At 39.8% G+C, this 66,845-nt stretch overlaps 1 protein-coding gene across 1 annotated transcript; it reads right to left on the reverse strand.

Annotated features, from left to right (window-relative positions):
* Window positions 1–2,778: 2,778 nt before the first annotated feature.
* On the reverse strand, window positions 2,779–57,673 carry STX6 (syntaxin 6). Its single transcript, XM_027868386.1, has 8 exons — window positions 57,601–57,673; window positions 37,327–37,496; window positions 32,580–32,674; window positions 29,057–29,119; window positions 21,847–21,969; window positions 20,457–20,563; window positions 9,916–10,010; window positions 2,779–6,817 (listed from the first exon to the last, which is right to left on the reverse strand). Exons 1-8 carry the CDS (start codon window positions 57,633–57,635, stop codon window positions 6,741–6,743), a joined length of 765 nt encoding a protein of 254 aa, XP_027724187.1. The 5' UTR covers window positions 57,636–57,673; the 3' UTR covers window positions 2,779–6,740.
* Window positions 57,674–66,845: the final 9,172 nt, after the last annotated feature.

The following is a 66,845-nucleotide window of genomic DNA, read 5'->3' on the forward strand; positions in this document are numbered from 1 at the left end:
TGCTCCAGTCTAGGGGAAACAGACTGCTAAGGGTTATCAGCTTCTTGGACCTGCTGGCCCTGGTTCTGTGATTATTAACATCCATGAGTGATGCAAACTATAGAATGTCCTCAATGGCTAGGGTAGAGCTCTACATAATACATGTGCAGACTTCCTAAAAACTTTGATTCCACTTTTCTTCACAGCTTGCCCCTAGTTAAATAGTTTTAAGGACATTTTTCTCTTCTCTCCCCACAAAGAATGGACAGTTTCTGCTTAGCTTTGCCATCTTCTATGTTATAATTGTAAATACAATACATAATAGTTCATGAAAAAAACAATGCTTGGCAACAGTTTTCATTTATTCAAACTTTATAGTTAACCTTCACTTTTTCCATTCCCCTGCTTTCATAAATATTTAAAGTTTACAGTTCCAACTTCCTTCCCTTGGATGGCTTATAGGCAACTCCTTTTATGTGTCTGGGTTTGGGATCTTTATCACCAAAACCCAGTGCTGATGATAGGAAATAATCACTTCAACCTCAAAAAAAAGCTCTTCCAAAAGTCATTAGTAGGCAGCTTGGCTGTCTTTTACTTGTCTTTATGGGGCTAATAAAAAAAGGTACATTTTAGTCTCATGCAGACTAGATAATTCCTATTTCACTGTGATAACATTATACTAGTACAGTGCTTCTCACTTTCCACTCTGGTTTTTGATAATGGGTATGCCAGCATCCCAGGTTAACATCTATGTTTTGCAGATGAGAAGGAAAGCACTGTTAATGCACACCAGGGCTGCAGTGTAACATAAGGGAGGTTAGGGTAAAGAAACTGAGATTTGTTCCATTATCAATGAAATTTAATGCTCTAGTAATAATGCTTGAATAACTCAAAAGTGGCTTTCAGATTTCAGTAATTCAGAAACCATGGAAAAAATAAAAATCAAATCACGTATATTCCATTCATTCTTACACAAGACTGGCTATGGCTAGTAGAACTGATCATTATGACCCAAAGGCAGAAGTGTACCCAATGGACAAGCTGTTGCTGTGGAGAAAGTGATTAGAGAGATACATGTCCTTAAGTGGTATTATACTGATAACGACTGTAGCCAGAAGGGAAGAACATTTCTTGAAAAAAAAAAAAAGTGAAAAACTGCTCATCAACTGATTGCACCAGGTTTTTAAGTGACAGAAGGTACTAACTTTTCTCTAACTATATTGGGAAGAAATTATGGCAATCAAATAGTCCCACAACAGTGGGATCACATTAATAGGTCACATTAGTTGGACATGAATGATGAATCTCCTTCTGAGTTTTCAATGAATATAAAATATCAATGTTTATCTATAAAGACAGGAATATTTTCAAGACCTATAGTCTACTGTGGGTCACTGTGTGTGAAAGTTAAAATGTACTTAACTTAATGTTAACATGGTCATCATTATTATTAACAGTAACATGTTAATAAGGTCAGTTTCAAATGACTAGCTACACACGTATTTTTTTTCTCTGCACAACTTTTGCACTGTTGGATGAAATCTCTGCAGGCAAATGACAGGAAGTGCCGGTTTTAAATGAGCCACAGGAAATGCATCTCATTACTTAATCACAGTTAGCGTCTCCCTAGTCTTTGGGGCCAGGCTCAGTTTCCTCATCTGTAAAAATGAGAGCTGAACCACATGATCTTTAAGATCCTTTCCACCTCTGGGGTTTAGAATGGTTTTCTACAGCACTTTTCTGTTTCATCAACATAATGCTAAAACTTAAGGCCAATCACTACGAGGTTCTCAGTGGTAAAATTAAAGGGACTAATGGCAGCTGAGACCCCAGCTGTTAACAACTCTCCAAGCCTAAGAGCCTGGAAGTTAGCCAATTGGGGATTGAACACTTCGAATGGTGCAGACCGACGTTGATAGTATTGAGGTAATATTCAGTAAAGCCACGAGAGATATTGTTCCTATTTAGCAATAACCCAGGTTTAAAACTGCTTCAGAGTTTACCATGTATCTCATGTATTTCAAAAAACCACGCTAGAGATGGGATGGTAATACAAGGCCTTATTTTAAAATGGGTAACATTTTCCAAGGCTGGGCTGAAAAAAGGCCCCATCCATTAAATCACAAAATTATACAAGTTGGAAGGACAGTCCAAGGACATCGATTCAAAAGCACAAAGGCAGCATTCGTGCCCTGCCCCCACCTCCTCGACTAGCCAGATTGTTGATGTTTCTCGTAAACCTGAATATCAGCAAAGGTGTGCAGAGTGATCTCTTCCAATGGGCACTGTCATCACTCATCAAGTGTTTATAGTCAGTGTTGGCAGAGAGTGCACTGTGGTCCATGAACTCTTTGGTTCTATCTCCTCAATACTGATGATATGGGCTAAAAAGTGGTTTCTGATTTAAAACAACAAAAACAATTTAAAAAGTGGAATTTTGAGAAAGTCGCTTGGGGGCGCTAGGTGGCGCAGTGGACAGAGCACTGGCCCTGAAGTCAGGAGGACCTGAGTTCAAATCCGGCCCTCAGACCAAACACTTGACACTTACTGTGTGACCCTGGACAAGTCACTTAACCCCAATTGCCTAAAAAAACAAAACAAAACAAAACAAAAAAACAATAAAGTCACTAAAAAGAGATTAGAGGTAGTACCTTCCCAGCTGCCAAAATCCACAACGTATGCTTTGCTTCCCATTCCTGCTGCTACACATGACTTGAAGTTAAGGTACTATGTATACATATTTATAAACACACTTAAAGTACACGCTTGCATTTAACATACAAGTCACAGAACTCCAAATGAAATGGATTTTTTTAAGAGGGGATAAGTAACACAGACGCTTACAGATGTTTCTTATTAATGGAAAGGGTCACTTTCTAGCCAGAAAGCTCACCCGAGGAAAAAAAAAATTTGGCAATCACTCCTTTACTTGCAGAAGGTAAAATACTTAACTACTGAGACAGATTTCAGTTACAGTTGTCAACTAGATTTCTTTTCACAGCCCTTAAAACCTCCTGAGGTAAAATGGAGTAAAAGTTGCCAAGTTGTTGGCTACCAGACTCATCAGTCTGTTCAATTCTGGATAAAAGCAGAGCTCTCGAAGGCTGCCAAGTTTCCTCTCCTCTCCTGCTCTGGCAGGAATTCTAAGATTGTAGAAGACCCATAAAAACACACAGAACACACCCAAAGCAACATCTCGTTGTATTACAGCACAGAACACACAGTGTAACGACATCTCACAGTCCACACGAGGATACGACCAAAACATCGGGGCTAGGAGTGTCCCATGGTTTTAGTTCTGAGCTTGGATTCACACTGTGGCAAACAATCTGGGTAGTTTTGTGCTCCCCCTGCCACGAATCTAGCAAATGTCACCTGCAACACCTTTCTAAGAAATATTTCTTCTTATTAACCTTTTGATTCATGGACACTATTTAATTCTCTAAGTTCTTAAAAAATGGCTGTGGGCCTGGGTGTAGTGGGAGACAATAAAAGGAAACCTTCAGTTGCTACACACAGCTCACAGGCAGGCCAGGGCACTGGTACCTCTGTGTTCTTACTATTCCACAGGCATCGAGGTGAAAGAGAACTCTGAGGGAACCAACGAAGTTTCCATTCAGACCTCATTAACTCCAGTGAACTAATGAAAAAATCTCTGCCACTCCAAACCCCCAGGGGCCTCCAGGCATGTAGTTTTCTTTTTCCTGCCCCAGCTGAAGGTTTTCTGAGGCCCTGCAAGTTCATACCAGTCTCACAGGGACTGACTGTGCAAACAGCAGACAACATGCTCAGACTCTGGCTCTATTTAGCTTGGCTAGAATTTGGGTTTGGGGGAAGGCCTGGCTCTTTCATTAATTTATTTATTTACTTTAAAGATGCTGATTAATAAAGCACAGCTCCTTAAGAAGCAGGAGGAGGCCCGGCCCCTGAATTAACAGTATATTTTAAACTGAGGGACTCCAGACTATCGAATTCTCTTAGTTCCCCTCAAAACTTAGCAGGCATCAAGCTGGTTCTGCCCAATCGTGTGGCAGGGCTGCTGCCAGTCACTGTTTGCAGTCATGCCTGGATCCAACCAGGGCAGTGAGCTGGCTCTGCAGCATGGGCTTTAAGAGAGACTCTGGTAATTAAGAAAAGTTTATTCAATGAGTTTGGTTCTCTTAATTTTTAGATTTCATTTTTCATTCATTTTCAAATTCATTACATTCCCTCTGGAGCTTTTGTCCTAAATTTCATTTGGAACTCAAGGTATGCCATTTCTACTAAAAACAGACAGGCACACAAGCCTGTCTTTCCATGCAGCACCAGGCTCTGAGCGTGCCAAGAGTACCTGGAGCTGGTTCATTTCAGAAAAGCCCTCAGAGGAACACATACGGCTTTTGCCCAACTTCAAAACTTTTAAAACTACTTCTTGCTGCCTTATGATAGGAAATTGCTCTTAACTCTCTGTGACTGGGGACGTTTGCAGGGGATGAGAACATCATATGTAAACTCTCGGAGAGTCTTCAGAAGAGGACAGAGAATCCTATTGTTTTTCATTTTCTTGAATTACTCAGCACTGAGTAGAATAGAGGCACCACTGATGCGGGATTCCAGTGATTCTGTGTATACCTAACCACCCCGACCTAGCAAGATAGCCAGCAGGTGCCAGACAAAAGGAAGGCTTCTGAAATGACCACACGCTAACTTTAAGACACCAGTCACCACTTACAAGGTGGACCTAGTGGCTTTTCTAATGTTGGCTACTTGTTTTGGAGACATTTTAGCCACATGTACCTAATGAGGATATATTTCATTGCTCTGAAGACTTTCTTTGTCTCAAAGACAACCACAGAACTGATTTTCTTAAGACCTTATAAAATACAAGTAATTGAGTGGATTATGAGTGAAGCCATTCATGATGACCAAAATTATTTTTTGCTAATTTAAAAAACAATAAAGAGTGGTCATTTATAATATATCAGAGTCAGCTGAGTAAGGAGTGTAAACGCAGATATCAACCAACCCTTTTATTTTATAAATCCATATTTTAGCATCCACAGAGTCAAATTTCCTCACCTACCATGATCCTGGGGAAAAAAAAAGGATGGTATCCTTTTTTGAAAAGCATTACAAATATCCAGTATTAAAAATTGCAATTCAAAATTAGCCTAGGCCAATACATAATTACAACTGAGGAAACTGGTGAATACTGAGGAGTGACTCAAAAGGACAAGGACACTCAAGATAAGGTTGAATTTCCATCTCAATGCTCAGACCTCTCCCAGCCTTTTCAGTCCATCCTCTGTCTTTTGGTTGAGCCCAGAATTCCATCAATGTGAATCCTCTTCCCCCCATGCAGAGCACAAGTCCTCATGAGTTGCTGGGGCCAAAGCAATTCATCACATGGGAGCCAACCTCCGATGAGGAACCTATCCTAACTTAACTAGGCCTATGTTTTCCAGGCATGGCCTTTGAGAACCTAGGCTTACAAACTGCTACTTTAATATAGTTAATTTATTAGGGAAGGTTATAAAAATATCCTATTTACATGTGCATGTGTTTGAGGCATTTGAAGAATAATCAAAAAGCCTGACGTTTAGTCGGTCGGCAGTCTGGGTTTCCATGAAAATTACCTTAAACTAAGTATGACAAAGCATTTGTCAGTTTCATTTGGAATTGGCTCAGTTATTCAAATGGAAGAGAGTAAAAAAATCAATTGCTTCCTTAAGCAAACAAATAACCAAAATCACCCAGCCACCCTAGTTATTATAAACAGGTAAGAAAAGTCTGGTCCAGGGCAGAGGTTTAGCTTGCTGATTTTCAGCCTTGGAATGAATAAAACATCGGCAAGCCTCCTCTTCCCCATAACAAAACAAAAAACAACAGTATAGAGTGGAAATGAGACAGCTCCTAACCAGGAAGTTTACACAACTCTTTCAAGTAGTCCATGAAGCGCTCTGCAGTGACAGCATGGAATGTGCACCAAGTGAAGGCTAAGGTTAGTACAGGGAGCAGGAAGCCACAGAGGGGCACATTTGGGTCTCTGACTAAGTATGCAAACTCTCCTTGAAGCACTCAGAGCCACAGCTCACATCTGTTTTACCCCAAATGGTTTCTCCATGTTCAGCGAGTATAATTTCCACTGAATGAAACAGGACTTGGCCGGGAATCTGGTCCCAGCACTTACCCCTCTACTGGAGTCTGGGTGAAGTGACACCCTGGCCCAGGAATCACCGAATTTACCGTTATTGGATACCGTGCCTGAGTCTTCTACCTTCCTTAATGACCAGCAAAGGTGGAGGTGAAGTACACCCAGCAGCCTGGTTTCTGGAACAATTTGTTTTAGATAAGACAGTGGCATTTGATAAAGGGAAAAAAGGGGAGGGAGGGAGGGAGAAAAAAATTCCCCAAGAAAAAAGTGGAAAGACCTTGCAAAAGCAACATAACTGACATTTGCTGATTCATTCCCTGCACTTCGGAGGGAGGAAAGAGAAACAGCAGCTGGTTGTGTGCACAGCAGGAGTGGTGATGCACACCTGCTGGGAGTCCCAACACCTGGGAGGGAGGCCAGCTTCCACTTTACCTCCAACGGCTTTGTAAGGCTGATACTGTAGCAGCAGCTGCCACGGGCATTGATTTACAGAGAAAATCCAAGTCTGGGGGTAAGAGTTCTTCGGAGCAAAATTAAAAAGGTGGCAACGTTAACTGTGCTGACTTTTCCTTTCTCCCTTCCCATTTTCTCAAGGGGGAACGAGCAGCATCCAAAGAAGGCTTGTCCATCACAGCACTAGAAAGAGGATGAGCACTACCAGTAAGATCCCAAAGAGAACGATGATCGCACACCACTGGCGACGATCTGGAAAGCAAGAAGATGTGAATTAACTTTGCACAGAGAGATGTGCGCCACAGGAAACAGGGGACGGAGCTCCTCATGGCGGCAGGCTGTCAAGCAGAGGCCCTCGGTGCATGCTGTGGACAGGCATGGGATTTGGTGACCTGAGGTCCCTTCCGACTCTGCAATGCTACAAAATGTACACCATCCAACTTGGACCTGCTGTCAGGGCTCTGCAAGCACGTGCTGTTTCTGGTCTAAAGTGAAAGTCCTGCTGGTCTCCAGAAAGGTTGTATCATGGCACAAGTATTTATTTGCTTTGTGTACAAAGGCTCTAGTTAAAACCTGATCTCAGTTTCCTGCTGCTTGATTACCGTACTGCTTAAAAAAAAAAAAGTGGGGGGTTTTGCTGATATTAGTGCTACAAATGAAAAGACCATGTCTTTTAATTATTCACCAAAAATGAAATTAGTAAACTATAACAGAATTCCTTTTCTAGGTGCTGATGGAAAGTGGAAGGAAAAAAGGGACAGCTAGGTGGTGTAGTGGATAGAACTCTGGCCCTGGAGTCAGGAGTTCAAATCCAGCCTCAGACATGTGACAGAGATACTAGCTGAGCAACCCTGGGCAAGTCACTTAACCCTGATTGCCTCACCTTAAAAGAAAAAAAAAAAGTGGAAGGAAGATAAAAGCTGGTTTGAGATGCGGAAAGTGAATGTCTACAGCATCAAGTCCCCTAAAATAGGCCATATATCTTAATTCTACACAGCATCTTTTGAATTTTTGATGACGAGTCAAATAATAATAGCAGTAATAGTCATAAATACATATGTTCATTCCTAGAATCTCTTTCTTCTTAAGTTCTCTGCCTCAGCACCAATTGTAGAGGCAGAGAAAGGAAAAGTAAATTGGTTGGAGTGGGTCAGTTAAGAAAGTTTAGCATTAAATTAACAGCTGAATAATATTTCCTTAGATGTAGATGGTACCTAGAACTGTTTCCTAAGCTTTTTTGGGGGGGGGGCAGGGGGTTATTCTTGACTTTCAGAGAAAAGAGTTTTGAGGTATATAGGCCATAACAAGTTAATTTGGGGTTGGGGGATGGAGAATGTAGAGAAACAGCTGATAGGGTAGGCTTTAGTCCCCTGAACACATGGGAGGTATTCAAAATCAAAAGAGGGTCCCTAAATAGAAAGGCAGGGGAGGACACTGAATACAAATTTTATCTATTTCCACAATCTTTCTAAGGTAAGCCTGAGATGTGTATGCCTTTCGCTACAGAAGAGCTGGGCTAGACTCTGAGCACAAATCCATCCCTGTGATCTGAACATACTATTCAAAGTACAGAGCATTATTTTCCAAATTAAAAAGATCTGGATCTTCGGAATACAAGAAGGAAAAAAAAAAAAAGCTTAAATCCTTCTAGAAAGTTTTACATTAATTAAGTTTAAATTTTAAAAAAATTTCCATTATAATTTTACTTAATTAAAATGAGGTGTATAAAGATGGTTATAGGCCAGGAAGGCAAAATTATGCCCCCCTGAAGTGGCAAAAGTACAGTGTAATTCTTACTATACAGATGATTTAGATCAAATTCTCAAAATATGCATATATTTTATATATATTTGATATATCTCTCTACTGTGAGAAAGCATTTCCAAATAGTCAACAATGAATATGACTGCTCTGGGGCAAGTAACAGCTTTCTTAAAATTTGTTTATTTACATTTTTAAATAGACAAGCAAATTTTCCAGAATTATTTAAAACAGATCTTGGCTATTTATTTTTAAAGTTTCACCTTAATTTAAAAACACAACCTTTCTCAAGAAACATAGTGGATATACTTCCTGCAAAAAACAGAGAAAGGAAGCCCATAAGCACACTTCCTGTTTTTTATTACCCCTGACATCCTGCTATTCTCAGGGGCCCATAGAATTCTAGTACCATATAGTTTTTCATCTTGTGCTTATCCATGGGTCTTTTCTTACTTATCAACCATCTCTTCCCTTTCTTCTACAGCTGCATTAAGTTGGGACTTTTTATCAAAGAAAAATGTGTTATGCCCAAGCTGAAACAGGCAAAGACTGTTCTTTTTAAGAGTGATTCCCCTTTGAGGTTGTAAATTGCTTCTGTGAAGCGTGGACTGGGTAACCCCGCGTATTTGTTATCCTGCTGGACTTCTCATAACTACTTCCTGTGAGTATGAATATCTGGAGCAAAAACCACATGGCTCTTTTTGACCTCAGGTGAGCAGTCTTACCCATCTGTACAAAGAACACAAAGTGCCTAAATCAACCATTTAGAGAAGATGAAGCAATACAAAAAGAGGAGATTTTTCTCCAGGCATGTTTTTTTCAAAGGGAAAGTTGAACTGCATTTTGAATTGATGGAAGAAATCACACAATATACCTAAAATAAAGTGAGCTTATTTTCTCTAAGACAGTTAACACAAAAATCAGTTTTATCCTCTACTGGGTCACTATGTTCCACTGTACTCAGAAAATGATTAGTTGGCCAATAATACCAAGTTGGTTTTTTTTTTTTTTCCACATGGCCCCTGGGAATGGGGATTCTGAGTGTGCATTAGACAGGGGAGGAAATGAAGTAGAGAGAAGACAACTTAGTGCCTCTCCCTGGAGAGAAGGGGAGGTATTCAAGAGAAGGTAGGAATTACATAATTTGGCACTGGATGGATATATGGAATGAGAGTAAGGAGTTGAGCTTTATCAAGGCTTGGTTGACACCAAGGTATTGAGTTTAGTGGGTGGTGCTCTGGAGAGTAATAGGAAAATTTGAAAGGGAAGGTCTGGGAGGAAATAAGTTCTGTTTTGGATGTGCTGAGTTAGATGCCTAGGAGACATCCAATTGGACGTGCCCAATAGGTAGCTGGGAATCTGGAATTTTTTGCCAAGACCATGTCACAAGATTTCCATATTAAAAATATAAAATTCTCATCCCCTCACCCTATCAACAATACATATAAAATACTGAAAAGCATGGGGTAGAAAGATAAAAATCAAAATGCCTGTGGTAACCAGTGTTTCGAGGATTGTAAAGAACAATATGCCCTCCCATATTTACTCTCTCTCAAAATAAATGTTTGACTTTTAAGATCAGTACCTACCGCTGGTCATATGGGACACTTTTGCAAGTTTCTTCATCACATTGTCCAGCCGAGACTGTGTGCTGTCCAACTCATGAGAGAAGTCATCTAACATTCTGGATAGAGAAGTAGATGGAGAAAGCACATGGTAAAAAAATACAAAGAAACCACATTGTACTCACTGGCCCAACACTTAATTAACAGGCAAAGTCCCAAAATCACAAGAGAGGCAAGACTCTAAAACAGCCTTTGTGAACTTTAAATGCATAAAATTACTTATGTTCATACTACAAGGGACTAAACCCCCAAAACAAGTCTCTCACCAGAAAAATAAAAAATATAGTTTAACAAAAGATAATTGATTCACCTAAGATAGTCTCTATTCACTAACTGCAGTATAGCTGGGGAAAATACAGCATAACACACTTGGGTGTGTGGCATCGGATACACTGGATACAGAGTCAGAAGTGTTGGATTTGAGATCCAGCTTGGACACTTAACTGGCTAGGTGACCTTCATCAAGTCACTATTTTTCTGGGCCTGTTTCCTCATCTGAAAAATGGGAATAATATTTGTACTCCCTACTTCATAAGGCTATTACAAAGTACTAAAGAAAGCATTTAATAAGTTGTAAAACATTATTATAAGTGTGAGCTCTTATAATATTTGACAGTTTCTCTGTTGGGGCCTTATTTTGATGCCTCATCGTGGTGTGGAGGTGATTGTATATGTTCTCAAAGAGGTTTCCAAAGGAGCCCAAATTCTAGGACACATGTCCTAACCAAGCTCCAAAGTCTTTTAAGTCAGGCCCAGCAATGGACTTTGTGTCAGTTATCTGGGCACCAACTCAGATTGAAAAACCTCATGGCCAAAGGGCTAGCCATAGAAGATGATTTGGGGATAGACAGGGGCACAACAATTCATATACTCTGGTGTGGGGAACTTTTCCATAATATCAAATCACATATCAATGAAATCCATGTAACAGTCATCTATAGCCAGGTTTCAAACTTTTGCAGTGTGGGCAGAAAAGAGTGGACCTGAACAAGATTAAAATGTAACTTCAAAATGTTTGACAAAATAAATAAAAATACAACAAAACACAGATAATTTTAATTTGTGGTTTTCTAAGTCAATATTTCTATTGAAACTAACAGTTGACTGTATATGTATGTCACCCACAGCCCAACACAATGACAGGCCTTATGCATTTACTACTATCAGAATCTCTTAGACAAGAAACAGCATGTTAGAGTAGAAAGAGAGATGGGCAGGAAACAGGATGGTGCCCATCAACTGCAGCACATGGATGGAATGAACATTACTGTACTGTAAGGAATGACATACAAGAAGAACTCAGACACCCAGAAAGACTTGTGTGAACTGATGAAGTATGAAGTAGGACCAGAACGATTTACACGATGATCACAATAAAGTAAAGGAAAACAATTCTCAAAGACTTGGGAACCTTGATCAGTGCAGATCAACCATGACTTCGGAGGAAGGAAGATGAAATTTGTCCTGGCCCCTCAGCAGAGCGCTGATGGACTTTAGTGCAGAATGAGATGTACATTTTTTTTGACCTGGCCAATGAATGTGTTTTGGCTGATTAGGCTTATTTGTTACAAGATGATTTACTGGAAAGTGATTTTTTTTTAAAAAAAACAAGGAAAAAAATGCCAATTTAGCATTAAAAATACAGAACCAAAAAGTTCATTAGAGGACATAAACTGGCTTTCATTACTAACTTGTTAAATTTAATATATACCTTTTGGGAGAGGAAAAAAAAAGCAAAACAAACTGCATGTACCAGAAGTTCAGTTTCTGTTCTTTGTGTATTTTACTTAATGTTTGCATTGTTGATGAAGTTTATAATGAACAGTCACCTCCCAGCGTTGTTGTAAAGGCCAAATGAGATAATACTTGGAAAAACATTTCATAAACCTTAAAGCTCCATATAAATGCTACCTATCATTATCATCATTGCTACAAAAGGAAAAGTGTTTTTCTAAAAAGGAAGGAAAAAGGAAAGCAATGGTCAGAATACCACCTCTGACACATAAGAACCAGTGACCACTGGTATCATCCACTTCGAACCTTAGTTTCCCCGTCTGTATAACAAGGAGAACAAAACTGACTCCTCACAGGATGAAGATCAATAAGCACTCTGCAAACCTTTAAGGGCCCAAATCAATGTGGTCCTATACCTATATCTAGATTAGTGCCAAGGTGGAATTCTGAAGGGGTCACACATCTTTGAGTTTGCCTGATTCCAAGTTACAGTCACGTAAAATATGGTCACTGGCTCCGGCCCAATGGCCATAAGCAGCAATGAATGTGAACAATGTAACTGACCTCTTCAGGGGAATTCACACAACATACTATAGCTAGTCTTTGGTAGAGACTCTTCTCTGTGTGTGTCTCTCCCCACACTCCATCCCCAAATAAAATGCCTAGCACATAGTAACGTACTGAAGGAAAAGTATAAAAATGACAGATACTCTTCTTAGACCTTGGTCCCCTTACTAGCCCAGTCGCTTAAAGCCAAAATAACTATAACTATAGGAATAAGTGGTTTACTCTAATATTGTGCTTCCCACTGGGGGTAAGGAGGGAGGGAACAGGAAGGCGGGGAGCAGTGAAAAGAAGGGTGTTGACAGAAGAAAGACTTGGTATTTTCAGCTACTCAGAACTTTTTGAAAAATACTGAATTAAAAATTGCAAGGGGGAAAAAACACTCATTTTACAGAGCTCAAATGTGCATGGTAGAAATGGAATCTTTTTAATTAGCAAGTTCAGCTTTGACTTTGATTAAAACTATGAAGTAATTCTTCACTTATGAAACCACTAGAGTGACAGGACATCCTCGAATACATTCTGGTGAACCTTTAGCTCATAATTAATTTTAGAAAATGAGGTACTGAATAAGGGTCCTATAAATAATTTGCAGAAAGTTAAAATGTACTTTCCAGGTCACAAGTTTGGCATGTATGCAATGTCCAAGAACAAACAGTCTTAGGTATCACACTTCTAAGCACAAAAGACAGAAGGTGGTCGTTTAAAACTCAATTCAAATAAACATTTTTAAGTGCCTTTTTGTGCAATGGATGATGCTAGGCAGTAGAGCTATAAAGGCTAAAATGGAAAACGCTTTTCTCAATCCTTGTACTTCTTGAGCTCTCTGCATCCTTTGATAATTGTTGCTCAATCTCTCCGCTGGAAATTTCTCCAGGTTTCTATGATCCTTCTCTCTTCTGTCTGACCATTCCTCCTTCTGAGTCTGCTTTACTGGATCTTCTCCCCGGTTAAATATGTTACCTGTGGGTGTCCCCCAAGGCCCTCTGCTGGCCCTCTTTTCTTTTCTCTCTAAACTATTTCACTTGGTGACCTCATGCGTTCAATTATTGCCATGGAAATGATTTTCAGGTCTATTTATCCTGCCCTAATCTCTTTCCTGATGTCCAGTCAGTCAACGGGCACTTATTAAGCACTTATTATGTGTGAGATCGGCAGCCTCGAGGCCAGAGATTCCCCACCCCAGTGCCAGACACTGCGCTAAGGGAGAAGAACACAAGGGAAGGCAAAAACAACCCTTATCCTCAAGGTGTTCACATTCCAAGAGTGACAACATGTGAACTGTATACAAATGAAATATATATGTGGTAAATTAGAGCTATACAAAGAGCCAAGTCACTAGCACTAACGGAGACTTAGAGAGGCTTAAGACTGTGAGATTTTAGGTGAGACCTGAAGGAGGCAAAGACAAAGATTCCAGGCATGAGGGGACAGTCAGGGCAAATGCATGGAATGGGTGAGCAACTGCAAGAAGGCCAGTGTCACTAAGGGTATAGGGAGGACTGCGATGGAATGCTATTGTATTGTAAGAAATGATGTGAAGGATGCTTTCAGAGAACCCTGGCTAGACTTATATAAACTGATGCAAAGTGAAATGAACAGAAACAGGAGAACACTGTACATGGTAACAGCAATATTGTACAATGATCCATAGAGAATGACTTATTCTCAGCAATACGATGATCCAAGACAATTTTGAAGGACTTAAGATGGAAAATGTTACCTATCTCCAGAGAAAGAACTGATAGAATCTGAATGCAGATTAAAGCATACTTTTAAGACTTTATTTTTCTCGTGGCTTTTTTTTTTCGGTCTGTGTTTTCTTTCATAAAAAGACTAATACGGAAATAGGTTTTATGACTCCACATGTATAACCTATATGTATATGTATAGCCTGCTTCCTTAAGAAGTAGGGAGAGAATTTGGAACTAAACATTTTTTAAAAAAGTTGAAAACTGTTTTTACATGTAATTGGGAGAAAATATTAAATAAATAAGTATTTTTTAGAAGAGGATATGGAGGTGTGTCAAATATAAGAAGACTGGAAAGGTAGGAAGGGGTCAGGTTATGAAGGGCTTTCAAAGTCAAACAGAATTTTACATTTGATCCAGGAAGTAAAAAAGAGTCACTGGAGTTGACTGAATTGGGGTAGGGTGGAGGGGCGAGGGGGTAAGGGGAAGAGACATAGTAAGAACTTTGTTTTAGAAAGATCAGTCTGATAGCTGAGTAGACAATGGACTGCAGTAAGCAGAGACTTGAGGCAGGGATACCAGATTATTGCAGTAACCTACCACAAGGTAATGAGGGCCTATACCAGAGTGGTGTCACAGAAGAGAGACATTGCAAAAGCAAAATCAAAAGGACATGACAACAGATTGGATATGGGGTGGTGAGAAAAAGGGAGGAATTGAGTATGATACCTAGATTGTAAGCCTGGGTCACAGTGAGAACGGTGGTACCCACAATAGTAATAAGGAAGGCAGGGAAAGGAGAGGGTTAAGGAATTGGGAGGTGGGAAGGAGTGAGAAGACTAGTTCAATTTTGAACATTGTTGAGTTTGAGGTATCCAATATGGAGATTCAAGACTGAGGGTCAGGAGAGAGGTATGGGATGGATAAATAGATCTGAGAATCAATTAAATCCATAGAAGCTAATGAGATCACTAAGTGAAATAGTTAAAAAGGAAAAGAAAGGAGAAGGTGGAGCCAAGATGGCGGAGAAAAGGCAGTGAGTTGCTGGAGTTCTCCCTAAAACCCCTGTGAACACCTTTAAATAATGCCACAAAATAATTTCTGGAGCAGCAGAACCCACAAAAGGATGGAGTGAAATAAGACAATTTAGAACGTTGGCAGGAAAGGTCTGTCGCACTGCGGGGAGAATGGAGCACAGTCCAGAATAGGCTGTGCCAGCACGGACTGGGCCCCAGCAAACCAGGAGCAGGCCGTGGAAGCCAATGAATAAGCAGTAGCAGGGTCTGCTTCTGGAGCTCTTGGCCCACAGACAGTAAGGGGGCTGAACAACTGATCAGAAGGAGAGTACAGGGGCATCTCTTTGCCGGCATGGGAACAGGCCTCTGTTCTTTTGCCCTCACTCAGATCTGGGCTGAAGTCCTGGGTGGTGATCCTAGAGCAAGGAAGAGTGCTAGCATACCACAGCTTGTGGCTGAAGTGGAGCAGGGACCCTCGTTACAGTTCTAGGGCAGAAAAGAGTGCTTGTGGTCATTCACAGACCACGGCACAAGCCAAAAAAGTAGAAACACACCTCTCCTTAGATCATACCACCTTGGAAGAACTGAAAACTTACAGGTCCCTAGAAGTATCTCTGAAAACAGCTGCACAAAACCCCTGAAGCTTGATACAGTGTGCCCTCCACCCTGGAAGTAGAGCCCCACTTCAAAAAAGAGTTAAAAGTCAAGAAATAGACTGGAAAAATGAGCAAACGACAGAAAAAAATTTGGACCATAGAAAGTTACTATGGTGACAAGGAAAATCGAAATACACACTCAGAAGAAAACAAAGTCAAAGCTCCAACATCCAAAGCCTCTAAGAAAAATACAAATTGGTCTCAGGCCATGGAAGGGCTCAAAAAAGATTTTGAAAATCAAGTAAGAGAGGTACAAGAAAAATTGGGAAGAGAAATGAGAGTGATGCAAGAAAAATCATGAAAAAAGAGGTCAACAGCTTGGTAAGGAGACACACACACACACACACAAATACTGAAATAACACCTTAAAAAACAAAATAGGTCAAATGGCTCAAAAAAGACAATGAGGAGAAGAATGTCTTGAAAAGCAGAATTGGCCAAATTGAAAAAGAGACACAAAAATTCGCTAAAGAAAAAAAAAACTCCTTAAAAAGCAGAATTGGCCAAATGGAAAAGGAGGTACTGAAGAAAATAATTCCTTGAAAATTAGAATTGAACAAATGGAAGGTAATGACTTTATAAGAAATCAAGAAACAATAAAACAAAACCAAAACAATGGAAAAAAAAAAGAAGACAACATGAAGTATCTCACTGGAAAAACAACTGACCTGGAAAACAGATCCAGGACAGATAATTTAAAAATTATTGGACTACCTGATAGCCATGATCAAAAAAAGAGCCTGGACATCATCTTTCAAGAAATTATCAAGGAAAACTGCCCTGATATTCTAGAACCAGAGGGTAAAATAGAAATTGAAAAAATCCACCAACCACCTCCTGAAAGAGATCCCCAAGATGAAAACTCCCAGGAATATTATAGCCAAATTCCAGAGCTCCCAGGTCAAGGAGAGAATATTGCAAGCAGCCAGAAAGAAACAATTCAAGTATCATGAAGCTGTCACAGTCAGGATAACACAAGATTTAGCAGCTTCTACACTGAAGGAGGGCTTGGAATATGATATTCCAGAGGGCAAAGGAGTTAGGATTATAACCAACAATCACCTACTTAGCAAAACTGAGTATAATCTTCAGAGGAAAAATGACTTTCAAATACAAGACTCAAGAGAAGCATAAAAAGCTAAACAGGAAAGGGAAATCATAAGGGACTTAATAAGGTCAAACTGTTTACATTCCTAAATGGGAAGATGATACTTGTAACTCATAAAAACTTTCTTGTTATTAGGGCAGTTAGAAGTATATATAGACAGAGGGCGCAGGTGTGAGTTGAACATGCAGGGATGATATCTAAAAAAATTAAATTAAGGGATGAGAAAGAGGAATGCATTGGGAGAAAGGGAAAAGGAGGGATAGAATGGGGTAAATTATCTCACATAAAAGAGGCAAGAAAAAAATTTACAGTGGAAGGGAAAGTGGGAGAGTTGTGGGGAAGTGAATGAATCTTACTCTCATCAGAACTGGCAAAAAGAGGGAATAATATACACACTCAATTGGGTATAGAAATCTATCTTACCCTACAAGAAAGCAGGAGTGGGGGGCAGCTAGGTGGTGCAGTGGATAGAGCACCAGCCTTGGAGTCAGGAGGACCTGAGTTCAAATCCAGCCTCAGACACATAATACTTTCTAGCAGTGTGACTTTGGTCAAGTCACTTAACCTTAATTGCCTCACTAAAAAAAAAAAAGTAGGAGTGGAAGAAGATGAGAGAAAAGGGGAGGGGGTGATAGAAGGGAGGGTACATGGAAGAAGGTGGAAGTCAGAAGCAAAATATTTCTGAGGATGGACAAGGTGAAAAGAGAGAGAGAATAGAATGAATGGGGGGGTTAGGATGGAGGGAAATACATTTAGCAATTGTAACTGTGAAGAAATTTTGAAGCAAGTTTCTCTGGTAAAGGCCTCATTTCTCAAATATATAGAGAACTGAGTCAAATTTATAAAAATAGGATAAATGATATGAATAGTTTTCAGATGAAGTAATCAAAGCAATCCATAGCCATATGAGAAAGTGCTCTAAAGTGCTACTGATTGGAGGAATACAAATTGAAACAATTCTGAGGCACTATATGGCTAATAGGATTGGCTAATAGGATAGCAAAGGAGAATGACAAATGTTGGAGGGGATGTGGGGAAAAATGAGACATTAATGCACTATTGGGGGAGTTGTGAACTGATTCAACATTCTGTGGAGCAATTTGGAGATATGCCCAAAGGGCTATAAAACCATGCATGCCCTTTGACCTAGCAGTGCCACTACTAGGTCTATATCCAAAAAGAGATAAAAAACAAAGGAGAAAAGGACCTGTACATACAGAAATATTTATAGCAGCTCCTTTCTGGTGGCAAGGAGTTGGAAATTGGGGGGATGCCCATCAGTTGGGGAATGGCTGAACAAATTATGCTATGTGAATTTGATGGAATGCTATTGTGCTATAAGAAATGATGAGCAGGATGCTCTCAGAAAAACCTGGAAAGACTTACATGGGCTGATGTAAAGTGAAATGTACTGTATACAAAGTAATAGCAATATTGTAAGATGATCAGCTGTGAATGACTTAGCTATTCTCAGCAAGACAGTGATACAAGACAACTCTGAAGGACTTATGAGAAAAATACTATCCATCCCCAGAGAAAGAACTGATAGTGTCTAAATACAGGTAGAAGCATATTTTTTTCAACTGTCTTTCTTTTTCTTGAGGTTTTTTTTTGGTCTATGTTTCTTTTACAACATGACTAATGTGGAAATATGTTTTGTATGACTACACATGTATAATCTATACTGAATTACTTGCCTTCTCAATGACGGGAGTAGGGAAGGAGGAAGAGAGAATTTGGAACTCAAAATTTTAAAAAAAAAATGCTAAAAAAATTTTTTTTACATGTAATTGGGGGAAAAATAAAACAATAAGAATTTTTTTTAAAAAGTAAAAAAAGGGGGCAGCTAGGTGGTACAGTGGATAGAGCACATGCCCTGGATTCAGGAGGACCTGAGTTCAAATCCAGCCTCAGATACACAACACTTACTAGCTGTGTGGCCCTGGGCAAGTAACTTAACCCCATTGCCTATCCAAAAATAAAAAAAAAAAAACAAAAAAAAAAAGAAAAAAGTAAGATAAAGAAAGAAATAGAAGAAAACATGCTTCAATCTGTACTAAGTCCATCAGTTCTCTTATATGGAGATGGTCCTTTGGGCCTTGTGTAGATCAGAGTTACTAAGTCTTTCACAGATGATTGTTGTTTCAATACTTCTATTACTGCATACATTGTTCTCCTGGTTCTGCTCATTTCACTCTTTATCAGTTCATACAAGTCTCAGGTTTTTCTGAAACCATCCCCTTCATCATTTCTTATGGCACAATAGTATTGTATCATGTCCATACACCATAACTTGTTCAGCCATTTCTCAAATGATGGGTACTCCCTCAGTTTCCAATTCTTTGCCACCACAAAAAGGGCTGATATAAATATGTGTGGGTCCTTTTCCTTTTTCTTTGATCTCTTTGGGGTATTGACCTAGTAGCATTATCTCTTAGTCAAAAGGTATACTCAATTAAATAGCTTTGGGGGGACAGTTCCAAATTATAGCAAGTATTCTTAATGTTTTTTGTGACATGAACCCTTTTGGCAGACTGATGAAACCTGTGGCTGCTAGGTGGCTCTGTGGATAGAGCACTGGGCCTGAAGTTAGGAAGTCCTGAGTTTAAAATTTAGGTGATGTACAAGGAAAACTTAACAATAAAAAAAACTGGTGCTTGGTGTCTGAGAGAAGATTATTACAAAGGTTCAAGTGAGAAGTGAGGAGGGTCTGAACTAAGCTGGTCACTATGTTAGTGAAGGGAAGAGGTTGCAAGAGATGGAGAGGGGGGGAAAAAGAGGAAGAAAGGGAGATATTCTTAAAGCTCAATTCTGAGACTGCCTCTCCCTTGCTTAAGAATCTCCAATGGCTTTTAATTGCCTCTAGGATAAAATACAAATTCCTCTGACACGTAAAAGCCTTTTGCAATACAGTTCCCACCCCCTCCCCCCTTTACACACACACCTTACACATTGCTTTTTATTTACTCAGTGTTTCTCACACACACCATTCCATCTCCCATCACCACACCTTTTCACGCAATGCTCCCATGACTGGAAGGCACTCTCTTCTCATCTTGAATTTAAAGACTCTCTCACTTTCATCAAAGGTCAGCTCAAGTATCACTTCCAGCATGAGGCCTTTCCTGGCAATTGCTAATGATTTCCCTATCCCACTTGCCTCCCTCAGAAATTACTCTGGATATATTCTGAATTTACCCTCATGGTTCACGTTGTTTTCTCTCAATAGCATGCAGACTCTCTGAGGACAAGGACTGTTTTGCCCTTGCTTTCCTGTTTCTGGCACCTAGCACACTCTGCCCAGTGGACAGCAGGAGCTTTACAGATACCTGCTGAATGCAGGAGACAATCTCACTGAAGGGGCTTCTGGCCAGGTGCCTCTAGGTAGCCATCAGTCTCTAAATATCTAAAATTAAGGGGTTGGACCAGATCATCTGTGAGGTCCCCTCCAACTCTGTATCTATGTATACGCATATTATAAAGGATCAACTATTTTTTCTAATGGTATTTTTTTAAATGCTGAAATTAGATGAACATTTATTGGCTCTTGAATATTTTAAGTTTTCCATTAGCTCCATTTTAGCAACAGCTGTTCCCAAGCAAAAGATTTAATGTAAACAAAATATCTCTTAACATTATCTGCAATGAAACTGCCAGTCACTGCTTACCTTGGAGAATGGCTTCTTTCCTCATCCAACCTTTTTTCCCAAAAGTGGGATTATTTCTCAATACTCACACTGCCTGCTCCTCCAGCTCCCCACCAATGCGTTGTGACATGTTCTTCAGCACCCCAATGCTGCCAGAGACCAGCTCCAACTGCTCGTCCTGCTGTTCCACAATCAACTAGGGCCAAACAAACAGTTAAGCCAATTACAACCTATCTTACCTAGTCCCAAGCCCAGCCCTCTAGAAGCTGCTATCTGCTCTGCCAACCTCAGAAGCAAAGACCAGATATCAAGGGCTCAAATCTCTCTCCCCCAGGAACGCATGACTTAAACAGCTGGACTGTTAAGCTACCGGTATCATCTGCTTATCCCTATGTGAGTACAAATCAGCAGGGCCTCAATGAAAAAGACCTTCATCAGTGGGCTGAAGCAAAATATGAGTCTAGCTGTAGAGTTTAAATATTACCCAAGAGGACAATATGAAGGATCACTAAAGCACAGGGGCTTTGGGGAAGAAGAGGCCCCCCTGTTCGAAGAATGTACTTAATCAATGCTAGAATGAGGGGAATATTGCAGAGCAAATGCCAGATTCTAGCAGCTGTGTGTGGTCACAAGGGCAAACAAAGCATTTCCCCTTTTCTTCAGGGACAAACTATTGGTGCCACCACACCTACAAATTGCAACAACACCCCCAGCTACTAGTCTAATTTGTTTTTCCATTTTAAAACAATAATCTTTCCATATTTGTCTTTTATCAGTTTAATGGCTATCAATAAAAAAATCAAGTATCTCAAGTGGTTAAGCCAACTCATTAACTACAACTAATAAAGCCCCATAACACATGTGTGCATAAAACACAAATTAAGAAATAATCTTTCAAATGTAAGTGTAATCCAAACCTGACTTACTCGCAATCAAATTTTTCTAAGCATGCAACTGCACTGAAAAAAGCAAGAAAATGGATATGGTGAGCAGAGCTTTCCTTCTATTCCTTTTCTCTTCCCTCTCTTCCCACCCCCTTAAAAGATCTATCATTTGAATACACAATGGTACCAATGGATAGCTTTTCAATAAAGAAACAAGAACTCAATTTTTCTAAGAGTGCCTTTGTCTAAATGAACAAACAGGCGAGTAGCTGAGTGGGGGTTATGAAGGAGGTTTTCTTTTTAAATACACAGCCTTGTCTCTTATTTCTGGTCTGGCCTGCTTTTCAAAAGAGTTATAAGCAATCCCAGTCCTCTTGAAACAGAGGAGCACACTAAAAGAGGCCTTACACCCTTCAATTACAATTATACATCAAGAAAACAGTGCCATTAACCACACGAAAAGAGCTAGTCACAGGTTCACATGCCACTAAGAGAGCAAACATGGTGGCTATTAATTAGAGGAAGCTAAGTGGGATTCTGTCATTCTTCATTCTTCCTTTTTCTCAATTAATCTGGAGCCTCTTTGGCCACATACCTGTTGCTGGGCCTGCTGCTCCTCAATGAAGTGGGCATTAGCACGCTGCAGCTCTCCATCTAGACGGCCATACTTATCTGTTCCAGCACTCCAACTCTGACCACCACTTTCTCCTAGCAATGCCTAGGCAAACAAGGTCAAGAGGATTCAAAACAGAACAGAAAAATTGTATGTCTCCAAGCTGTTAAAGTATCATGGTGCTCTAGAAATCATCCTGAACGAAATACTTTCAGTTCTCTTCTGCAATAGGCCTGCTGCCAATATAAGAATTTTTTTCAGATTTTTTTTTTTACTTATTTAATCAGCATAGTTTCTACCTCCTTTCCCTTCCCACCAAACCAACCGCCTGAGGACACAAGAAAAACAAAACCCTTTACAACATGCAGAATCATTCAAAACAAATTTCCACAATAGTCATGTCCAAAAAATATTTGTCGCACTCTATATTCTGAGTCTTTCCCTTCTATGTCAGGACATAGGCAGCTGTTTCATCATCAGTCTTCTGAAATCCTGGTTGGTTACTCCACTGAGACTTCATTTGTATACCGTAACTTGTTCATCCATTCTCCAATTTACATGTACTCCCTGAGATTTCCACACTTCGCTCCCCACAAAAGAAGTTATAAATATTTTTGTACGTGCTTACTTTGTTTTGCTTAGAGCTAATCCTTCCCTAATTACTCTAATTCTCCCTCCCCACTTCTTCCTCTTTCCTCCTATCTGCTTGCTAAGTGAAACGAATCTTTGTAATCAGAGGGGTGTGTGTGTGTGTGTGCGTGTGCGTGTTGCTCCTTCTTCTGAACACTCAGCCACCCCCCTCAACCTTTTCCCTGTTTGTATAGATAACTACTCATGCACCCCTAACTATATGAGAAAATTTTCTTATTCTTCCATTCCCTTTTTCCCTTCTCCCCTAGCGTATTGCTCTTCTCCTCTGTTTCTATTCCTTTCTTAAGATCATCAAGACACAACAAAACCACTTCCAGGATAATTCCTTCTATGAACCCTAATGATGATAGGGTTCAGAGGGGTACATAGATCATCTCCCCATATTTGAATGTAAGCAGTTTATCCTTGATTAGTCCTTTATTAATATTATATTATTATTCATTAGCATTTTCTTTTTCAACGCTTTTCTTCATTGCTGTGTTTGAATTTTAAAGTGTCTCTGAAGCAGTGGTCTTTTCATCAGGAATCCTTGGAAGTCTTCTATTTCATTAAAGAGCCACCCCCCCCCCCCCTTAATATCACACTCAGTTTTGTTGGTTAAGTCACTCTCGGTTGTTAGCCCATATTCTTTACCTTCTGGAATACTGTATTCCAAGTTTGCTGCTTTATAGTGGTAGCTGCTAAATCATGTGTGATTCTTATTCTGGCTGCTTGGTCCTTGAATTCTTCCCTTCTGGCTTTGTGTAGATTTTTTTTTTCTTTGACCTGGAAGCTCTGGATTTTGGCTGTGATGTTCCCTCGAGTTTTCATTTGCAGGTTTCTTGTAGGAGGTGACTGGTAGATTCTACTTCCATTTTACCTTCTGAATCTAAGAGATATGGGAAGTTTTCTTTTAAGATTTCTTGAAATAAGACGACCTAGAGTTCATGTAGTCTTAGTTGTTGTTCAGTTGTTTTTTAGTCATGTCTGACTCTTCATGACTCTGGTGTTTTCTTGGAAAAGATACTGGAGTGATTTGTCATTTCTTTCTCCAATTCCTTTTACAGATGAGGAAACTGAGGCAAACAGGGTTAGTGACTTGCCCAGGGTCACAAGTTAGCATCTGAGGCCAGATTTGAACTCAGGAAAAGGAATCTTCCTGACTACAGGTCTGACACTCTACCCACTGCTCTCCTAGCTGCCTTCACTTAGTCTAGTGATGCTTAATTTTTTTTTCCTTGACCTGTTTTCCAGGTCATTTGTTTTTGCTATTAGAGACACTATATTTTCTCAGCCTTTTGATTTAGTTTCAATATTTCTTGATGCTTCATGAAATCATAGCTTCTATTTGGCCCATCCGAATTTTCAGGGAGTTTGCTGCCTGGAAAAGTAACTCTTGTTACTGTTAATTCTTTTCCAATTCTTTCTTCCATAGCTCTCTTTCTTCTCAATTTTTTTCCTAAAGCACTTTCATTCCATTTACAAAAACTATCTCTCTCTCTCTGTCTCTCTTATTTAACTCTTGCTTCATCTCTTCTAAGAATTCTACTGTGTCTTCAGGTCCAAGATGTGTTTTTCTCTGAGGCACTGTCTGTAGATGTTTTGGAGTCATTCTTTTCTGCGTTTGTGTCTTGAGCATCCCTGCCACCAACAACAGCTCATTATGGTAGGTTCCTTTTTGTGTTTGCTCATTCTTGACTTTAGATTTGATGTTAGGGCTGGGCTCTGCCACACTTCTGGAGGGATGGCCCATGCTGGTCTTGTTGCTGTTTTCTTGGGTTATTGAGTGTTATATTATTCTAGGATCTCAGGGACAGGCTTGGATTTAAAAGTCATCAATACTCCCAAAAAGGTCTGATTGAAGGCAAAGTCTGATTGCTACTCCCTTGGTCTGAGCCCTGCAAGTTCCTGACCTGGGTAAAGCTCTGCTGGTTCACAGTGGAAGAACTATGGGCTACCCTTTGGTCTGAGTTTCCTGCCCTGGTTATTTCTCTGAAGGTTGGGCCAGATGCTGGAGGTGAGACCCTGCTCTGAGCCACAACAATGCTGCTGCTGACTTCTAGACTTACTTTCTCGGTACACCGCCTAGAGCCTTCCTACTGGGGAAAGCTACTGCTTTAACAGGCCCCCTTCTTATTCAATCCAGGCCTGGATAGTGGGCAGCAAAGCTGCCACTTGGTACTTGTCTCCACAGCAGTGCACTGGTCTGGGCCTGGGGGTGCCCCAGTAGGAGTCCAGGACCTCCTTTTGTGGAGGTGTGCAACCTCTCCCCAAGTGGCAGGATGCTCCTCAGGCCATGTGCTAATGCCGTGATTGTCCTCAGTGTCTGCAGACGTTTTTGTCTTGTCTCCCTCTGCCAACCTGGGCCAGGCAAAGCACTCACTGTGACTTTTTCCAGCTTTCTCCATCAGTATTCAGTCTGCTGTATTTTATAGCTCTGAAGGAGTTGTGGATGGGAGCTAACTCAGCTTTCTTCTACTCTGTCATCTTGGCCCTGACCCCTTCTGGGCATCATCCACTGTTAAAATGCAAATGCCTGTTCAGTTCAGAGGACAACTGTCCATTTAGGAACATCTATCAATAGTTTCAACCATGACCAGACTAGTATGGGAAGTCACCAGAATGTTTGTTTTCAGTTGTTACCAGAATTTCTTTTTGAGATACAAAAACGTAATCTCATAACACTACCACTAGGCACATCAGAACTAGGCATGGAAGGTATAAAACAAGGGACTAATACAGCTATGTATGAATGGCTGAACTTACAGTAAAATTTGACAATTGTGGGTCCCTTCTCTCCAGGCAAGTGCTTATACTGGGATCCCTACAGAATGGAAATCCCTTGCCTATCACAGGGAATCAGTTCCATAAACACTTGATATCAAGTGAAATTATTATGGGATGGGGACACTGATTTCATAGGAGCAATGTTAAAACAGCCAATCATCCAAACAATGATGCTGGAACACAATTTTGCCAAATTATAGTGCATTTCAGTCAGTATAAAATTATGGTTTGGGACAAGATTACACAAAGTACACCACATGCAAGCCAAGGTTGGATAGCTGACCCTGGGCATTTCTCACCAATGTTAGATGAAGTTATTTATTACGGTACCTGGAGGATTCAAGCACCTTGATTATGGACTAACAGGGCAGCACTGTAGTCATTAGGGCCTGGGGCACTTGAACAGCTTAGCTTTAAAGAGGGATTAAGGCCACCACAATTCAAATGGAGCCTGTTCATTATGGATGGACTCTTCCATGTCTTCTTAGAACTGTTCTATATGTGCTAGCTCATTTCGTAATAGGGAAGAGGAAGATTCAGAAGATGGCATAATCGATCAGCCCATTCTAATAACATAGCCACTGAATCTTCTGATTAGCCGGTTTTTTCTGGAAGGATACTGATAAAGCCTTGACTGAATTAATCAAGGAAGGTAGGCAGTAATATAAGCAGGTACTTAACTCCATAATATACCAGTGGTGGCCCAAAAAGTTACTTAATACAAAGCACATTTAAATCTAATCACTGGGAAAACCCTTTGATCTAAAGCTAAGGCACATTACTAGGTCTCTTCCAAACTTCTGTGGGAACTCACCAACTCATGACTCTAAAAAAACGCAGAATCACAAGTACTGTTAAAGTAGGCCCAGATCAGATACATCTGCAAGAGGTTGCAATTTTGGACCAGTTCTGTCTGGAGGACCTGATTTTCTGCAATAAGTACTTCATTATTCCACACATATGCTGAAATTTTCGAGGAGAATTTTGGAGCCAAGTCCATATTTGTTGATTAGCAGAGAGAATTAGTAAGATATAGGTTGGAAAAGTATAATGTCCAAGCCAAATGGACAGTCAGGCGGCCAGAATTCATGGAGGCTAATAACTAGGAGAGTTTTGGTATCAAGGGCCTGAAGTTCAAGGAAAGCTAAGGATACAGGGGAAACTAGGCAAGAGTTCCACAGTACCAAGTTCCAAGTTCCTGGTCATAAGGAAGGGCCACAACCTAAGAGGGCTCTGAGCATGGCAGGGCTATCAAGTAATCTATCTGATAATCAAATAATCTTTTTCCTGGACAGGAAACTCATTAAAAGAACAACAAAAAGAACAAAAGTTGAACCTAAGTTGAATCTGCCCATTTCTTTTCAAATAATTCCTTTTACTAGGATGTAAGGAACTTTTAAGATAAAAAGTCTGATTGAAAGGGGTTGAAGGGTTACAGTGCTTAGGAACCAGCTTCCACATGGCTGGGGGTGGGAAGGAGGAGATAGGGATTGTAGATAGGACTGTTGGGTCTCTGGTGGGTGGAGGACTCATGCTCTCTGATGACGGGGGTCTTTTGGGATTCATTCTAGTTTTTTCATGACATCACTTGGATGGGGTATGTAATCATTACTAGTAATTAATTCTTCAGTGTGAATTAATTTGTCAGATTATATGAATGTGATAGCTCTCAGGACAAATTTTTATAGGAAATAGAATGAAAAAAATAGATCCATGGTAAGGTAGGCCTTGAAAGGGGTACCAAAACCAGGGAAGAGCCCTTGATTACAGCCACTTGAGGGGTGAAGATGAAAATGGAAAAAGAGAGAGGAGGTAGAAAAAAAGCACACTGATGACAGGGCAAGGACTAAAGGTACTTACCAATATTTTTAGAACCAACCTTGGCCCCACACTTTTCTCTCAAAGTTGACAGAAAAAGAGAACCAGATGCCTTAACAAACTGTCAATGAATGCTAAGAAAGGTAACTTACATACACACCATTTTATTTACCTTTTGTTTTCTAGGGACAGCTTATCTTTTTAAATTAATATTTTCCAAATTAATTTTATTTATCAACTATTTAACAAGTTGATTTTCTCTCCCCTCCCCCCCACCATTGGAAAAGGAAAAGAAAAACAAAACGCTTGGAACAAATACACATTATCAGGTAAAATATAGTCCTGCACTGATCAGGTCTCAAAAACATGGAGAGACAGTTTATCTTTTTAAAAATATGTAATGTTATTCTTTTTCAATTCCCTGAAGCAAGACTACAGAGCTACAAGCTTTTGATGGCTCAGAGATGAGCTAAAGAAAATACACCCTGTACAATGGTGAAGATTCAGATTTTTCCCTATTGCTCTAAAAGCTAACAATAACTCCTTTAATGAATACCAAAACCTTGTAAAAAAAAAAGTTACTGAATTAAGGCAAAACTTAAATAAAATAAAATTATGAGGATATATATGTGGCCTACCACCATCACAACTGTTTCAGGTATTGTTATTCAACTTCCTCTAAAATGAGACTGAAATGAAAAACAAAATGAAAGAGGAACTCCAAAAATAGCCTAGCTATGGCTATTCACTGGCTTCAAGAGCTGCTCCAGAGTTTAAGGGAAAAACTGGGGCATGTTAAGGTAGAGAGGAAGAATAATAACTATCTTGAAAAATAGATTTTTGGACTGCAAAACAAATGAATTAAATTAAAAATTTAAATGACTGTTCTGAAAAGGTTAACATCTCCTCTCACTAAGGTATAATATTAGCTTTTTCAAAATAGAAGGAACCTACAAGTTCTTACGAACTATAGTACGAGTAACCTATAAGTTACAATTTTGCAAGGATTTGATACCTAACTCTATTACATAAACTAGGCTAATGAGCCAATTTGACTCAAATAACCCTTTTGAGAATCAAGAAGCTGCCATAAGGACTATTTTACTTTGAAATAACCTTTTATGATAGATTTATGGCAAGTCATTTAAATCAAATGATATCTTGTCACTAATATTTGTAGTTCCTGGTCCTAGGCAAAATAAAGTATTACCTAAAATTTATAGAAATAAAAACAGTATAATTAATGGGATAGCAGTAACAGAATATAACCCTGCCCCAAAAAATTAACCCCAAAGTACACCTCTCATATACTGAAAGAATATGAAAGGGCACCATATTCTTGCTGGAGTTAGAAAAAGGTTCTCCCTTCTATATACCAAAACATTTACTTTAGTTTAACTTTTCATTTGTATTAATATCTTTTGCTTTTTCATCTTCTTCATTTAAGAATTTGCCACCCTACCTCACCCACCTCATACCTCCCATTCCACCTAGCAAGTGGGGTGGAAAGTGTGTGTATACACGTGTCACATATGACAACAAAAAAATAACGTGTGTGTGGTTTTGTTACAACAAAAAGTGTGTGTATATGTGTGTGGGGGGGGGTTGGGAAGCAGTTCAGCAAACTAACATGTTGCCTGAATCCCCCCATTTTTCCAAGGAGTGGATGAGAAGTACAAAATGCCTATTTTATTATGGTGCTTAATGGGGAAGACCATTTCATTTAACACAAGTATATCAAAACCTCATAAAATTTTTAATAGCAAAATATAAGGGAAAAGTCTGATTGTAAAACTTTCAGCGAATTCTAGGAGTTACTACATTATTAGTTTGCACATATTCATCTACTCTCAGAAAACATTAAAAGCTGCATTAAGTCAGCAGGTACTGACTTAGAATACCTAAATTTCACCTACCTTGGGCTACTTTTGGATATGACATATAATCTTTTTCTTACCTGTCTATTTTTTCTTTCAGCTAATGCCTGAACGGATGAACTTGACATCTGGTCCTTCATTTCCTGTGTAGTGAACAGGATATAAAAAGGGGACAAAAAAAGAAAAATTTATTAGCTCCAACTAAAAATTATGGTCCAATATCTAGGTCATTCACAATTTTTTTCACCAATAGAAGAAGCCTACTTGCCTTTCAAAACAAAAAATATGAATATACCTAGCTTTTAAACTACTGCTTTATAAATACATGGAGAAAGCAATTCCTTAAAAAGAGAGAACTTGGTTAAGAAGTTTAAAAAATTATCACATCTTGCTATCTGGACAACCTTTACAAATAAAATATATGCTGAAAACACATTAAGTATGACATTTGCCACTAAGAATATCCAAAGCTGTGTACTAATTGTGGAAGCATAAGTCACTTTACTGTTAAATCAACTTTATGTAGCTGGCTCTTAGAGCCATTTTACAAAGACTTAGTACCTCTCCTCTCCAGAGTGGGGAATGGGGTGATTTTCTATGCAGCAGAGTTAATACACCATTCAAACATAGGCAAAGTCTACCTACCTAAAATATTAAAATATTTTTTCTTTGTACATATTTGTTCCCCTTCTCAGAATTCTTCGATGGCTCCCTATTGCTTTTAGGCTCCCTACTGCCTCTGAATCCCTCACCTAGGGATTCAAATCTTCCCAATATGGCTTCCACCATACCTTTCTAGTCTGGTTGAATTTTATTCTTTTTTATGCCCTGATTTAGTCAAATTAGCCTACTGGCTGCACCCCACACATGACATTCCACTTTCAGTCTACATGCTTTCACACAAATGGTCCCACATATCTAGAATACGCTGCCTTCTTACCTTTGCCTCACAAGAGTCCCTAGCTTCCTTTAAAGCTCAGCTACCAAGTCTTTGTTTCACCAAAATATGAAGGTTGGAATTAAAAACAATGTCACCACATATTCTAAAACCAACATGTCTTTTTTGGATCTATGTGAAAAATTTCAGCTTTGATCTACAATCATTTATCTCTCTCTCTTTTTTTTAACTACAAAGTTTACAACTAACAATAAAGAAATTGTCAACCCCAACAGAAAATGTGATTTCCTCTGCCCAAAAGAATAACAAACACATTGATAAATGATACTGGGGTTTACACCATGATGATCTACTATAACTGTTAAGATATACTAGTACAAGTAAGTCACCATTAAGATAAATACTTTGCATTGCCTGACTGGTAACACCCAGTGTTTATAAGGCCCAAACTTAAAAAGTCTTTTGTATAATTACAATGCAGCATACCTTGACAAAATAATTCCTGGGTTAACCCAAGGTTTTCCAGCAGTAACACTAAATCTCTCTATGAGATAGACATGCTTAGAGTCAGACAATATCACAGCTGGAGAGGGTCCCAGAGATGAGCAAGCACAGCCCCCTCTCATTTATACAGATGAGGACAATGAGACTCACAGAGCTTCAAAGACTTTCCCAACATCACAGGGCTAGTTATGGCAAAGCCAGGAAAGTCAAGACCTAAGCTGCTTGACTCCTAGCCCTGACATCTTTCTACTACACACCACACTGCAAAACCTTTCCTTACCAACTTAAACAAGTCACTGACAAATAGGTAAAGGTGATATTTCTATTATCAACATGCATAATTCCACATGTCAGATCTTTGAGAAATTGTGGAATCACAGAATATGAAAGTGAAAAAGGCCTTAGTGACTATCTAAACTAATTCCATCAATTTTATAAATGAGAAAACTGAAAGACAGCAGCAAAGTGACTTGCCCCAAGTCACACGGGTTGTAAGTGAAGAGCTAGTACTTTTGTTTCCAAAGGTGCTGCTCTATACCATGCTGCCTCCTTATGAATGACATCCACAAATCTGAATTGGACAGAAGCCTCAAAAATGTTAATGACACGCTACAAAAAATAATACAATTTAGTATTACATTTGCATGAAATTTAGATCTCGGTTCACATGAGGATGCTAATATTTTGAAATTCTGATTTGAGTAAAAAGACCTTTTCCTTTGAAATAATGTAAAGATAAGGTTTTTCCTAAAGGCAGGCAGGAAGTCAGAAAATAAATATTTCTAATTATAACACCAAATTGACTTTAGACAATCAAATTTACCTATAAATCCTGACTTGTCTATTCAACTACCACATAAAATAGTTAAGATTAGCTTTGTGTAGCCATGGATTTTCTCAGAGATGTGCCACTGAAATAGTAACTCCTATACAAAAGTATGCCTTGCATTAAGACAATGTAATATAATCAAATTCATAACAAAAAACTGGGATTATCTGCTTTATGAAGGGTTGTTTTGATTACTGAAAAACATTAAATAAGTTAATAGAATTTTAGAATTGAAAAGTATCTTTAGTCTTTAAATCCCCCCCACACCCCGTTTTACAGATGAAGACACCAAGGCTCCAAGGAGTGATTTAGCTGGCCTTAAGTTATACCATAACAAAATAGGGACTATATGCTCTACCTCTTGACTCTTAGTTCAATCTTCTTTCTACCTATACTCCATTTGAAAAAGAATATGACTTATTTCATTTCAGGAATGTAGGACCAACTTATTGTAAAGCCAACTATACCACTATTCTGAATATTTAAAATTTTAGCAATAATCATCACTATAAGTTGACAGTAAAAGGAGAACCTATTCACCATTTAAATTGCATGGTTCTGACCATTTTCCACCAAAAAAGTCAACTGTCAGCTGCTTGCCCAGAATGACTATGTCACATTCAGAAGCCCTGAAATGATCCTAAATTATTTTCAAGGGAAAGCTTTCTAGAACATATTTAATCATAGTTTTTCCCCTAACAAGTTGTGTAAACTACTATAGCTTTACTTTAAATATGAAAGCATATGGCTAGTAATCACTGGACCATTTAAAAATAATATTTACCATTAGGTCCTTCAGTGTTACCCAAATTAGGAAGTATGGACTAAACAATTCTGTTGGTTCATTGTTTTACTCTCCCTATTGACTACTGTACTAAAATAACTGCTCCCTAAATGATGACCTGTAGTTGCAAATGCAAATGACATCAACATGGATTCCTAAAAGTAATTTAGCCAGAGGAAAAAGCTGCCATTAAAAAAGAATACCAGTTAGTCTTCAACAATACTAAAGCGATTTTTCACTCAACCCAGAAAACAACTGTGGTTTCCACAATCCACATTTCCATTGTTCTGGAAAGCAGGAGACACAAAAGAGAAAGGAAAGAAAAAGATTCCTTTAAAGAAGATTTTCCATAGCTAGCAGATAGATCATTAGCTATAGTCTTTTCTCTGGTCCATGAGACAAATCTGACTACACCAAAAACAGATGCCTTTCTGCAAAGAAATATATTTGGAAAACTGGCATTTGTTAAGTAATCTGGTTCAAAAAGAAAGGTGATCTCAGATCTAGAACTATTAGCTTTTGTCAAAGAGAAAGGTATTCAAGATATTACCTGTTTCCAACACAAAAGAACAAGATCGTGTTCCTTACCCTGACAACTTGCCGTGTGCTTGTAATGAAGGCTTTTCTTACACCCAGTTCAGTTGCATCAAGGTTGAATTTTCGAGGATTTGCTTCAACTATGCGTAGGTCAGCAGTCAAGATAAAGTAACTTAACTGTCATCAAAACTCCACACAAACTCAACATCTTATTTAACGTAAGTAATCTCTCATGTGAATAGTAATATAAATTCAGTGGAATTAAGCTCAAATTTCTTGAAATATAATCAATCTTTAACAGTGATTTTTAAACTTTTCATGTCCACAACCCAAGTAAGAATTCCTAAACCCCTTAAAAAAGAGGAGAGCGCTTAGAAAGCTCATTTCATGACTAAAATGGAAAGTGATGGTACAGAATTTGGCTAAAAGTGGTTGGTCTCCAAGGCCTCTGTTTGGTATTCCAAGAGCCTCTAAATTTAAGAAACAATGAATCTAGAACATAAAAAAAATCTGAGAAATAGGAGAAGACATATATGAAGTGTTACAGACTAAACAGCAGAACCAAAGGAACAACATATACCTTCTACAACAATGTAAATAAAGTCAACAATGCGAGTCAACAAAATTCTGGTCAAACAAATAAGTCGATGTTGGCACAATGTCAAAATTAAAGGCCACATCCTTTGCATGAACAATTTTTAAAACCAGCTTTGCAAAGGAATGGACACTGTAGGAGCACTTGCTGGGAAGTATATGTTGAGTCAAATTTTTTAAATGAGGATGTCAAGATACTATAGCCTCCTACTGACGAAATAAGCATCAAAATTACCTGTGGCATCTTTTAACATTATGTAATTTGGCCAAATAGCCACCTGTTACATTAAATAGGTAGAAGATAGAAATTAAGGTGATTTTTAGTTTCTTTCATTCCCTTCTTCAAATATGTATCTTCTTTACTCCCTCATTCACTCTCTATTACTAAACTTTTCACTTTGGTCTAGATGTCCAGAGCTAATTGATTCTCCAACTTAGCACTGCTTTTGATTTCACTGCCTAGCTTGGCCCCTTTGAGCTGCCATTACAAGCAATGATCTCATTGGCATCCTGGTATCCCAGCATCCCTTGGCTTCTGAATTTTCATTCTACCCACCTTACCAAAAGCAAATACTAGCTAACTCCACCACCTAATTTTTCTCCTAAGCTTTGCTAGAAAAAAAGTGAATCAACTGTGTGGAATGGGTTCCATACATTAACTGGGTTCACATAGCTGAACCAAATTTTCTCATCATTTTCCTTACCTATAAAGTAGAGATAATGTTTGTACTACTCCACATCACAGAGCAGGAAGGAAAGTGTTATCTAGATGTAGCCCCTTCTTAAACTCTATATGGGTATCACAACTGCTTAGCAACTGTTTTATTTAACCTTTGCTTACTCCTAACAACCGTTCAAATCTTTTCTACACCCAAGCTCCCAATCTTACCTCTACTCTCTCCAACTTTAAAAAATAAGCTAAATTTTTAGTGATTTTTGTCCCCTTTTCCTTAGCAAGTGATCTTGCCTTATCATTTACTGAGATTAAAACCATCTTAAAATAGGCACCCTCAATTTCTCTCTTCTCTACCTTTCAAATCTATCATCAAATGTCCTTCCTTCCAAGAACTCATTTACCTCTGCCTTTGGAACTCTGATCCATCAATTAGAATTTATAACTCACATTTTTAATTTCTTACTCTGCTTCCCTTGAGGCTACAAATATGCTAGTGGAGGGGAACAGAATAAGAAGAAACCGAAGCTATTACCCATTTCTATTATTTCCTTTCTGTCTACCACTCACTCCCCCTAAAGAGCTTCTACTTTTACCATTCATTCTGTGTTCTACTGAAATTGCCCTCTAAAAGATCACCAATGACTTCCTAATCCCTAAATTTAATTACCTTTTCCAGGTCGTTATAAATCAGTCAATAAAGATTTATTTTGTTGTTGCTGTTCAGTCATAGCCTACTCTTCATGACCCCATGGACCACAGCACACCAGGCCCTTCTATCCTCCACTATCTCTTGAAGTCTGTCCAAGTTCATGTTCGCTGTTTCCATGACACTCTCTATCCATCTCATTCTCTGCCATCCTCTTCTTCTTTTGTATTCAGTCTTTTCCAACATCAGAGTCTTTTCCAATGAGTCTTGTCTTTGCTGTCCAAGGGACTCTCAAAAGTCTTCTCCAGCACCACAATTTGAAAGCACCGATTCTGCAGAGCTCAGCTTATCTTATAGTCCAACTCTCAAAAGTACACATTGCTACTGGAAAAACCATAGCTTTGATTATACGGACTTTTGCTGGCAAGGTAAGGTCTTGGCTTTTCAGTATACTGTCCAGATTTCCCATAGCTTTCCTTCTAAGGGGCAAGTGTCTTTTAATTTCATGACTGTAGTCACCACCTGCAGTTATCTTTGAGCCCAAGAATATAAAATCTGACACAGCTTCCACTTCTCCCTCTATTTGCCAGGAAGAGATGGGATCAGTTGCCAAGATCTTAGTTCTTTTGACGTTAAGCTTCAAGCCAGCTTTTACACTCTCCTTTTTCACCCTCATTAAGAGGCGTCTTAATTCCTCTTCATTTTCTGGATTACAGTGGTATCATCTTCTCATCTGAGATTGTTGATATTTTTCCCGGCAACATTTATTAAGCATTTACTATGTGCCAAGCCTTGTGCTAAGGGCTAAGTATACGAAGAAAAGCAAAAACATGTCCCCTGCCCTCAAGGAGCCCACATTCAAATGGGGGAGAGATCACAAACACAACTATGTCCATACAAGATATAAACAGTATAAATAGGAAGTAGTCTCAAAGGAAAGGCACTAATAGTGGTGGGAACCAGGAAAGTTCTCTTTCAGAAGGTGGTATTTGAACTGAGTCTTGAAGGATGCCTGGGAAGCCAGGAGGTAAAGATGAGGAGGAAAAGCATTCTAGGCAGAGAGAGGACAACCAGCGAAAACGTAGAGTCCAGAGATGGAATACTGTGCTTAAGGAACAGCAAAAAGGCCAGTGTTACTAAGTGGTAGAGTATGAACTGGGAGTAAAATGTAAGACTGGAAAGGTGGCAATGGGCCAGGTTGTGAAAGGCTGTGAAAAGCAAATAAAAGACTATTTGATCCTGAAGGTAACAGGAGGCCACTGGAGTTTACTGAGTAGAGGAGTAATACTCTCATACTTGCACTTTAGGAAAATCCCTTTGGCAGAGGAGTGAAAGACTAAATAGAGTGGGAAGGGACTTGAGGCAGGGAGGTTAATCAGAAAAGTACTGCAAACAGTCCAGGTGTAAGGTGATGAGGGCATGCACCATGATGGGGACTATGTTCATGGAGAAAAAGGGATGTACCCTTTCTAAGCCATGCCACTATTGCCTACCACCCCCTCTCTTCTTGATTCTTTCTCCTTCTTTGGCATGTATGATGCTTCACTATAGTGACTCTTCTCCTGTAGGAGACTACATCTTCTCACTTTCTTTTCTGGGTCTTTTCCTCCCCTACTCCTAAGTATAGACATTCTCCAAAGATTTCTCCTCAAATGTCTTCTCTCTTTACCCTTTACCCTTTACCCTTTTATAATCTCATCCCTTCCTGTGGCTTTAATCGTTTTCTCTCTTTAAATGCCTTAAAACTCAACAATGTCCAAAAATTCAGCCCTGTGTTTGCAGCTGCAGCTTCCCATCTCACCCAGTTTGGCTGCTTCTGCCTCAACATTACCCAAATTAGCTCCTCTTCTCTCTTCTCCCTGTGCTTTCCCCAAACCAGTTCTTCCTCCTGACTATTCTACTGAGGAAGGTGGTTAATGGCACCACCATTCATTCTAGAAGGCACCACGCTTGAAGTCTTGGCACTGTTCATATGCCTTCACTTTCCTACATACCATCAGTCACCAAATCTAGCCAATTCTACCTAAGCTAAAGTCTCTTGAATCTGTCTTCTTTCTACTCCAAATAACAGCACCCTAGTTTATGCAGTTTCTTTACCTCTCACCTATACTATTCTGAGAGTCTGTCTTTCCACCTACAGTTATTCCAGCTTTCAATATAAAAGAGTCAGATAAATATTCCTAAAGGGCAGTTCTGTTCACACTACTCTCCTGGTCAAAAACCCTCAAAGCATGCTAGGATTGCCACTGATATTACTGTTATAAGAAATGAATGGGGAGTATTTATTGTAAAAATTGGTTAAGGGCATAGGATTTAAAGCAGACATCATCTGTATTTTTAAATCATTGTACTGCCAAACCATATGCTATGTTATTTTAAAAAGTTAAATGTAGGGGCAGTTAGGTGGCCCAGTGGATAGAGCACTGGCCCTGAAATCAGGAGTACCTGAGTTCAAATCTGGCCTCAGACACATAACACTTACTAGCTGTGTGACCCTGGGCAAGTCACTTAACCCCAATTGCCTAAAAAAAAAAAAGAAAAAAGAAAAAAAAGTTAAATGTATTAGTTGTCACAGAGTAATACGGGATTTCTCTCCCTAGTGGATTTTGTTCATAGTAATAGATGGAAAATGAAGAGGAAAATAAAGGAAAATGAAGAATTATTTTTGGATTGTTTAACTGTGATGAGTTCTTCATTTACAGTAAATGAATGTGACTACTACTAACTACTTAGCTCACCTGTCAATCATTTTTGATTGTACTATGATCCAAAGCAACAGTAAATCATGGGAAGCGGAAGGAAATCACATTACATACTTAAGAAAATGATTAGAGAAAGATTTATGTATTGGCAAATCACTAGTAAAAGATATTAAAGGATATTGATAGTTTCATCCAGATCTTCTAGGTCCCATTCTATGCTGCGCAAGTTATTTCTGAGCTCATTGGTGGTCCAATCAACTTCTTCTCTTGTTGCTGCAGAAGGATCCTGGAGGAGTTCTGTCCATCTTTGGAATAATCCTTGAGCAGTATTGACTGCTTTCTGCACCTCCCTACAAAACAAGAAGAAGAGATAAAAGAATGAAACAGACAACGCAAATGTGAAAAAAGGCCTACTCTTTTTCTATTAAAATGAGATAATTTTTTTTTAAGACAATTGGGGTTAAGTGACTTGCCCAGGGTCACACAGCTAGTAAGTGTCAAGTGTTTGGTCTGAGGCCGGATTTGAACTCAGGTCCTCTTGACTTCAGGGCCGGTGCTCTATCCACTGCGCCACCTAGCTACCCCATGAGACAAAAATTTTAAATGGTCACCCTCACATCCAAAAGCATTTTTGAGGCTCCACAGAAAGGATTTCTTATTGACTGATATTAAATTTGATCCCTTAGTGCTAAAAAATAAAATTATCATATGCAAATTATCATCTTCAAATGGAAGATGACACTGTGCTTCTATAACTCTATCAAGCCTCAAACACTACATAGTTCACTTAGTAAGATTCACTGCCACACAAAAAGAGATCATTGTAACATTTCAATTTAATTCAAAAAGCATTTATTAAGAGCCTATTACGTGCCAAGCACCATGCGAGGCACTGGTGATACAAAGGCAAAGATGAAATAGCTTTCACCCTTAAGGAACTTATATTCTATTGGAAGGAAAAATATATACAAAAAAAATTAAATACAGTCTGCTAAGTGGCCCAGACCCGAGTTAAAATCCTGCCTTATATACTTACTTAGCTGTGTGATTATGGGCGAGTTATTCAACCTTTCTCAGCCTTAGTTTCTTCATCTGTAAAATGGGAATAATGAAAGCAAATGGGGATAATAATAGCACCTACCTTAATGAACAACAGAATCACTAGCTATTGTTATTGTTGCTGTTATTCTGGAGGAGAAGGCACTTGTAAGGCACTCAAGCTGAGTTTCGAAGGAAGCTAGTAATCACATGAGGTAAATGTGAGTAGAGGAGGGGGGTACATCCCAAGAACGGGGGACAGTCTATACAAAGACACAGAGCTAGAAGATGAAATATCCTATAAGGGAGCAGTGTGAGTTCGCCTAGAAAATAACACGTGAAGGAGAGTAACATGCAGTAAGTCTGGAAAGGTAGGCTGGAGCTAGACGATGGAGGGCTTCAAATGACAGAAGAATTTGTATTTTATCCTAGACAAAAGAGAAACAACTCCACCTCCATGAGAAGGGGAATGAGGTAGCCAGAGTCAAAGGCTGATTGCAGAGGGGAGAGATCTGAAGGAGAGAAGGCTATATTAGGAAATTACTGTAATAATCCAAGTGGTGATGAGTAGAGAGAAGGTGATCAATAAAAGAGATGACATGTGGGCAAAATAAACAAAAATTAACAACTGAGTCAATGTAAGAAGTACTGGAAAGGAAAGAGTTAAGGAAGAATGAGTGAAAAAAAAAAAGGCACTTACAAAGTGACAGGCTAACAGTCCCTAACCTTGAGGGGATTACATTCTAAGGGGGAAAAGGGGGGGGGGGGGGGGGAGGTAGGATATGCTAATGGGCAAAATGACTGGGGAGTGACTTGGTTTCAGACAAGATAAATAAATAAATGAGCATTCTATTAAGTGCTTTCTATGTGCAAAGCACGATGCTAAATGCTGGGGATACAAATAAAAAAGCAAGACAATCCCCGCTCTCAAGGAACTCACATTCTAAATTGGGAGACAACACATAAAAGTTTAAGTCACAAGTAAGACAGAAAAATTCATGGTTCTTACAATGCAGCAGAAAAGCAGATAATAATGCATCTTCTTTGATGTCATTTCCAGTGACAGACTCTTATCAGTTTCTGATTGAGTGCCAAGACCGCTGGTCTCAAGAACTGATCTTCAGCTGTTGTAGCTGCTGAGGAAGTTGGGGCTGCAGCGACCGCAGAAGCAGTCGCTAGGCCCCATCTGCACAGGGGTTGCTTCCCCTGCTGATGGCTGCAAAGACTGAGCTTGAAGCCACTGGTCTGAGCGGTGCTGCTACTCCCAGGGCACTCGGGCTCACTTGTGTTTTGGCAGCAGTTGGGTTAGTGGCTAGTACTGGCAGGGCTGAGAGGCCCCTTTCCCACAGCAATTGCTCCCCTAAATGAGAGGAGTCCAGACTAGAAGTGCTGAAATAGACATTGCTATCCTTGTGGCTCTTAGGTTCTGGGTCTGAGGGGAGGTGGTGGTCAAAGTGGTGGCAGTGGTTTGACTTGCCTGGCACAAGCTGACTCCAATCTCTTCCTCAGTGTGCCTTGAAGCTTCAGCTAAGCTGGTTTGCCAGCTTAGTAGGCAATTGGTGGGGATGGCTGGCATATCAGAAACAACAACAACAACAACAATAAAAAATACCTCAACTGTTAGAGAGGTCCCATTTACAGGAGTTGCTTCCCCTGCTGATGGCTGCAGTGACGGGGCTAGAGGCAGGCCCACTGGTCTGGGAGGTTCTCAGACAGCAGAGTCTAAATTACAATGGCATCGGGATAATGAGATTCTTCCTGGGGTACAAATCTGTGTTATTTGAAGGATGATGATGTATTCAACAGAAATGGAGAGCTTAGCAAGAGGAGACAGTTTTGGAGAAAAGATTTTGAGTTCAGTTTTGGACATGGTGAGTTTGAGTTGCTTATGGAACAATTATTCGGAGATGACCAACAGGCAGCTGGTGATATGGGAATGGGGTTCAGGAGAAAGACTGGGGCTATACATATAGATCTGGGAATCATTTCCATAAAGGGGACGAATGAAGCCATGAGAATTGAGGAGATCACTATGAGAGAAGAAAGAAGAGATAAGAGGGTCCAGGACACAGCCATATCCAATACCCACAGATAGGGAAAAAAGGAAGCAAGAAAACAAAGAATGATTAAGCACTTCTTATGTACCAGACACTGTGCTAAGCACTAGGGATACATATATAAGCAATAAGACAATCATTGCCCTAAAGGAGCTTACATTCTAATGGGGGAAGAAAACACACAAAAGGGAACTGAAAAGGGGATGAGAGGAAGAAGAGGAGGGTACCGAACACGAAGGCCATGGTGTTTAAGTCCAGAATTCTAGAACAAGGCCAGGAGAAAGAAGGCTGGCTTTGGCCCCTCCACAAAATGGAGACCCCAAAAGGAATTCACCAATGGGAGAAGGACATGGGTCTTGCAGAGGGATATTTCAGTTTGAAAAGGCCAAAGGGGTGGTTGGATATGCCAAAGCTAGGAGGCTGCAGGTATTGAGGGGAGCTCCAGGATGAGACAGCTGCAAAAACATGGTTTTGAAGCCTATAAGTCAGGAAGAGGTCAAGAGGGATATAAGGAAATGTCTGACTTAGAAGATAATGCTTGAAGGAAGACTTGTAGGAAATTAGGGATTTTATGAGGTAAAGGTGAAGAGGGAATAAATTCAAGATTTGGGGGACAGCCAATTTAAAGCATAGGAATAGAAAAAGGAAAAAAAAAGTATGAGGAACAGTAAGGCCAGTTTATCTGGCCTGGAAGATAATATATAAAGAGGAGTAATGTATAATAAGGCTAGAAATGGAGAATGAAACCAGTTTCTTAAGAGCTTTCTTTAAATGCCAAACAGAGAGCTTATATTTCATCCTAGAACAGGGACTCACTGGAGATTACTGAGAAAAGGAGTGGTCAGCAGGGCACTTAAGTAAAATCACTTTAGGAGTGTGGAGGATTCATTAGAATGGGAAAAAAAATGTAAGGTAAAGAGGTCAATAAGGAGATCATTGAAATAGTCTAGGGAGAAGTGATAGGGACCTGAATTAGGGTGGTGGTTATGTGAGTGGAGAGAAGCAGACATAAATAAGATGATGTGAAGGAAGAAAGGATACATCTGACAACTGCTTTCATAGGTGAGATGAGTGGAAAATTAAGGATGACAGTGATGTAACTCTGGGTTAAAATGGTGATGTCTCTAACATTTGGAAGAGGTGTGGGCTGAGAGGAGGAGCTAATGAGTTCTATTTTGGACATAAGAACATCACAGATTTATAGCTAGAAAGGACCTTTGTTGTTGTTCAGTTGTGTCCAACTCTTCATGCAGAGTTGACCCCATGGACTATTAGAGCATGCAGGCCCTTCTATCCTCCACTATCTCCTGAAATCTGTCCAAGCTCATATTTGCTGTTTTCATGACACTATCTATTCATCTCTTCCTCTGCCATCCCCTTTTCCTTTTGCCTTCAATCTTTCCCAGCATCAGAATCTTTTCCAATGAGTCCTGTCTTCTCATTTTGTGGCCAAAATATTCAAGTTTCAGCTTCCATATTTGTCCTTCCAATAAGTAGTCTGAATTAATTTCTTTAAGCACTGACTGATTTGATATCCGTGTTGTCCGAGGAACTCCCAAAAGTCTTCTCCAGCACCACAATTTGAATGCACTGATTCAGTGGTGTTCAGCTTTCCTTATAGCCGAACTCTCACAGTCACAGATTACCACTGGAAAAAAACATAGCTTTGACTATACAGACCTTTGTCATCAAGGTAATGTCTCTGCTTTTTTGTATGCTGTCCAGATTTGCCGTAGCTTTCCTTCCAAGGAGTGTCTTTTATTTTCATGTCTTCAGTCACCATCTACATTGATCTCGGAACCTCAAGTAATGAAATTTGACACTGCTTTCATTTCTCTTCCCTCTATTTTCCAGGAAGTAATGGTACCGGATGCAATGATCTTAGGCTTTGTGTTTTTTGGTTTGTTTTTTGGTTTTTTTTTTATGTTAAGCTTCAAGCCAGCTTTCACAGTCTCCTCTTTCATGCTCATCAAGGTTTCCTAATTCTTCTTCACTTTTTTTTACTAGTATCATCGGTATATCTGAGACTGTTGATATTTCTCCTGGCTACCTTAATTCTAGCTTTTAATTGGTCCAGCCTGGTATTTTGCATGCTACACTCTGCATGTTGTTGTTTGTCCTTCATTCTCAAAGAGGACCATGACATCAAGAAAGTGATGTCAAGACTTGCAAGTGAATTGGATTTAAGTAAGGGAAGACTGTGCAAAGTCACCAGCCTCGCTTTCTCCGCTGCAGCCATCTGGGTCCAGTGGCAAGATATAGATCAGGAGACTGGAGATGGCCCAGTATTCTCTGCATATAAGTCAAATAAACAAAATGACAAGATACAACCTTGTTGTACCCCTTTCCCAATCTTAAATCAATTACTCCTTTCCCAATCTTAAATCAATCAATTCTTCCATGTTTGGTTCTAATTGTTGCTTCTAGATCCACATACCATACAGGTTCCTCAGGAGACAAGTAAGATGATCTGGTACTCCCATCTCTTTTAGGACTTGTCACAATTTGTGGGTGATCCACAGAAAGGTTTTAGTGAAGTAAATGTTTTTCTGGAACTCTCTTGCTTTCTCCATAATCCTGCAATTGTTGGCAATTTGTTCTTTAGTTCCTGCCTCTTTGAAAACCAGCCTGCTCTTCTGGTAATTCTTGATTCACACACTGCCAAAGCCTAGCTTGCAGAATCTTAAGCATAACGTTGCTGGCATGTGAAACTAGTGCAAATGTTTGACAGTTTGAATATTCTTTGGCATTGACCTTCTTTAGGATTGGGATATAAACTAACCTCCAATCCAGTGCCCATTGTTGAGTTTTCCAAATTTGCTGGCATAATGAGTGCAACACTTGAACAGCAATCATGTTTTAGGATTTTAAATAGTTCAGCTAGAATTCTATCCCCTCCACTAGCCTTCTTGTTAACAATGCTTCCTAAGGCCCACTTGATTTTGCTCTCCAGGATATATGGCTCCAGGTTAGTAACCACAGTTTTGTGGTCATTGGTGATGTTCATAAGATCTTTCTAACATAGTAGTTCTATATATTCTTGTCACTGTTTCTTAATTTCTTCTACTTCTGTTAAACCCCTACCATTTTTGTCTTTTATCATGTTCAATTTGGCATGAAACATTCCCTTGATATTTCTAATTTTCCAGAAGAGATCTCTTGTCTTTCCCATTATATTGTTTTCTTCTATTTCTTTGCATTGCTAATTTCAGAAAATTAAGTCTCCTTGAAATGCTCTAGAAGTCTGAATTCAGGTTATCCTTCCCTTTCTCCTTTTCCTTTCCCTCCTTCCTCAGCTATTTGTAAAGCCTCATGAGACAGCCATTTTGCCTTCTTGCTCTTCTTTTCTTTAGGATGCTTTTGTTGCTGCCTCCTGTACAATATTGTGAACCTCTGTCCACAGTTCTTCAGGCACTCTTCCTACTAGATCTAATCTCTAAAATCTTTTCATCACTCCCATTTCATATTCATAAGGGATGTCCATTCAGATCACACCCATGTGGTCTGGCTCATAGTTTCATTAAGCTATGCAAGCCCCTCCACCACAACAACACAGTGATCTAGGAAGGGGAAAGGACCTTAGTGGTTATCTAGTCCAAATCTGTCATTTTATAAATGAAGAAACTGAGATCCAGGGAGTTAAATTTAGCTAAGTTTGACTTTCCTGAGGTAGTAAGTAGCAGAACTGGAATTTGAATACAGATACTGACTCTCAAGTCATAATTCTTTCAACTACACAACAATTTACATACAGCATGAAGATAAAAGGGAAAAAATCTTGCCAAATGTAGAATTGGTGGAAATCAAGCAGAAGATTCACTGGAGAAAACTGGATCAAATGGAGGAGTTTCTTCTCTCTTTTCCTCTTAAGGAGTACAGTAAAGGGTAAAGAGGGTCTCTTTCTTCCTCCCTTCACCATTAGCAATGACATCTTGCCACAGAAGCACATGGTGGTATCCAGTGGAACACAGCCAGTTATGGAGTTTCGTTGATTATGAAAGAAATATCATCATGTTTATAGATTATGGCAGCGAAAATCTGGAAACAAAATTAAGATGTCTGAGGGATATCCAATTTGCTATGTCTAACAGGCAGTCAATAATGGGGGACTAGAATTCAGGAAAGAGACTTACTATAGAAATCTGAGAGTCACTTCCATAAAGACAACAATTATGCCCAAGAAAGCAAATGTGATCACCTAGTCAAAGAGTATGAGAAAAGAGGTGACCCAGCACAGGGCCTTGAGGTATTTCACAGTGTGGAAGTGTGTGATATGAATAATGAGTTGGCAAATGAGACTGAGGAGTGAATCCTAGCCAACAGGAAAACCAAGAAAAAACCCAGAGAAGAGAGAGTACTGAGGAAGACAAGATAGCCAGCAAGGTCAAATGTTGTAGGTGGGCAATCAGCATTTGTTATGGGCTCGCTATGTGCCAGGACTGTGCTACAGAGGGCAGTAGTAGAATTGGTGCTCCTGTAGACAAGAATGATGAGCACTGAAAAAAGGTAAATGATTTGACAAGTAAGAGACTACTGGCAACTTTGGAAAGAGCAGTTTCAGTTGAATGATTAAGTCAGAAACTGGACCTCCAAATCTAATGGCCTTTTCTCAGTTCTCATCCAGGTCACTTCCGCTAACCCTGAGTGTCCCTCAAGGCTCTGTGCAAACTTCTCTTTTCCCTCTATACAATTCCACTTCAAGATCTAATCAGCTCCCATGGTTTGACTATTATCTTTATGCAGATGATTCTCAGTTGTAGTTGTCCAGCCCTGACCTCCAGTATCACATCTCTAACTGCCTATTAGACACTTTGAACTGGGTATCACATACACATGTTGAACTTGACATGTTTAAAACGGAACTCATTACCTTTTCCCCCAAACCCTCCTCTGCTCCTTACTTCCCTATTACTGCAGAGGACAGCATCACCCTCCTCCAGTCACCCAGGCATAAAGCCCAGGTGTCATTCTCAACTCCTCACTCTCTCTTACCTGCCCCCTTCCCCCAATATCCAGTCTGTTACCAAGTCCTGTCATTTCTACATTCACAATATCTCTCACATATGCCCCATTCTCTCATCACACACTGCCACCACCCTGATGCAGGCCCTCAGCACTTCACACCTGGACTACTGCAATAGCTTTCTTCTTTGTCTCTCTACCTCAAATCTCTCCACAGTCCAGTTCATCCTTAACTCAGCTGGCAAGCTGATGTTCCTAAGAACTAAGTCAGACTATGTCACCCTTCCTCATCACCAAACCCCCCCTCCCCTTAATCAACTCCAGTGGCTTCCTATTGTCTCCAGGATCAAACATAAAATTCTCTGACCTTTAAAGACCTCCATAACCTTGTCCCTTCCTACCTTCAAAGTCTTCTTACTCTTTAACACTCTCTCCACCCCAATACTGTGTGATCCAGTCACAATGACCTTCTTGCTGTTGTTTTAACTAGATACTCCAGCTTCCAACTCCAGGCATTTTCACTTGCCGTCCATTATCCTTGGAACTTTCTCCTTCCTCATCTCTGCCACCCAACTTCTCTGGCTTCCTTCAAGTCTCAGCTAAAATCTCACTTCTGCAAACAGTTCTTCCAGATTCTTTTCAATGTTAGTGCTTTTCCTCTGCTGATTATCTCCAATTTATTTTGTATATATCTTGTCTGTACATGGTTGTCTGCATGTTTTTGCTACGTAATACATGCCTGTTGACTTCCTAATTGACTGGTATAGTGGACGAGACACTGGAATTTGAGTCAGGAAGCTCTGAATTCACATCTCAGCCACCAGCGATGGAACCCTGGCTAAGTCATTTAACTTAACTTAAACTCTCTAAGCCTCAACTTCCTTATCTATAAAACAGATAATAGCACTGTTAGGGTTGTTTTGAGAACCAAATGAGATTAATTTGCAAACCGTAAAGCCATACATATATAAATGCTAGCCATTGTTATTATCTTCTACAAGAACAGTAGGAGAGCCTCTACCCAAAAACCTTGCTAAAATCTAGGTATTTTTACAGCATTCCTTATACTTCAAATGAGAGACTTAGCCTAGCTATTTGTCTTCCTCCAGCTGCTCCCTCCTGATCACTTACTTTACTTCCTGAGGCCAGATACAGGATGACAATTTACTGAGCTATGCTTTAGAACCACTGCCCTGAACAGTGATGTATTGACTGGTCAATTAGCCAGTGCAAACGGTGCTTTCACATTTGAAGACTCTATCCTATCTATCTCTCTGCCATCTACCCTGTGTCCATGCATACCCCATGCCAACCCTTCCCTTTTTCTTCTCTTGCTCTAGGAAAGATAATCAAATCAATGCTACCAAATGCTTCTGAAAAAGGAAAGGTGACTAATTCCTAAGTGGAGCTATTCCCAACCAAAACAGCATTCCTGGGCTTTCATTACTCCTCGCCTCCACCTCTGAGGTCAGCTTAAGTGTCACCTCTCACACAAGGTTTTTCCCAATTCCCCCAGATGCTACAGCATCTGGGCCACATGGCTGGCTGGAAATCATCAAGGGCAGCTCATTATTTTTTTTACTTGTTTTGGTTACCAACATACTATTAGCTATATTTATTTTATCTTTTCTAGTCCCAAAAGACTACATTGTTCTTTCCTTAGTGGAGAAAAAAGAGGCACATAAGAAGCAAACAGAAGTGTCTTCTCTCCATCCCAAGCCAGTGTCCTTTCCCTCCCCCCTTTCCCCTAGCTAAACATTAAACCATCTAAAGTCTAGATTTAGAGCTGAAAGGGGCCATAGAGACCAACAGGTCCAACCCCTTTATTTTATAGATGAGGACACTGAGATTGAGATGTTAAGTGACTTGCCCAGGGTCATATAGCTAAGTAAGAGCTTGAAACAGCATTTGAACTCGGGTCTTCCTAACTCTGAGCCCGCAGCTCTAATCCACTATACTATTCTCTCCCCACCCCCACCACCTCCCCCAGTCACCTGACTCCCCTCCTCCCCTGGTCATCCTTAGCTTTTCTTCGGGCCTCAATTCATTTTGAAATCCTGGCCTTATTCTTCTAGCACTGCGTGTGCCATGCTGTTTGATTCATTCTCTATTACCTGTCCCTGCTCTGTTCATGTCATTCAAAAGTCTAAATTGATTGCTGAGGTCCCTATATGTCTGTATCAGATTCTCTTTCAGCTTATCAGCTTAGTGAACATCCACTTTCTTCGAGTGATGATTTGTAGCATACAGGTTATTTAAAAATACTGATATTTACTCATATGCAAATTGCTTCAAAGAAACAGAATGAAACAGTAGAGTGGGCTGGCTGTGGAGTCATGAATACCTGTGTTCAAGTCCTGCTTTTAATACATACATACTAGCTCTGTGATCGTGTTCAAGTCTCTTAAACTCTCAAGGCCCCAAACAACTCTTTAGAATTCCAAGTTACAGATGAGTTAGCAATATGCATCAACGAAAATCCCTCCCCCCCCAAAAAAACCCTGATATAGGTATATGTATGTCTCTCTCTATATATAAACATATATATATACATACTATATGTGTAATATGGATATTTCCTCCTTTACAGGACACATACTTATCAATTCTGCAAAGGATATACAAATTCCCTTTTGAAACAGAAGCCTTAAGAAGTTGACATATTTCATGTATAAGTTACTGGCATCCACCAGTCCTATTAAAACTTAAGATATATATCATATATATCTGATACATATGTACTGTTGCAAGAAGAGGAAACATATATCAAGCCATACAGATAGGCTGGTATATTTCAACTAGACTTTACTGCCTTTGCAGCCCAATATCATAATCTAACATCAAAACACTGAAAAAAGATGAATTTTGCCATGTAGTTGTAAAGGATTTATGCTGACCTAGGCCACTCTCTTTACAATTTTTCCAGGAACCAACAATTAAAAAAAAAGTGCACCAGCTGAGTAGGATGAACTCCGAGGCTCTGAAAACAAATAATGGTAAATGATTCAGCTGGTGATAAAATGCACAACCTTGGCCTCATTAGTCCTGTGCTTTTAACCAAAGAGTTGAGCAGCTACAAGCAGTAAAGAATAACCCATTATAAAAATTCAAGGTACTGATTCAGGCAAAACTTGAAGGCTTACTTCCCTTGGCTAATCTTTCAAATTAAATAACAGAACATGACAGGTATAACCAACTATGGCAGAAAACCAAAGCAAGTTTGTGTTGCTAGGTTTGTGCCACATTGCCAACAATGAGTAGACTGAATGTTTAAAGAACTTTACTGTGCTTCAGATTTAACAATGAGCAGCAAACCAGTCAATATGTTAATATCTAGTAAATGGATTGCTCAGGACCTTTGTTCTACTCAGGCCAGTTCTCCTTTTGGACACTCTAATACTAATTCGCATCTTTATCTAAAAAGAAGGAAATGAAGTATTGTGTTAATTTTAATCCTCATTAGAATCTTTGATCTAAGAAAGACGTTAAAGTTTTCAGTTAAAAGGAGACATCTGAAATGCCTGTAGATTTAAATAAATTTAAATCAATCCAAATTAGCCACAAATTAGCAAAAATTAGCAATATGGACATTCCCTCTTTAACTGGACACAATTATCAACTAAGGATATACAAATTCCCTTTTGAAACAGAAGCCTTAAGAAACCTCTAAGTTGCCATATTTCACTTACTACTGGTTTTCACTAGTCCTGTTAAAATCAGGTCTGTTAGATGTTGTAAATACTCAGAAAAATGGAAGAGAGGGATCAGTCACTCTAGGCATGGGAGAAATTCCTGTGATTTGGGGGGTGAAGGCAGAAGGAGATCCTAGAGTGAGGAAAATGCTTTTGTCACTAATAGGATATTCAACATGTGGTAGGCCAGGCCACCATCTTAATTCCTTACATGCCAATTTTTCAACTTAATCTATCTTTAAATTATAGATTATTTGGGGGGGAGGTTCACTTAACTTTATTTCTACATACAACTATCACTCTGTTTCTCTCCACAGAAAAACTTTTCAAACAAATCACCCCTCCCATTCCTTCAGTCCTTCATAACTCCCATCCTTAACACCCTGCAGTCTGCTTTCTGTCATTAAAATCCCACAAACAGTACTAAAGACACCAATGACATCTTTTTAGTCCAACTGGAAGGATTTCATTCAGCTCTCCTTGATGTCTTGATTGCATTTGGCAGTGCTGCTCATTCCCTCCTTCGACCTTAAAACATCTCCTTTAACATTCTGTGGATACCACATAGTATTATACTCTCTCTGCCTCTGGCTTTTCTTCCTTTTAATCTCTAACTGTAGTTGGTCATCTCCTAAAGCGAAATCTTTAGGAGTTTTAAACTGCTTCCTGGAACTCATCCAGTTTCACTTTCAACTTCTGCCTCTAAGCTGATGCCTAACTCCCCAAAGGACATCTTCAGCCCATCTTTACCATTCATTCCTCCCATTTAAGATCAAGTCCTATATTTCTATTTGTTTCCAGAACATCACTGTTTGTCTTAACGTTACCTTCCAGACTGCCTAACACAATGACTTACATATAGACAGGTGCTCAGTAAATAGTGACCATACAAATAACCTTCTTCAAAAATCCTGCTTCTCTTTCCATATTCCTGATTTGGCCAACAATACCACCATTCAGCCACTAACTTTCGAACAAAAACAGTATTCTATTTGCTTCATACTCCTCTGATCTCATGAAGTTCTATAAGTTTTCCTCCATTATGTCTCAGCTGCATCTCTTCTCTCTACTGCCCAAACCAGCACACTCCAATCAAATCCACAATTACACATGAGTATTGCAAAAATATAGTCTTCAGGCTTCTAATCAATAACAAGAATAAAGACACATATTTATACAGTGCCTTAAGTTTTGCAAAGCACAAACTTTACCCTTACAATTACTGTGTGGAAGACCCTATAGGTACTAATCTCTATTTTACAGATGAGTAAACTGAAGTTAAGAAAGGTGAAGTAACAAGCTTATGGCCTCACAGTTATTGCTAGAGGAGGGAATCAAACTTGGCTCTTCCTGACTCTAAGTATGGTACTTTATCGTACACATCTTCCCAATTAATCTCAACACGCCTTTTTTTTTTAATGTGGCCTGTTTAAGAACCTAAAAGAGTTAACTATTAGACCAAGTTCTACCCATATGTTGGTATTCAAGGTCCTCCAACAATCGTTTCATCTTAACTCTCCAAGCTCATCTTTTCTCACTAGTTATGATGGAATTAAGCCAATCTCTTTAACATCCCTCTTACACTAAGACTACTTCTAGCTCTAGGCCTTTGTCCAATTCTTTCCCTTGCCTGAAATGTGCCCCCTCCCCCTTGCGGTTTAGTGGTGAAGGTGGCAACGTGGCACACGTATAATTAATGTGATACAAATCATAATATTATAAAGCATTATGGGATCATTTATGGGAGAAATCACCTCTAGTTTGAGAGGTGGATTAAGGATGAAGCTTCATGAGTAGTTATTTGATCTTGAGTCTCAGTTTCTTGACTTGTAAAAGGCAGACAATGCTCTACCTACTTGATGAGGCTGTGTGAGGAAAATGCCTTGTAACCTGTAACCCACATATGTGGCTGAGGTCTCTGCTCATCCAGGCCTGTATTTATTTCACGGTGCAGCTTATGTTGCTATTTGTTCCACGCACTCTTACCTGACTCCACTACCCAATCATCTTCCCTCCTCTAACTCTCAACATCACATCTAGGGCAAGCTTGTAATAGTGGAAAGAGAACTACATTTGGAGTGAAAAAACCTGGATTGTCAGCCTTGGGCTTGACCTCTCCAAGCTGCAGTTTTCTCATCAGTAAAATGGGGCTGCACACTGATCTCACAGGGTTTTTATAAAAGTCAAAGAAACTAAAAGGTACATGACAATGATTTGTAACAATAAGAGTAGTAATAATAAATATAAGCTAATATTGCTACTACAACTTTATACTGTTATATGAGGCTTGAAGAAAACAGGCAGGTTTAGCTTGGAGAATAGTCAAGGGGAGCATGATAGCCACCTTTAAGTTTTTGAAACTTGTAAGTAGGTCTAATGTTTAGCCGTAAAAGGGCAAAACCACTGGCAATGGGTGAAGGCTACAGGGAGACAAAAATTTAGGCTTGATGTCAGGAACAACTTCCTAACAATTAGAACCGTCCAGATGCATAACAGGCTGCCCTGAAAGGGGACCAAGTGCCCTTCCAAGCAGAGGATGGATGACTCGTCAGGTATATTATAATGGGGTTCCTTTTGCGTATGGGTTGGAGTAGATGACCACTGAGGGTGGTTTTTCAATCAAATCCTATGATTTATAGGTTCTCTAACTGTTTTATACATATCTTGAAAGGTTCTCTAACTCTTTTATACATATCTTAAGATCATGGATTTAAAGTTGGAAGGGACCTTAGAGGTCACCTGGTCTGAACCCTTCATTTTACTGATGAGGAAACTGAAGACTTTCCCAAAGTCACAGAAGTAGTAAATGGCATAGGCAGTACTTGAACCCAGATCCTTCTCTCCAAATCCAGTATACTTTCCACTACACCATGCTTCCTTGTGCTGTTAGAGGTCATCCAGGATCCAACCACATCACTTGACAGAGAGGAGACATGAAGAAACAGCCCCCCAAGGTCCCACAGGTAAGAAGTGGCAGAGCACTCAATCCCTCTTCAATCCTTGGGTTTACAGGTTCTTCCTAGATAATCTGTGCACTACTTTCACATCCTTCAGAGAGCCTAGTTAGCACAATGCTGGGTAGAGTGGTTCAGTGCAAAGAAACGTTTCCTGATCTGTAAAATAAAGTGACAGGACTAAAAGACCTCAAAATCTATGATTCTAGAGCCAAACTACACTTAGGATAAGTCTATATGTTTCAAAGTTTTCATAAAAATCTCTGGTTTTAAAACCAGAGCTTTAGGGAAAATGACATCAGTGTTACAGTTAACTTTCCTCAAACATATTTATTCTGTAAAGCAAGGGAGAGAGCTTCTTTCACTGGGCTGTACGTAATCAAGTACTCTGTGGAGAGAGAACAAGCCTCTTTCTTTTGCTAGAAATGATCTGTTACTGTATATGTATAAGGAAATGTTTGTTGTTGCTATAACTGTAAGATTCTGAAAAATTATTCCTCTGTGGTTACCTGAAGGATGAATCATTAAGAAGAACCTGGGGAAATAGGTGGAGTTGAGTAGAACAGGGCTTGATCAGTCATTGAAAGCCTGTATGGCTCTGTAATAACAACACATTTTTAGAGGTATATCGAGGTTGGGGGTGAGGGAAGTAAGGGTAGTACAGGGCTAACAACTGTTCCATATGAACAAAACTTTTAAAATGTGTGATCAGTCAAACAACATTAAAAGTGAAATAAAACCGTTCAGGACAATTTATGTAAGGCATGCTTGGCATATTACTTCATGGTTTATAAAACACTTTCTTTTCAACCATCCTATGAAGTAAACAATGCAGGAACTCTAAGCTTCATTTTACAAAATGGGGAAACTGAGATTTGGAGAGGTTAAGCAACTTTTCCAATAGTTCCATAACAAGTTAAGTAGGTCAAAGTTTGGACACGAAGCCAGATCTACTTATTCCAAATACAGTGTTCTTTCTACCACACCACATCACAGATGAGAACTAGGGATGCTTCCTCAGAACTCAGTGAGAAATACAGACATGGGAAATTAACAAACCTTTGAGTCACAAGACCAGAAAAGACCTCCAGGAAAGATGAACAAGGGAAATGGAACATTAGGTTTGGATGATCTGAAGCCCAGGGAGCCATGCCAATTCAAATTTACCTTGGACTAAGAGCTCAAAGTGTCTAATTTAGTTTTTAACTCAGGCTAAGGTATTAACTTCCAAGACAAGAACCAAAAGATGGGTCAATGAAAACAGATTAAGAACTATGAGATCTCCAATTCAGTAAGAGCTACTATTACAGGCTTTAACTTTTTTATGATTAATTTCTACTCTATTTAAAAACTCCTCCTGATTCCTTGCAACTTCTATTAATAAAAACCTTTTAAAAACCACAAAGGTCCGTGCTTCCATTGAAAGCTGGGTAGGGGAGACATTGGGAACCTGTATTCCATTCTGCATCCAATCTGGGAAGAGAGGAATTCAGATGGAAGACAACAGGTGGGCCAAACCTGGAAAGCCCATAAAAAAAGAGTAAAGGAAAGTATACCTTAGTTCCTATTTACCTGGGCGATTTAAACTGGTCTATTCTTCCAAACTAACTTGAGTGTTAGCTAGGGATACAACACTAACACACACACACACACACACACACACACACACACACACACACACACACAAATTCAAGAATGTGTGCAACACATCCTCAGTAGCAATCTCAATTATCAGAGAACAAAAACTGCCATTGGGCAGCCAAAGCAGACATCACAAACTCCATGTACTTTGAAAGGCTACGGTTCTAAGCAAAACTCATACCCTTAGACCCGTATTTGAAGACTACCGACTTTTACTTTACACATAATTCTAACAAGCTTGATGGTCTGGTTCTTCAGTTTAATTTGCACATTCGATGAAGCAAATTAGAAGGGACTCAGAAATAGTAGAGTGAGGCATGCTGACTGAAAAAACATAAAAAGTAGATCCCCAAACAAAAAGCAGTCTGGAGCCATTTAATGCATGGGCAAACAGAACTCATCTGTCCTAGAGAGATGGCCCACCTAATCTTTCATCTAAATTCCTCTCCAAGTCCACTGCAGAATGGAATGCAAATTCCCAAATTTCTTCCCTAGTTTGCTGTCTCTGAAACAAGCACACAACCCACATCACTTCATGCTTCCTCACAAGTTACCTTCCCATCCTGGAGAAATCTACACCCTGAGGCCTTTATCTTCATTAGTGACTCCCTAGCCTAGACCACCATTTCATAAGCGACTGACTCCAGATATCCTTGATTTACAATGGAAATCACCTCACACTAGGTACCTTGCTCCTACCTAGTTAGCCTTTTCCCCTCCTCTGTCCCCCAAAAATAGTAGAGTGGGAAGAATCCTGACTTGTTATATGACCTTGGGAAAGTCACTTTACTTCGAGGGGTCTCAATTTTCTTCTCATGAAGCTAGGTGGTACAGTAGACAGAGTGTCAGCCCTGGCGTCAGGATGACTCATCTTCCTCAATTCCAATCTGGCCTCAGATACTCAGTAGCTGTGTGACCCTGGGCAAGTCACTTAACCCTGTTTACCTCAGTTTCCTCATCTGTACAATGAGCGGGTGAAGGAAATGGCAAACCACTCTAGTATCTTTGCCAAGAGAACCTCACATGAAGAACCAGACAGGACTGAAATGACTGAACAACACCAACAAAATAAATGTGCCAGGTAACATGGTAAACACTTGGGATACTCATTTGGCCACTCATTTGGACATAACCATTGTCAACTGGACAGCACCAGCCTCTACCTTGTGGGAGGCCAGAGCCAAACAGAGTAGGCTAGAGGGAGGAGAGTCAGGAATCAAACAGAAGTTTAATTTCACATTCAGGGAAACAGCATGTGTGTGTGTGCATGCATGTGAGATTCATAACAGGGCTTCGTGACCAGCACATGGGTCCCTGTCCAGTGCTTGTCTGAGCTCAGAGAACAGCTGCTGCTGATCAAAGCAATACAATAATTACACGATTTTGCCAGAGGTTGAGATCACAGAGAGAGAGAGTGCAAAGGATTGTTGTTACGCCAAGCTCAGGGCACAGCTTGCTTGCTGGGCCTCAGCTCTGGAAAACAGGGTGTCTCCTAACACCTTGACATTCTTCTATGTATATATTGTACATCTGATCTCAACCTAAGATTCCAGAGAGCAGGAAACATCCTTTAATTTCTTTTCTATCCCTCTCAACACCTACCACAATGCTACGCACATATGAAGCTCTCTAATAATCCAGACAAGGTATCACTAAATGTCTTCCTACTGAACACCTTAACACTATAGGCTGAAATATGAACAAAACAACCAAAAGAACAGCTTAACGTTCGCCTGTTTAGAGTTTTAAATTTCTGTCACTATATCTATGTTGGATGACTAAACACAATGTGAGGATGACACAGCATTTTGCAGCACTCTGAAATTTCATCCAATTATTACACACTTCTCCTAGGCTATAACTGCCAGTTTCCACTCAATTCAAGCATCAATGAGGGGAAACAAACTACTTAAAAGAACTAATTCCTAAATACCAGAAGTCTTTGTTAGCGCCCACACTTTCTTAATTTGGAAAACTAAATATTATACTTTAAAATTTGAATGCTAATAAAAGCAGATTAAGATTATACATATGTATGTATGTATGTATGTGTATATATGTGTGTGTATATATGGAGAGGGAGAGAGGGGGGGAGACAGAGAGAGAGAGAGAGAGAGAGAGAGAGAGAGAGAGAGAGAGAGAAGTGTTTTACAACATATAAAGCACGCTTAATCTTAAACAATCCAATAGTAAATGAAGGACTGGAGAAAGCAACAGTTTAGCTCAGCAGGTTTTTCCACCTTTAGGAAACAAAATTAACTAAAGGGAAAAGAACTTTCAAGGGCACCACTCAGAAGAAGGACAAACTTACTACATTATACAAGAATTACAAGTATTAAATGTGTGTGATACTTGAGAGTAAAAATATTAGCATCTGCCAAAAGAACAGCCTCTCTGTTAGCTTTTCCCGCTACAGTTACCGAAGTTGATAGCAACTAAGAAAGCAAAATAGTATAAAAAGTTAGCTATGTCTTGAACTTTGGGGGTCCTTAGGTCTTTCAGATTTCCTTATCCAGGCAAGAGTATCAGATTTGCAGTTAAAGGATTTGAGTTCAGATCCTGTCAAGACCTTGGCCAAATCATTTAATTCAATTTATGTTGCTTCACTTTCTTCAACTGTAAAATATAAGGATTTTTTTTTTTACCTTCAAAGCATCTTGTAGTTCAAAATCTATGATGCTATTCTCACTGAAAACACAGAGATTAGAAGCTAGAACTGTGATTTCTTTGTTTGTTTGTTTTTCCTCTCCTGATGAAAAACTGATGAAAAACTCTATCTGACAATTCAGGTCAGCACATTGAGTACGAGGGGATAAGAGACTTTTCTAGGGGCTATATGGCCATTATATGTCAGAGGTGGAGCAAGCAAGTTCTCCTGGCCTCCTCCAGACCAGCTCTCTATCCAATACACTAAGCTGCCTCTCCAACATACACTCCTAATTAAGTTGGTGAGAAATTACAATCTTATTCTCCTTCTACCATTTGTTAAAGGCTTTAGTCAACTCAAAAAATGATTTTTGTCTCCTTCCAACAAGACAAAAAAAAAAAAACCAAAACCAAAAACCAACAATTGGATAATCAGAGAAGATGGCAACTAATGGAAAAACAAATTTGAGACACTTAAAAGATCAATCCAGGTGATGACTAGAAAGGTAGAAAAAGCAAACACAGGAAAAAATCTGAAATAGACTGGATCAAGTAAAAGAGTTTTAAAAACAACTCATTTCCTTCAGAAGTGTGGGAAAATACCCGTTGCTACTGGAAAGCTGCGCAAAGTTTGGTTTGGCTGATTTCATTCTGTTTTCTTTCCAACATCATTACTGAGTACGAAAGACTGTTTCTCTTTCATCGCATTACTCAACATACTTTTTAAAAAAATCTCCTCCATCAAATTCAGTTGCTTTCCATTCTCTCTCCCTACGGCTCCCCCACCCACCCTGGGATCTGCACACCCGGCCCACGCCTCCCTCCAAACAGGCTTCAACATTTCTTGGCTGTCTGTGGTCTCACCAAGACTTGAGGGTTCAGTCCTTGAGACAATGGGAGTTTGCTCAAGTTGAGTCAATCTAGGGGCTGGACCCGTGACTCCACAGGTAGAGGGAACTCCCGGGGGAGGAAACTCACTCCACCAGCGCAGGTCCGTACATTCTCCGCACTTGTTGCCCGAGAAGGGGCCCCGAGTCCCAGGCGCTGAAAGGAATTTCATCCATTCCGCCCCCCGCCGCCCCCAATCTTCCTCCACCCCCTGCGGCGCCGCAGGCTGACACAGGCCTCTCCTTTGACGCATTGAGCGGCTTTCACTCCTAGACTCGGATAACCCACGCACGACCGTGTCCTCCCCTCTCCGAACACACGCAAAGCAGCCCGACTTCTTCACCCCCACCCCCGTCACCGTTCCACCACGGCACAGTCCCGGGCTGGCAGATCGGCGTGACCCTAGTCTCAGGGGTCCAGGTGGGGTCCGGCAGCGCTCGGCCCCGGGGAGGGGTCCCCCGGGCCGCTCCCGACCAGGCCCGAGGGCTCCGTGGGTCCATCGCCGAGTGACAGCGGCCGCTGCACTTCGCCGTGCGCCGCGGGGCCGGGCCTCCTTCCCCCGACCGCCATACTCACCCTTTCACCACAAAGAAGGGGTCCTCCATGGACATGGCGTCCCGGCGGCCGCCCCGCCGCAGCCCGTCGGCACGCACCGGGCTCCTCAGCCCCGCGCTCCCGCCGCCCCCCGAAGTTCACGGGGCCTGAAGAGTCGGCGGGCCAGCGAGGGCTGCGCGCGCAGTACTGCCGGCCCTACAGTCTCGCAGGGGCGGCCTGCCGCTAGGAGTAACGCAACGGAGGCGGCGGCAGGCTCCCCAACTTGATCTCCGCCCGCCTCCCTGCCAGGAGACTCTGAGACTCCCGGGCCGGCTCCGCCCCCCCGAGCCTCCGCCCCTAATGGCCCCGCCCCCTCGCCCCCGACCAATCACAAGCAACTCTCCGAAGCACCACTTCCGCACGCCGCTGTCACGTGACGCGGGTAGTACCCGCCCCCTTCTCCAGTAGAGGTGTGGTTAATGGTCAGGTGATGAAGGAGTTGGATGAGCCTGGAGTCTCGGGAGTTGGAGGAGGGGCCGCTTTCCCCCGTCACGTGACCGAGGTGCCAGTTTCTAGAGGAGGGATTGGTCTCCAATGATAATGCTTTCGGACCTCCTCTGGAGCGGAGGTGCCTTTTTAATCTCGGTTTACAAAGTGGTTTGATGTTTTCTGGTGCTAAAACATACTTAAAAATTTTTTTTTGTTATTCTTCTTATCGTGACAATCACAATGTTGTTCAGTCGTTTTCAGTCACGTCTGACTCTTAGTGAGCCCTTTTGGAATTTCCTTGACAAGGATAGTGGAGTGGTTACCCATCTCCTCCAGCTCATTTTACAGATGAGGAAACTGAGGCAAACAGAGTTAAGTGACTTTCCCAGGGTCACACAGCTAGTACGTGTCTGAGTTTGGATTTGAACTGAGGGAGATGAGTCTTCCTGACTCCAGGGCCGACACTTTATCCACTGCTTCACCTAGCTGCCCCTGATAATCACTATTAAAAACGATCATTTATACAAAAAAGGACTGTGTATGAAATTTGTTTACCTTTTAAAAGTATATGATCAAGTCAACTTAATTGTTTCAAAATTTAATCGCCTTCTTTTCTCTTTGTGCATTCTTTAAGGCTTTATGGATGCTTTCCCCCTCTTCTTTTTCTATCATTAATCCTCCTCCCCTTCACCCTCCCTTCCGAAAGAAAACCCCCAAACCTACAAATAAGTAGAGTCAAATAAAGCCAAAATAAATTCATAGATTAATCATGTTGGACATGTATGTCTCAATCGGCACCTGGAGGCTCACTTCTCTGCAGGCTGTACTGGGTATTTTCTTTACCATGCGCCAAACCAGAAAGTTCACTCCAGCCCTGAAACGCACTCATAAGAAGTACCCCTTGCCCCTGTAATCCTCTCCCTGTAATTGGACTTGTGGTTTGTCCTTCTTTCTCGAAGAGGACCTGACATCAGGGAGATGATGACTTGACTTGCAATTGACTTTGATTTGAGTGAGGGAGGGCTGTGCAAAGTCACCAGCCTCACTTTCTCCTCCAGAGCGTCTGGGTCCACTGGCCAGATAACTGAGGGCACTTCTCAGAACCTATATTCTCACCCCACTGCCCAACACACACACGCACACACACACACACACACACACACACACACACACAGACACACACCATTTCAGCCTCTTTTTATGAGTTGCTTACCCCGCTCTTTGAGGGCAGGGACTGCTTTTCTGCTTATATTTGTATCCCCGTTGCTTTTCACAGTGCTTAGAATATAGTATTCAATTAATATATGTTTGTTGACTAACTGACAGGAGTCCATTACCTTTGTTTCAGTGGGAGGAAAGGATGTTTCACCCACAGGAGTCCTGACTGTTCAGTGTTCTCAAATCTTGCAAAGTTTCTTTCTTTTTTTTTTTAAACAAAGTTATAGTCCTATAAACTGGTTTTTTAATGACCAGAGGTGTCAAACTCAAATAGAAACAGGATCACTAATCTGTATACATAAGGATCCCAGAGGGGCCAAGACTGACTTAATTTTAAAATGTAATGTTACGTTTTATTGTATTTTTATTTATTTTTTAAATATTTCCCAATTACATTTTAATCTGCTTTATTCAGGGAGTGTTGTGGCTGCCTGTTTGATGCCTCTGATCTGAATTATCAACAAAACAACAAATTAAGCTGTAATTTATAGCTCACCTATTTCCTTTCAGGCCTCATGAGCTGACTCCAACATATAAGAAGCTTATATTCAAATGGTGGAAGACCTCATTAGAAAGGAGGCTGAACCAAAGGGCTATAAAAATGTACCCTTTGACTCAGCAATAGCACTTCTAGGTCTGTATCCCAAAGAGACCATAAAAATGGGAAAAGGACCCACATATACAGAAATACTTATAGCAGCTCTTTTGTGGTGGCCAAGAGTTGGAAATTGAGGGGATGCGAATCAATTGGGGAATGGCTGAACAAGTTGTGGTATATGAATGTAATGGAATACTATTGTCCTATAAGAAATGATGAGCAAGCGGACTTCAGAAAAACCTGGAAAGACTTATATGAACTAATGATGCTGAATGAAGTGAGCAGATCCAGGAGAATGTCGTACACACTAACAGCCACGTTGTTCAATGACTAACATTGATGGACTTAACCCTTCTCAGCAATGCAGAGATCTAAGACAATTCCAAAAGACTCATGATGAAAAATGCTATCCACATCCAAAGAAAGAACTATGGAGTATGAATGCAGATTGAAGCATGCTATTTGCTATTTTTTTCTTCTGCTTTCTTTTGTTTCCTCTTTCTGGTAGTTCCTCCTATTGGTTCTAATTCTTCCTTATAACATCACTAATGTGAAAATGTTTAATAGGAAAAAAAAAAGAAAGGATGCTGAAAAGGAGGGAAGGAGGGAAGGAGAAGAGATTAAAGGAATGTTGAATTTGAAGCATTTTTTCATGTGATTATTGATAGCTTGAATTTCTTCCTTTGAGAACTACCCTTTGATATCCTTTGCCCATTTATATATTAGAGAATGACAAGCTCTGATATATTTAAATTAGTTCCCTATGTATCTTGGATTAGCAGATTTTTTTCCTGGTTAACTGTTTCCCTTCTAATTTTAACTAAATTGATTTTTCTTTGTGCAAAAGTTTTTAAATTTTATGTAATCAAAATTATCTAGTTTATCTGCCGTGATCCTCTCTACTCCAGTCTGGTCAAAGACTCCTTCACATCAGTAGTTTTGAAAGGTATCTCTAACCCTACTCCTCTAATTTGTTTGTGGTATGACTTTTTTATATTTAGGTCATATATTCATTTAAAGCTTATTAGGGTACATAGAGTAAAATAATATCCTAAGACAAAGTTTAGAGACATAGTCTAGACCTAATTTCTGCCAGGCTGCTTTCCAATTTTCCTGGGAGTTTTATTAAATAATGAGCCCTTGCCCTTGTATTTGTGGGCATTGGGTTTACCAAACTATGTCCATTTCTTTTTGTATCTTGCGTACCTAATTTGTTCCATTGACCAGCTTTTCTATTTTTAACTGGTACCATGTAGTTTTGATGATTACAACTTTGTAGCATAGTTTGAGATCTAATCTAGGCCTCCTTTATCCCTCCTTTTTTTTATTATTTTCCTTGAGATTCTTGGTCCTTTGTTTCTTCAGATGAAAATCATTATTTTTCTAGTAAATATTTTGGTAGTTTGAGCAATATAACACTGAAGATGCAAATTAATTTAGTTAGTATTGTCATTTTTATTATATCAGCATGGCCCAATCACAGGCAATGAATCTCTCTCCAGTCATTTAGGAGACATGATTTGTGTGCCATGGGTACTAATGTAGAGCATATTTTAAGCAATTAAGTTTCACATAGTAATGCAAGAGTCAGTGGTACTAATGATGGCCCATGGATGTCTTCTGTTGGGAACCCTTTCATGTAGCCTACAGCAGTATCCTCCTGTGCTTTGGCAAGGAATCAGTTGAACAAGAGGAACAGAGAAACTAGTCCATTCAAAGGAATCCTTAGAACTTGTCAACCAAGTATTTGTGCCAGAGTTCAGTTATTCCTTTTTACAGTTGTAATCCTATAAACATTCATCCAACAAATATTTATTAAGTCCCATGTTAGGCGCTGGGATGTAAAGATTAAAAAAAAATCACTATCCTGTCACTCAAGTAACTTATAACCTATTAGAATTAGAGCATTTATTATCATAGCTTTTTTAAGAAAATTTTTTTCAAGAATAATTATTCTTTCATTTAACCCCAATTGCCTAAAAATTTAAAAAAAATTAAAAAAGAATAATTATTCTTAGGTAGTAATAAGGTCAATTTGATGGTGTTTCTACCTTTGGGGAACCTATGAAGGATTCTGCCCTAAGCCTTACGCTTCTTTAGTTTACATTAGCTTCAAGGGTACCAGAGGTTACTCTTGAAACCTATTAGGAGACTTTGTCATTAGAGTTTTCGGCTCTCATTACTTTTCACAGTTTTCCTGACACAACTTGAACTGTGCACAACTTTATCATTTCCTTATCCTCAATATGACTTGGCTCCTTGTGCTCAGAAATCTTCAGCACTTAATCTCCAATCACCTTTTCCCATCTTCTGTCAAGACACCTTAAATGATTGACCTCATCTGGCATCTTCTGTCTCTTTCCCTTCTATCTACTGTCTCTATACCCTCCATAGACATCTGCACTGATTGGAGATTTGTTTACCTGGGCACTTCGGCTGGGCTTATTCATCCATTCTATTACCGTCTTAGTCTCAATTCAACTAATCATGAAGATTTTTGAGTGTATAAGACAATGGGAGTGGAGGGTTTCATCCATATTCCTACATCACCACTTAACTAAGTAGGTATGTAACTCCCCACTACCCAGAGTAGGTGACATATATAACATTAACATATAACATATAAATAACATATATAACTCATATTTAACTTTAGGATATAAAGAATTATCACAGATGATTAAACTTAATCCTGTCAAATTAAAAATAGGACACAGCATTTCTCCAAAAATATCCAGAGATATCATGGAACAGGTGATTTTACCTAGGCACTCCTCAGGCTATTCCGGTCAAAATACAAATCATGTTTGGCATTCTGAATTTTTGAATGTGGTGTTGTTTCACTTATCTTTGACTGAACAACTTTCCCATCACTGGCTTTTTTTTTTAATTTTTATTTTTTGCTAGCACAGGTTAAGAAATCCAAACTCTTTTATATCTTTTTGTTCTTCAAGTCACTGAAGAGAGAAAATGAGAACAATAATCCTCAAATCCCTTGACCCCTTGACCTATCACTATATCACAACTCTGCAGGACTCTCTTTCTGTCTTCCAACTTGCATGCTGCTGGAAAGTCACACACCTCTGCCAATTGTGTCCACTACAAGTACAGTCTTCTAATCTTCCCTGGGCCCAGGCTGCTGAACCTCAATCCTTTTATACTTCCCTGATCGATTCTCTACTACATTTTCCAGCACAGTTATTCCAAACCTCTTCTTCTCGCGAGCCCTCTCCATCAACTCTTATCATTCCCTCTCAGCAGACCTAGTTTCCTACTTTACTGAGAAAATAGAGGCCATTCTCTTTTTTCTCAACAGCTGTCTCCTTACACTAGTCATGTCAAAATGAAACAAGGGCCACTAATCTAGACATAAGGATCCCTGCTGGCAGCATATTGAGTTAGTCTTAAAATGCAATGTTTTATTGTATTTTTATTTATTTTGGTAAATATTTCCAAATTACATTTTAATTTGGTTCTTGCTGTACTCTGTAGTGTGGTGGTAGGTTGAGGGCCATGTGTTTGAAACCTCTGCTGTGCATCATTACTCCTTCTCTCCAGTCTCTGAGCAAGAGATAGTTTTATTTCGGCCTCCGATGAGGTTTGGCATGGACCTGACCAAAGTGCCAGTAACTCAACAGAAAAGAACTGTTACCTTTCTTTTTTATGTAATTTTTATTTTATTTTTTCTTGATTACATGTAAACAAAAAAATTTAACATTTTTTTAAATGTTGAGTTCCATATTTTCTTCCTCCCTCTTCTCCCTTTTCCTTGAGAAGACAAACTATGTGATACAGATTATACGTGTGTAGTCATGCAAAACATTTCCATATTAGCCATGTTGCAAAAGAAAATGCAGACCAAGAAACCCCACAAGAATAATAAAGTTTAAAAAGTATGCTTCAATCTGCATTCAGAATCCATCAGTTCTTTCTCTGGAAGTGGACAGCATTTTCCATCATGAGTCCTTCGGAATTGTCTTGGACCATTGTATTGCTGAGAACAGCTAAGTCGTTCACAGTTGGTCATCATACAATATTGCTGTTACTGTGTACAATGTTGTGATTCTGCTCACTTCACTCTGTATAACTGTACCATTTCTAAACCAGTTCGTGGTACATATAGAACAGTTCCTCAACTGATTTTCTACAGTTTGTAAATAGAAGCTGTCAGCCCTTCTTTGTATCCAATAAATTTAAACAACTCTATATTTTGAATGCAAAGCTATCATCTATTCCCTAGATGACATCTAGAATACATCAAATTTGAATGGTGTTACAAATGGTCCTGAAGCCACTTCGTGTCAACAGTCATCTCTATCTCAATTCAAGAACAATATACAAGATACTGGACCATAGAAATGTAAAGTAGCAGCAGAAAAGGTCATAATTATAGCCTAGGATTTAAGATACACCAGAGATCTCAAAACGGTTCCAGTGAAATGAAGAAATATAGGAATGGAGCACTGACCTATTGGACATAGTTGACGTGCTGGTTAGTTTTGCTGAACTGCTTTTATTTTTTAATTCTTTGTTAAAAGGATCGGCTCTCTTGATAAGGGCTGGGAAGGAACATATTGGGAGATGAAGGTAATATAAAAACAAAAGATAGCAATAAAACTTTATTTTTAAAACATATAAAGAACATGCTTAGTCTGGTACTAGTGCATTGTATAATACAAAAGATCCATAGTTTTCCTGCAAAGACCAGCCCTTCTACTTGGGCTTTTGTCTGCTCCCATCTTTTCTGGGAGCTTGCCCCCTTGACCTATCTCTATTCATCTCTTATCTTCAATATTTTCTTATTTTGTCTCCTTCCCTGATCCCCATACATATTTTCAGCTCTCTCCCATATTTATTTAACCTTCATTTGACCCAGCTATCACCTTAGGTTGTCATCTTTAATTCTTTATTTTTCAGTCATACTCCTAAAAGGTCATCTATACTCCTTGTCTCCACTTCCTGATGTGCTCCTACCCCAACTCTCAACCATTTGCAAGCTAGTTTCTAACCCCAAAAGAAGGCAGCTGAACCCAGCAAAAATGAGCATAATCTTTCAGGGGACGAGATGGATATTCAATGAAATAAAGGACTTCCAAACCTTCCCGATAAAAAGATCAGAGTTCAACAGAAAATTTGATCTTCAAATACAAGACTCAAGAGAGACATAAAAAAATTAATCTCTGGTGAGAGATGGTAAGTGAACACCAAAGGTAGATGAGCAGCCCTGAAAAGGATTTGGCAAGCCCTCCCACCAGTGGTTATAGTCTTCCCTGAATACTCCACACCTTCAACTCTCACCTGTGGCTCCAAGAAGCTATAGCACGCACAATGGCTGAACCCCAGTAAAAAAAAGTCTTGGCAAATCCAGCTAGAGGGTAACTGAGAGGTCTCAAACCTCTTGAGTTAGGGGGATGTCTACCCCAACCATTTGAAGACTTCTCCCTGGTGGAAAGGATGAGTGAAGACAATTTGTTCCAATAGCCCTGAAGGAGCTGTGGAGTGCTTAGAACTTGGTTAGCCATGGAAGACACCAAGGTCATCCACTGCAGCCTGGGATATCGCCAGTCGTCCTGACATTTGTCTCATCACTGGACTTCCATGAATGGAAGAGAGAGTGAGACTGATACTTGGTGCAACTCTGCCTCGCTTAAATCCAGTGCATGCAAAAGTCAAAACATCACCCTATGATGTCAGTGGTCCTCCATGAAAAAGTCAAAGATGAAAACAAGATTAATCCCTGGTAATTGGGTGCTGGGCTAGTATGGTAGATAACAGGCCAGTCTTGGAGTCAGCAGGACCTAGATTCACATCCCATCTCTGACATACTGTCTGTAGGCCACAGGCAAGTTACTTAATCTCTCAGTGTCCCCTCCTTTCCTCATCCAAGACTCTAAACTACAGAAGAGTTGCTTATCTGATTTAGTAAACGTGGATTCCTCACTGGGAATTCCCTATACTGAGGAAATCACAGATATTGATTACATGATTCTCTCTCTCTCTCTCTTCTCTCGAAAGACAGTTCTCAATCTTTTCAAATCAGAGTACTCCTTTTCAATGTCAAAAATGTGTAGACTTTCACAGTTAACTTTCACGTGAAGGTAGTTGTATTCAACCTCCATTGATTAAGAAAATTGATGATGAAAAATATAAATCAGTAATATTTTAAGGACATTTACATTTTATTTATCTCAATAGTGTCTACACACATTAAAATGAATTAGTGAATGAAAAAAGCATTTATTAGGCTCTTATTGTGTACCAAACACTGTGCTAAGTACTGATAATTCAAAGACAAAAGCAAAGATAATCTTTACCTTAAAGGAGGTTAATTCTTATAAGGTAAATACTTATAGGAGAATGGTGGCTGAGGAGAGATATTTTGGTTGTGAAAGTCACAAGAATGGTTAATGGAAAAATAGGGAGTAGATTAGCACATCCTTTTCAGCAGCAATGGCAGTAATAATTTGATTATATTTCTAGAACAACAAACCATGGATTTGTGTGAGTAGGGGGATATACCAGAATATCTAGCATGTATGTGTTCCATCATGGTATTTGGAAAAAGAGATTGAATATAAATTGAAGAGTAGAAGTGAGGGCCAAGTGGGCATTCATTAATGAAGGCAGTGGGCCCCAGGAAGGAAACTCCTGAACTGAAAAGATTTGGTTCTCCAGAACATGATTTCTGATGTAAGAGGGTAGCTGTTGGGATGGTGAGGGGATTTTTTAAATAGCTATATCTGTGCACCTTTTATTTAGCCTATGGAAAGTATATTTGCTTTTTCTTATCCTAACTCCTGCTGAAATTAAAAAGCCAAAATAATGCATGATAAAATGCAGATTTGCAGGTCATTTGCAATAACTCTATTAAAACCCCAGACACAGGTTGTTTCACAGTTTGGCAACTACTGCTCTAGATTACGTGTCACAGCATGCACACACACACACACACACACACACACACACACACACACACACACAC

The sequence above is a fragment of the Vombatus ursinus genome, unplaced genomic scaffold (assembly GCF_900497805.2).
Source record: "Vombatus ursinus unplaced genomic scaffold, bare-nosed wombat genome assembly UNPS02014789.1, whole genome shotgun sequence".
Taxonomy (NCBI): domain Eukaryota; kingdom Metazoa; phylum Chordata; class Mammalia; order Diprotodontia; family Vombatidae; genus Vombatus; species Vombatus ursinus.

Bases quoted from the DNA above. Each gene is read 5' to 3' on its own strand.
- STX6 (XM_027868386.1), bottom strand. From the start codon at position 57,635: ATGTCCATGGAGGACCCCTTCTTTGTGGTGAAAGG. The intron at 32,675-37,326 runs ATATCCTTTAAT...CTGCTGACCTAC, and splicing joins AGATCTGGATGAAACTATCA to GCATAGTTGAAGCAAATCCT. The intron at 29,120-32,579 runs GTAAGGAACACG...TTCACTACACAG, and splicing joins GCACACGGCAAGTTGTCAGG to GAAATGAAGGACCAGATGTC.